The sequence below is a fragment of the Zootoca vivipara genome, chromosome 11, assembly GCF_965207765.1.
Source record: "Zootoca vivipara chromosome 11, rZooViv2.hap1.1, whole genome shotgun sequence".
Taxonomy (NCBI): domain Eukaryota; kingdom Metazoa; phylum Chordata; class Lepidosauria; order Squamata; family Lacertidae; genus Zootoca; species Zootoca vivipara.
The window spans coordinates 55101348-55157384 of NC_142594.1; the positions used below are offsets into that span (position 1 = coordinate 55101348).

Here is a 56037-nt window from a genome sequence, read left to right on the forward strand (position 1 = left end):
TGTAGACAAGGCCCTTCCTGGATTGGGGGAAGGGGCTGGGGGGATTCCAGAGATCAAGGGATGGAATAGAAAGACCTGTTAGGTCAGCCCCCTGGGGCCAGGGCAAGTTTATGTCCTTCTGTCTCCTGCTTCCCTCCCCCTCTCCTCCATCCCCTCCTTGAAATAACCCAAAGCCGTGGGGGTGTCCATCTCCTTTCTGCTTTTAATTGTTTTAAACTGCGGGCTCTGGGCTTCTCAGCCTCGATCAAAGTTAGCCTCTCCGAAATCAATAACAACTGGGCTTCTGGAACAGAGGGTTGTTAAGCAGAGCGGGAGGTTGGCAATCCAGTCTTCCCGCTTAGGTGAGTGTTTGAGGACCCAGACATTTGCTGGGAAATCAAAATGCTTGTTTGCAAAGCTATTGTACTACCAACCTTATTGTATGCTTGTGAAACATGGACTACCTATAAACGCCATCTCCAACTCCTTGAAAGAGGAACGGTGTCTCCAAAAAAATTTTTTACACATCACTCGGGAAGACAGGCGAACTAATACCAGTGTACTGGAAGAAGCAAAGATCACCAGTGTCGAAGCAACGATTCTTCAACATCAACTTTGTTGGACTGGTCATGTTGTGCGGATGCCTGATGATCGTCTTCCAAAGCAACTACTCTATTCCCAACTTAAAAATGGAAAGCGTAAGGGTGGTGGTCAACAAAAGAGGTTTAAAGACTGTCTCAAGGCAAATCTTTAAAAATGTAGTACCGGTATAAACACTGACAACTGGGAAACACTGGCCTGCGAGCGCTCCAGTTGGAGAACAGCCTTTACCAAAGGTGTCATGGGCTTTGAAGACACTCGATCTCAGGACGCAAGGGAGAAACGTCCTAAGAGGAAGGCACGCTTGGCAAATCCACATTATTTCCCCGCCCGGAAACCAATGTCCGCACTGTGGAAGGACGTGTGGATCCAGAATAGGCCTCCGCAGTCACTTACGGACTCATTGTTAAAACTGTGTTTATGGAAGACAATCTTACTCGGCTACAAGGGATCGCTGAAGAAGAAGAAAAAGAATAAGAAGAAGACGACGAAGAAGCAATATTCATGTCACTGAGCGCCTTAACTACATAGTCCCAGGAAAAGTTGGCAATCAATACACAAGGAGAGCTCTGCAGCAGGATCTGGCCAAAAGGGGATCCATCTCGCCAAAGTCCTGTTCTCCCAGCGGCCAACCAGATGCCCCTAATGGGAAGTCCAAAAGCAGGATCTGAACACAACAGCGTAGAATTATAGAACTGTAGAGTTGGAAGGGGTACCCGAGGGTCATCTAGTCCAACCCACTGCAATGCAGGAATCTTTTGCCCAACATGGGGCTCGAACCCACAGCCCTGAGATTAAGAGTCTCATGATCTCCCGACTGAGCTATCCACCATGAGCCAAGGTTTCATTTATTTTTGGAGTTTCATGGACCCGAGTCCACCCTCCGCACTTGCGATTCCCAGCAGTGTTAGAAACTCAGATATATATACTGTATAAGTTAATCGCCAAACAGCACCTTAAACCTAGGTTACGGTCACTGGAACGAGGTGCCTAGGTGCCATTTCCCCCAGTAATAATAATAATAATAATAATAATAATAATAATAATAATAATAATATATTATTTATACCCCGCCCATCTGGCCGGGTCCCCCCGACCACTCTGGGCGGCTTCCAACACACATTAAAATACATTAAAATATCACAGATTAAAAACTTCCCTAAATAGGGCTGCTTTTAGGTATTTTCTAAATGTCAGGTAGTTGTATATCTCTCTGACCTCTGATGGGAGGGCGTTCCACAGGGCGGGTGCCACTACCGAGAAGGCCCTCTGCCAGTGAGAGTTGTTGTTTGTTGTTGTTGTTGTTGTTTGTTGTTGTCAATTTCATTTCTGTGCCACTTTATAATTTAAAGGGGTGGGGGACTAAAAGAGATTTACAGCACATTAAAACACCACATAAAACCATCCAGAGTAAAACAAATCCAAGGTTCAAGGAAAATATTTCAGGTGACATTTATTTATTCACGTACTTAATTGATAGAGCCGCCCCATCGCAGAAGGACTCTAGGAAGGAAGTGTGGTGTAGTGGTTAGAGTGTCAGTCTAGGACCTGGGAGTTCAGGGGTTCAAATCGCCACTCAGTCCTAAAGCTCCCTGGGTGACCTTGGAGCCAGTGACCGCCTCTTAACCTCCCTCGCAGGGTCGTTGTAGAGATTAATGGGTGTGTGTGTGTTTTGAACCAGATATTCCTTGGAGGAAAAGTTGGGAGATAAATACATGGGGCTCACTCTGAGCTCTTTGGAGGGAGCATGGAATAAAAATGCAATGAATAATATTATAATCACTTCACTTCCCCCCCACCCCCCTTACATTTCAAGACACCCACTGAAAACTATTATTTCTGCCACAGAGCGCTGTCAAGCTTGTGATTTTATTCTGCCCGTAATAAAACCTGCTATTTGCATTTTGCTCTCTTGCTGTGGTCTCAAAACCCCCCACGGTTTTAGAGATTATTGAGTGCTGCTGCCTTGAAATTTTGAATGCTGTTTCGTGCACCTCCAGGGAAAGAGGAGCAAGATTATTGGTTTTTTTTAAAGAGAACATCTTCGTGGCCAAGCACAGAGCGAGAAAACAAAGTGCCGTCCTCAACTCCCCTTATTGACTTGCTTAAGTGATGAATCGCTTTCCCACGGAGATCCCTCGAAGCGATTAGCAATTAAAAAAAAAACGCCGAAAATTTAAAACACGCACATCAGCAATAAAAACAAGCAGCGATTTCAAATCCAATACAAATACCGGCTGCGATTAAAATCTCCACTTGGAAAAAAGGAAGGTGCCCTATAGGCGCCAAAGTGTCTACAACGTTCAGAAGCCTCACTGAGTTCAGACGGCCTTACTCCCAGGAAAGCAGGTATATTGGGCTGCAGTCTTAGAATCATAGAATCATAGAGTTGGAAGAGACCACAAGGGCCATCCAGTCCAACCCCCTGCTAAGCAGGAAACACCATCAAAGCATTCTTGACATATGCCTGTCAAACCTCTGCTTAAAGACCTCCAAAGAAGGAGACTCCACCACACTCCTTGGCAGCAAATTCCACTGCCGAACAGCTCTTACTGTCAGGAAGTTCTTCCTAATGTTTAGGTGGAATCTTCTTTCTTGTAGTTTGAATCCATTGCTCCGTGTCTGCTTCTCTGGAGCAGCATAAAACAACCTTTCTCCCTCCTCTATATGACATCCTTTTATATATTTGAACATGGCTATCATATCACCCCTTAACCTTCTCTTCTCCAGGCTAAACATACCCAGCTCCCTAAGCCGTTCCTCTAAGGCAGGCATGTCAAACCTGCAGCCCTCCAGATGTTTTGGCCTACAACTCCCATGATCCCTAGCTAGCAGGACCAGTGGTTGGGGGAGATGGGAATTGTAGTCCAAAACATCTGGAGGGCCGCTGGTTTGACATGCCTGCTCTAAGGCATCGTTTCCAGGCCTTTAACCATTTTGGTTGCCCTCTTCTGGACACGTTCCAGCTTGTCAGTATCCTTCTTCTTGAAATGGCTGCCATAGCTGCCAATTTATCCCTTTTTTTAAGGGACTTTCCCTTATGCTGAATAGGCTTCCTCGCGAGAAAAGGGAAAACTTGGCAGCTATGATGGCTGCTCTTGAAGAAGCCCACTGATCTGGGAGTTAAGTCCCTCTGGATTCAATAAGACTTACTCACTTGCTTCTCCATCGCAGGGGGTTGGACTAGATGACCGCCGGGTACCCCTTCCAACCCTACTACAATTCTATGATTTAATTGCACTGTAAGGCTGTGCTCCGACTTACTTAGGAGCAAGCCCCGTTGAACTCAGTAGGATATACTTCTGAGTAGACCATTATCGGATTACATGGCAAGGCTGCAATCCTACCCCTTTTCAAGGGAGCTTGCTTCTGAGTAGGCTTGCCTAGGCCTGTCCTGAGAGTCGGGCCCCATTGAGCTTGGTAAGGTTTACTTAGGAGTAGGCAGATTGTGCCGTGAGTGGCACACACACCCTTGCCTTTGGAAAGCAGCCATTGCTCTAATTTATTAACACCTCTTAATATCTGCGGCATCTTCAAAGAGATTTAGCACAGAGAATCCTAAATTGAGCAGCAGAGAGACAAATTCGGCTCCTGATGTTTTTGGCTTTCTTACACGCATAGAATTGCAGAGTTGGAAGGGACCCTAATGGTCATCTAGACCAACCCCCTGCAATGCAGGAATCTTTTGCCCAGTGCTTTTTCCCTAAAAAATGTTTAGGGCAGGCATATCCAAACTCGGCCCTCCAGATGTTTTGGGACTACAATTCCCATCATCCCTGACCACTGGTCCTGTTAGCTAGGGATGATGGGAGTTGTAGTCCCAAAAACAGCTGGAGGGCCGAGTTTGGGGATGCCTGGTTTAGGGGTACTCTCATTTTTTTACTCATACTGAAATACTGCCCCTCAATGAGGCCAAACTTAGATTCACAAAATGTTTTGGGGTATGCGTACCCCCAGAAAAAAAGCACTGCTTTTGCCCAACGTGGGGTTCAAACCCACAACCCTGAGATCAAGAGCGCTTTACATTAACCCAGTAATGCCTTCACTGCTGCTCCTATTGCCTCACACAGCGGCAAACACATTTCTACGTTAATAAATTTAAATGAAATCCTCCTAGGGGCCACCACAGGAAAGGCCTTACTCCTAATAGATGGACAGGGAACCCATATCAGTCCGAGGGCCGCATTTTCTCCTGGGGTCCAGAGGTAAAACTGGAAACGGCAACAAATGTGCTTATGGTACCTTTGTACATTAGGCTGGTTTCTCCGCACATCTCTGTTTCCTTCGTCCAGGTACACAAGAGGTGCTATCAGAGTTCAAGGACATACCCAGACAAGGAAAAACACCCAAGGAGGTTGTGCGAAGCAGAACTGCCAAGGGAGGTAGCCTGGAGAGAGAGTCCCCGGGGCCAGAGAGATAGTTATGGAGGGCCACATTTGTGGGGGGGGGGGACCCCAAACCTGAGGTTCCTCACCTCTGCAGTAGATGGAAGCATAGGAATCTCTCTTAAAAGGCATCAAAGAAGTTGGTCCATCTAGGGCTGTCCAGCTGTCCTTTGTCAACAACAAATTGTCGCTGTTTTTTGCGTTGAATATATGCTTTATGGTAATTTATGGACCTAATTTATGGACCTGCATGTAGGTTTTATTTTATTTGTTTTTATCTTATATTTTGGAAATGTACATCCAGCTTTTTTCCCTTTAATTTTTTTGGGTGGGCCCAAGAGAGTGGGGCCCCAAGCTATAGCTTGTTTAGCTTATATGCAAATCGAGCATTGCTGCTTTCACACACAAATTGATGGAGCCTCCCATTTACAGGCAGTCTACCTGCACCCCTGGGGACGCAGGTGGCGCTGTGGTCTAGACCACAGAGCCTAGGACTTGCCGATCGGAAGGTCGGCGGTTCGAATCCCTGTGACAGGGTGAGCTCCCGTTGTTCGGTCCCAGCTCCTGCCCACCTAGCAGTTTGAAAGCACGTCAAAGTGCAAGTAGATAAATAGGGACCGCTCCGGCGGGAAGGTAAACGGCGTTTCCGTGCGCTGCTCTGGTTCGCCAGAAGCGGCTTAGTCATGCTGGTCAGTCACATGACCCAGAAGCTGTCTGCGGCTCCCTTGGCCTATAGAGCGAGATGAGCGCCGCAACCCCAGAGCCGCCTGCGACTGGACCTAACGTGTCCAGAGGAGGGCAACCAAAATGGTCAAAGGCCTGAAAACGATGCCTTATGAGGAACGGCTTAGGGAGCTGGGCATGTTTAGCCTGGAGAAGAGAAGGTTAAGGGGTGATATGATAGCCATGTTCAAATATATAAAAGGATGTCATATAGAGGAGGGAGAAAGGTTGTTTTATGCTGCTCCAGAGAAGCGGACACGGAGCAATGGATTCAAACTACAAGAAAGAAGATTCCACCTAAACATTAGGAAGAACTTCCTGACAGTAAGAGCTGTTCGGCAGTGGAATTTGCTACCAAGGAGTGTGGTGGAGTCTCCTTCTTTGGAGGTCTTTAAGCAGAGGCTTGACAGGCATATGTCAAGAATGCTTTGATGGTGTTTCCTGCTTGGCAGGGGGTTGGACTGGATGGCCCTTGTGGTCTCTTCCAACTCTATGATTCTATAAAAAAAAATCCTTCAGTAGCACCTTAAAGACCAACTAAGTTTTTATTTTGGTATGAGCTTTCGTGTGCATGCACACTTCTTCAGATATTAGTCTTTAAGGTGCTACTGAAGGAATTTTTTATTTTGCTTTGACTCAGACCAACACGGCTACCTACCTGTAACTAGATCTATGATTCTAATGGTCAGGGGTACCTTTACCTTTACGTTTAACCTGGACCCCTAGGTTGTTGAAGGATGCTTGACTAGAAGGGCAATTGCCCTGATCCTGAAGTGCTCTCCTTATGTCCTTATGTTTCCTGCGGTTTTTTTTTTATTTTTGGGGGGGGGGGCGGGGAGGTGGGAGAGAAAGACCGAGGAAGAGAGAGGCAGGAGGGAGCAGAGAGGGAGGAGAAGGAGGCGAGGCTAGGCGCACCCACCTCTGGGAGGAGATAGGCGAGCCAGCCGCCAGGGAGCGCGTGGTGGAGAAGAGGCGCGGCAAGCCAGGCGCGTCCCCGGCCGTTGCAGCAACTGCTCCTTCGCGGAGCTTGCAAGGAGGAGGCGGAGAAGAAGAAGAAGGAGAAGGAGGAGCAGGAGCCGGGAAAGAGGCAGGGAGGAACCCGCTCGCAGCCTCGCCAGTCCCGGGCGAGCTTTTCCACCGCATCTGGAGGGCTGCGAGTGAGATCCGGAAGGGGGGAAACTCTGCGCAACGCCCAGCGTGGGATCCAGCAAGCGACTCTGCGCCCTTTTTGTTCTCCTCCCCGCTTTCCTCTCTCCTCGGCTGCAAAACTGAAAACCTTCCTCCTCGGGGAAGAAAGAGGCTCGGCTCCTCCTGCGCCCGCCGCCGCCGCCGCCTCTGGAGCAACATCTGGAGCGACTTTCCGCCCCCCAGATGCCAAACGCAGCTCCCCTCTCGCCCTCCCCAGAGGCCGCTTCGTTTTAGCAGTTGGGTTGCGCTTTTTTTTTTACGGGGGAGAAAGAAAGAAAGAAAGAAAGAAAGAAAGAAAGAAAGAAAGAAAGAAAGAAAGAAAGAAAGAAAGAAAGAAAGAAGAGGAGAGACAGGAAGGGACAAATCTGTACTCCTCTTTGGGGAGAAAGTGTGTCCAGTTTTCCTGTGATCGCAGAGCGCTCTCTACCCAGCAGCTGTGCCAAATTTTTGGACCGCGAAAAGCGTTGGGTGGTTAGTAACTGTTCAGGAGTGGGCGGGAGGGGGCTCTGTATTTATTTATTTATTTATTACCCCCCCAAAAAAACCAACCCATTAAGGAAAGAGAGATTGTGCATTCGGATCGAAGCATTCCTAGCTTGCATTTTTTTTTTACATACACTGTATATATAATTGAGGGGTGTGCAAGATGTATTTCCAAGGAAGAGTCTCGGGTGAAATGGACGTGAAAGTGACGAGAGCCGCCTTTACCTGCCTTCTTCTTCTGCTCCAATCCCTCCCTGCAAAGGTGAGTCTTGCCTTTGTCTTCCACGCGGTTCCTGCGTTGTTGCAAGCGGGGGTTGGGCTGGATGACCTTTGGGGTTCCCTTGCCGCTTCGCAATTCTAGGATCCTGTCCTCTCCTCCTCCTCCTCCCCCGGAGCTTATTTTCCCCCCCCTCCAATTAATTCCGTGCCGTTTCGACCCGGGAGACTTGATATTTGGGGGGCGGGTGGGCGAAGATCTCTGTGCGCCTTTCGCTGCTTGGAAAACAGCCACCGCTTTGGGTTTGAAAGTTGCGCGTCGATCTCTCCAAAGGAAGGGAGACTTGTGCGCTTTCTCGGGAGTAAGTCGCGCTCATCCAGAGGATCTCAGTCTTCAAGAAAGGGCGTGGCTGGCGTGTGTCCGGACAGGGACTTGACGATGAGTTTGAATTTGGCTGATGTAGTTGGTCCGTGATTTTTTTGATATATACATATATTTTTGTGGGCGTTTGTTTAAAGTGCATGTGTTTGGAGAAATAGTTTTTAGGCGCAGCAGCCGGCTAGTTTCCCAGCACACACGCACAAACTCGGATTTATGAGACTTGTAGCTTCTTTCGGATGGCCTGAAAGAGTTCCTCTGAGCATAAATACGAGCGCGTTGCTCTCAATCTTGAGGTAGCATGCAGCAAGTGGCTCTCCTGACCCCCATAACTGGGGCTGCGTGTTTAAATGCGAGAGTACTGATCTCTCTAATCGCATAAAAATTATGTACTGCTTGATTGTTGAAAAATAATCCCAAAGCTGTTTACAAAAAAAAAGTTAAAACAAAAAAAAAAGAAAAAGCAGCAACAGTATTTTAAAGCTAAAGTATAACAATAGACTAAAAACAGATGCGGGGGGGGGGACAAATTCTGATGGGTGGTCTTCATTTCCCTAGTACTTTTCAGGTCCCCGAAACTTACTGTGCAGATTTTGTTTAAAGCTCTGCGCCATCCACAAAGTTATTTTGTATTGTTTTAGTATTATTTATTAGATTTGTATACCACCCTTCCTCAAAAGATATCACAAGATAAAAAAAAATACAAGGGCAAAGCACAACAGCCCTGCGAGGCGGGACAGGCTTCCAGCTGGCTCCGAATAAGGTCTCAGCTCTCCAGAACTGCTTGAATTCTTCAGAATTGCTGGCTTCTAAAGGACTTGTCACCAGGTGGAGGAGACACAGAGAGAGAGAGGAAACAGGCCCCCTTGCCAGCATCATTAGAGTCTTAAAAACACATCCACCAGTGAGGAGAGGGTGTTTTCCTGGGAAATTCAGACTCTCTACTTGAGATCTCAAAATATACATAGCTGCCCAGAGTGGCTGGGGAAACCCAGCCAGATGGGCGGGGTATAAATAAAAAATTATTATTATAAAATAGTTGCCCTTCAAATTACCCAGTCAGGTTTGCTTTTGGGGTGATGGAAAGTTAAAAGAGGGGCGCTTCCTTTTCACTGTCCCCGCTTTTGCATAGATGAGGTGGTTTCACCTGTATTGCATGGGGATCTGTGTTCGAGAAGCAACAGAGATTGACCTCTGGTTAAAACAGGAGGGGTGATTTTGCTATGCATTTTGCAGTTTTTATATTGTGATTTTACGTCGTGAACCACCCTGAGATCTGCGGACGAAGGGTGGTGTGCAAATTTAATGCAGAATAATAATAACAATTAATATTAATAATAATATTTTGTATGCAATGTGGCTAATGCAATTCTAGGTATGAATGCTCCCGGTGCTTTTTAGTGACAGCAAACACAAGGAAGGGTTCCTTGCAGCCTAAATTTCTACCCTTGGCAGAAGGGTCTACAGTTGCACAAAACCCTGCAGTTCTATGATTCTGGGCTGAGATTCCTGCTTCGCAGGGGGTTGGACTAGATGTCCACTGGGGGTCCCACCCAACTCTAGTTGTCTTTAAAAGTCTGGAACGGATTAATCCGCTTTGCATTACTTTCTATGGGAAAGCCTGCCTTGGTTTTGGAATGCATTGGTTTAGGAACGGACTTACCGGAACGGATTAAGTTTGAGAACCAAGGTGCCAACTGTAGCAAAGCTGGCTGAGGTTCTTTCATTAACTCCACTTGATCTCTCTGAAGATCTTCCAGCTTTCACAGGCGTGTGTGCGTGTGTTTTGGGGAGCGATGTGGCGGTGCTGCAATGCAGTTTGAAAGCATTAAGTAGCGTTAGGTTTTTAATGTACACAGAGAGCTGTTGCTAGGCCGCAGATACAAAACCTTGAATGTGTGGAGCCGAGGCTGCTGGTGTTTCTTGGAGGCTGGCTAGCTGACTCTGCTTTTGCCCAGGGCTCCATGCCTCTCTGTGATATATTCCGTAGGACTGTGGTCTTTACCTCAGGGAGTTTTCCCTTAAATGGCTTTGAAAAGATATTTGGAATTTTTGAGGGCGATGTGATCTAAATCTTCCCTCAAGCGCTTATTAAGCAGTACAAAAGACGAGGGAATGTGAATTTTAGCAAAACGTGATGGGCGGGGGGGGGGGGGAATACCCACAATTTTAAGGGAAACCAAACATTGCCTCCCATTGGTGTTAATTTACAGGCAAACACACAGCATTTAAAGCGTTAAACTGTCTTTTGCTTGTTGGGTTTGTGTCTGTAGTTTGTGAAGGAGGGTCCCCAAGAAAATCGTTTTTAAAAGGCTATTAAACTTCTAGGGAAGTAATAGTACCACTGTATTCTGCTCTGGTCAGACCTCACCTGGAGTACTGTGTCCAGTTCTGGGCACCACAGTTCAAGAAGGATACTGACAAGCTGGAACGTGTCCAGAGGAGGGCAACCAAAATGGTCAAAGGCCTGGAAACGATTCCTTATGAGGAACGGCTTAGGGAGCTGGGTATGTTTAGCCTGGAGAAGAGAAGGTTAAGGGGTGATATGATAGCCATGTTCAAATATATGAAAGGATGTCATATAGAGGAGGGAGAAAGGTTGTTTTCTGCTGCCCCAGAGAAGCGGACACGGAGCAATGGATTCAAACTACAAAAAGAAGATTTCACCTAAACATTAGGAAGAACTTCCTGACAGTAAGAGCTGTTCGGCAGTGGAATTTGCTACCAAGGAGTGTGGTGGAGTCTCCTTCTTTGGAGGTCTTTAAGCAGAAAGGCTTGACAGGCATATGTCAAGAATGCTTTGATGGTGTTTCCTGCTTGGCAGGGGGTGGGACTGGATGGCCTTTGTGGTCTCTTCCAACTCTATGATTCTATGATTCTAAACTTAGTAGGGCGCAATCGAAAGGTGAGCTCAGTTACAAAAGCCCCATTGAAGTGAATGGGGGCTACGCTAGACCAGAATAATCCCATTCATGTGAATGGGACTTGTGCCCCCAATAGTGTTTGTGACTCCAGGGCGTTAACTCCAGTAAGTACAAATCCCAAAAATTGTGGGGGTTTTCTTTATAAGTATTATTCATGTGAAAATCTGTGGTCAATCAAGGCTTGAAGAGAGAGGCGTGTCTGGGTTGTGGGGCTGACTTTTCTCAGGTCCCAGATTTTCCTTACTGCTGTTTAGATTGTAAAAAAGTGGAGTTTTGAACCTGGAACAGATGTGCAAAAATCTAGGATGCCATCTTCATCTCCAGCAATGTTCTTAAACTAGGGTAATTTCATGCCAAGAGGAACAGAATAGGTTGCGCTTATGATTTTCTGAAGTGCCAATATGTCATGGCAAGCAGTGACATCCAGTCCTCCGTCTACTCAGAAGTAAGCCCTAGTGAGTTCAATAGGGCTTTGTTGTTGTTTAGCCGTTTAGTCGTTTCCGACTCTTCGTGACCCCGTGGACCAGAGCACGCCAGGCACTCCTGTCTTGCACTGCCTCCCGCAGTTTGGTCAAACTCATGTTCGTGGCTTCGAGAACACTGTCCAACCATCTCGTCCTCTGTCGTCCCCAGTTTAAGGGCGCTGGGAATTGTAGTTCTAGTGCTCTAGGTCAACTTTGGCTGTGATTGGAGGGGGTTGGACTAGATGACCCTTGAGTTCCTTCCAACTCCTCAATTGGCTATCCCAAGAAGGTATTGAAGAGAGGCACCAGAGGCCTAATTTTTAGGGTCCGTGTAAGGCTAACACGTCCTGCGTCAGATGAAATGGGCTGCCGTCCACCATAATGAATTTATTAGCCTTTAGCATGGGACGCTTCTTCAGTTGGAGAAGTATTTTCCATGCATTGTGGGCTAAGCTCTGGCAGAATACAGTTTAAGTACACAATTGGTTCCGGAAGTCTGTACTTAACCTGAAGCGTACTTAACCTGAAGCAAACTTTCCCATTGAAATAATGGAAAGGGGATTAATCCGTTCTAGACAGGTCCGCAGAGTACCAGTAGTTAAACTGAAAGTACTCAAACCGAAGCATACTTAAACCGAGGTATGACTGTACCTGCTTTCACACGCAAAGCGTCCCCTTTTCCGCAACCAGTGTTTCAACGTTTCAAAAAAAAGAGAGGATCAGTTATGTGCCCGAGACCCCGGAGAGCAGCTGTCAGTCTGGAAGGGACCCCGAGAGTCATAGAATCATAGAGTTGGAAGAGACCAGAAGGGCCATCCAGTCCAATCCCCTGCCGAGCAGGAAACACCATCAAAGCATTCTTGACATATGCCTGTCAAGCCTCTGCTTAAAGACCTCCAAAGAAGGAGACTCCACCACACTCCTTGGCAGCAAATTCCACTGCCGAACAGCTCTTACTGTCAGGAAGTTCTTCCTAATGTTTAGGTGGAATCTTCTTTCTTGTAGTTTGAATCCATTACTCCGTGTCCGCTTCTCAGGAGCAGCAGAAAACAACCTTTCTCCCTCCTCTATATGACATCCTTTCATATATTTGAACATGGCTATCATATTACCCCCTAACCTTCTCTTCTCCAGGCTAAACATACCCAGCTCCCTAAGCCGTTCCTCATAAAGCATCGTTTCCAGGCCTTTGACCATTTGGGTTTCCCTCTTCTGGACACGTTCCAGCTTGTCAGTATCCTTCTTGAACTGTGGTGCCCAGAACTGGACACAGTATTCCAGGTGAGGTCTATACTCCTATTGATGCAGCCCAGAATTGCATTGTCATCTAGTCCAACCCCCTGCAATGCGGGAATCTTTTGCCCAGTGTGGGACTCGAACCCACAACCCTGAGGTTAAATGTCTGAAGATCTGCTGACTGAGCTATCTCACATTTTGCATAGACAGCGCTGATGGACACAGAGTCAGAACTGGGATAAAACGTATTATGAGACTGGGGTATGTCTTTTGTGGGTTTTATCACTGCTTTGGAATCTGAGGTCTGAACACGGAAACAAGCCATTTTTCCTTATCAAGATGGCCCCTCGGGGAACAAGATAACAAGATAAGGAGGAGATCCTGGAAGGGGCAATTATGTTCTTTTTCAGGCCCAAAGGGCAAGAGATAAGCAGTTCCGGTGATCCAGATTGCAATTCCTACAACTGCTTTATGCTTAAAAAACAACTGGAGTTAAGAGAGAGGCCCCACTTACAGTTTGAAATCTGTGGGCGAGACAGCCTCACTGAGGACTAGAGCAGGGGTCAGCAAACTTTTTCATCAGGGGGGGCCATTCCACTGCCCCTCAGACTATATTTTGAAAAATATAAAAATCCTGCAAGCCGGTCCCGCAGCTGCCTCCGGATCTGGAGGAAGAATGCACTCTGCACGCGCTCAGGAGCAGCACCAGCATCAGCAGCGAGCCAGGCACGGGGGCAGCAGGCACGCCAAGCCCCAGCTGAAGGCCCACAACGCGCCCGTCCCGATGCCCATGGCACGGCCCAGACCCGCCGCCCGCCCGCCTGCCAGCCTCTCCGTCCATTGCCATGCCAGGTTTACCTCAGCGCGTGGGTGGCGAGTCTTTGGATTGGCTGCAGGAACTTCCAGTCGCCGATCTGAAGCTGCGCCAGCGTCGCAGAAGTCAGTCGCCATGTGGCGAGGCACCCACAGCTTCTTTTCAAGGAAGCGCCACGCCACATTAGCTCAGCACGGGGGCTGATCGAGCGGGCGGCAGGATCCGCGGGCCGGATTTACGAGCCTGGTGGGCCGCATCCAGCCCCCGGGCCATAATTTGCTGACCCCTGGACTAGACTGTTGCGAGGGCGAGCAAACGGTGGGTTGTGCTTTGAATCATAGAATCATAGAGTTGGAAGAGACCACAAGGGCCATCCAGTCCAACCCCCTGCCAAGCAGGAAACACCATCAAAGCATTCTTGACATATGCCTGTCAAGCCTCTGCTTAAAGACCTCCAAAGAAGGAGACTCCACCACACTCCTTGGCAGCAAATTCCACTGCCGAACAGCTCTTACTGTCAGGAAGTTCTTCCTAATGTTTAGGTCAGTGTTTCTCAACCTTTTTTGGGCCAAGGCACACTTGTTCCATGAAAAAAATCACGAGGGACAACACCATTAAAAAAGTTAAAAAATTTAACTCTGTGCTGCCCTATATTGACTATATAATTATGACTGTAAGAAACACTTGCCAATTGCTGTGTTGGTTGCAATCTCCTGTAATAAGGCATCACAAGCCGCTGATTTCTCTGCCAGCACAATCCTTTGCTCAGCAAGTTTCAGGTTGAGCTCATCCAGCCAGCTTCTTTAAGTTTGTCTAAAACCACCCTCCCGTGGTGGTGGCTGTTGAGAGCTGCGCTCGCCCTGCATCGTGACCCGGCCGGCTTCCTTTCTGGCGGGTCAGTGTTGGGTATTGGCGGCCGCCAGGCACGTGACAATGCAAATCGCCCTTCTCGTCGCCGCACGTCGCGGCACACCAGCCAGCGTCTCGCGGCACACTAGTGTGCCGCGGAACAGCGGTTGAGAAACGCTGGTTTAGGTGGAATCTTCTTTCTTGAAGTTTGAATCCATTGCTCCGTGTCCGCTTCTCTGGAGCAGCAGAAAACAACCTTTCTCCCTCCTCTATATGACATCCTTTCATATATTTGAACATGGCTATCATATCACCCCTTAACCTTCTCTTCTCCAGGCTAAACATACCCAGCTCCCTAAGCCGTTCCTCATAAGGCATCGTTTCCAGGCCTTTGACCATTTTGGTTGCCCTCCTCTGGACACGTTCCAGCTTGTCAGTATCCTTCTTGAACTGTGGTGCCCAGAACTGGACACAGTACTCCAGGTGAGGTCTGACCAGAGCGGAATACAGTGGTACTATTACTTCCCTTGATCTAGATGCTATACTCCTATTGATGCAGCCCAGAATTGCATTGGCTTTTTTAGCTGCTGCATCACACTGCTGACTCATGTCAAGTTTGTAGTCCACCAAGACTCCTAGATCCTTGGATCTAGTGCTTTGCACTTTCGCAGCTGCCCCAGAGTGTGAAGTTGCAGAGCGTTGGGTTGTTCTAGGAATCGGCGGACCGGTTTTGGGAGAAGGGGTGTGACTCAATGGCAGGGTGCTTTTATATATTTATTTGAGGGAATTTATATACCACGTGATTGTATATTGTGTATATTGTGATTGTAGCAAAACCTCCAAGCTGTTGACAAGAGATACTAAAATCCTCACTAAAGTATCTGCCTCGCATGCAGAAAATCCCAGGTTCAATGCACAAGGGCATCGCCTGTGAAGGTTGGGAAAGATTCTTGGTCTGATTGATTGATTGATTGATTATTTCTTTACCACCTAATATATATATTTAAAAATATCTCTAAGTGGTGTACAGAACACTGAAGTAGCAACAGGCAACTGAAACAAAATATTACCAAAATACACAGCTACATATAAAAAATATATATTATTACAAATATACTAATATTGATCAAGCAATATCAATTCCTTTTCCTTTTGACACCACCCTCTCTCTCAGCCTCTAAGATCTCACCCAGGGTCCAAACAAACTCAATTCTCCTGCTTTTCGCGGAAAGAGGAAACACCCCTCTTCTCTCACTCTAGGGATAGCTCAGTTGATAGGCACTTAATCTCAGGGTCATGAGTTCAAGAACCACTTTGGGCAAAATAATTCCTGTATTGCAGGGGGTTAGACTAGATGACCGTTGGGATCCCTTCCAGCTCTACAGTTCTATGAAATCTATGGGCAGGTCTATGAAGCATCCATGACAGGTGGCCATCCAACCTTTGCTTAAAAACCTCCCAGGAAGGGGAGTCCACCATCTCACAACGGAGTCCGTTTCACTGTCAAACAGCTCTCACTGCCAGAAAGTTCTTCCTGAAGTTTAGTCGGAAACGCCTTTCTTGTAACGTGAAGCCATGGGTTCGAGTCCTACCCTCCAGAGCGGGAGAAACAAGCTAGTTCTCTCTCTGCAACAGCCCTTGAGATATTTGAAGATGGCTCTCATATATCTCCTCTCAGTCTCCTCTTTTGCCAGGCTAAACATACCCAGCTCCTTCCACCGTTCCTCATCAGGCTTAGTTTCCAGACCCTTCATCATCTTCATCTCTCTTCCAGCTTGTCAACATCCTTCTTCAATTGTGGTACCCAGAACTGGACGCAGTATTCCAGGTGTGTCCTGACCAAGGCAGAATAGTACTACGACTTCCCCTGACATAGAAGCTAGATTTCTGTTGGTGCAGCCTAGAATAGCATCAGCTTTTTTTGCTGCTGCATCACACTGTGGGCTCATGTTCAACTTGTGGTTCACCAAGACCCCTAGATCCTTTTCACATATACTGTCCTCTCCTCCATCTTCTTAGATCCTGGTTGCCGCAGCAACCCATCCCTGCATCTCAGCCAAGATGCTCTCAAAAGCTTTCGCTCTCCCTAAGCTTCTGGTTGGTTGACCCAATGAAAGAGATCATAACACAAGTCTTGACTCGGTGACAGCCCATCGTCCCTGGCGCACCTTCAGGAACGGCTGGGGGGAACCCCCTGGCGGCTGCTGCCAGCCAGTGTAGACAATATTGAGGTCTCTGGACCAATGGTCTGATTCTTATTCGTGCAGTTCTGAGGCTGAGGCCTGGCTCAGATTAAGCACCAACGATAGTTCTCACGTCAGAAGAGAGGCAGCTAAAGCCATCCGTTCCTCCATTCACTATTTCCAACAAATTTCACGTCGGGGCTAATGTGAAACACATTTTCCCTGGTCTGGTATTAACATTTTTTTCCCAGGCAGGCCCTGTAATTACGCGGTCAGAGCATATAAAAGCTGCCTTTATCCCTTGTACTTCCTGGGGAAGCTAATTAATGTTGCACAGCTTTATATTCTCTATTCTTATTAAGTTGCAACTTTGGGGTGGTGGCGCTCAGCCTGGGGTAGTTTTGGGGTTTTTTTTATAAAAAAAATTACATGGGGTGGCAACATGGGGAGGGCAAAAAATGTAACGAATGCAGGAGTGGAGGAAAGCAGATTTGGGTTCTTTGTTTCAGCCCCAAATGCTTCAGGATGAAATGAACTTTGTGGGAGTTTTGGGCTTCCTAGAATCTAGATTGATTGAAGAGAGTGAGAATGGACGTTGTCTTAAATACCCTTCATGGACATTCCTGTGTTCCTATTAACACCCCTGTTCTCACGCCAAATATTCTTTCCCCAACCCCACCCAAAAAACCATTAAATGTCTTTGAAGGCTCTTTTCCACCTACCCTATTCATTTAATTTGCAATAGCCTCTCCGCAGCTCAAGATTCAAGGGCCTGTTGATGAACTGAACAGCCACAGTGGGCAGAGAAAAAGCTTTTTTCTCTCTCTCTCATAGTTGTGGGAATCCAAGGAAGAAGAATGTCGCAAGATTCAGGACAGAGAAAAGGAAGTCCTATTACATAGCACATAGTTAAACTGCGGAACTCCTTGCCACAGGAGGCAGCGATGTCCACCAACCTAGCTGCCTTTAAAAGAAGATTGTATAGATACATTGACCAGTGCAAATTTTCCTTGCTGCCCATCTAAATCCCTTCCACCTCTTTTCTGTCTCTCCTCCTCTGGGCATGTCAGCACAGAGCTGACTGTGTATTGCAGGAATACCCCCCCCCCCTTTTTGCATTCCAGGTGAGCGTTGTTGCCCCCACTCCATCCCTCCAGGCAGCTGTGGGGCTGGGGCTTCCCTGCCATTCATCCAGCCTCTGAGAGTTCATTCATCTCCCAGACGCCCTACCTTACCCTGGGGGGAGAGCAAAGAGTGATTTGAGCTCTCTGGAAAAGGAACCCAGGAGGGTGGAGGAGTAGGAGGAGGGAGAAGCCTTTGGGTTGAAAAGGCAACCCTTTGTTTGCTTGTCCAGACTCCGCTTTGCAACAACTGTCCCTTAAATTTACCTTTCCCAACCTGCCTTCCTTGCGGAGGTTTTGGGCTCCCAAATCCCGTCAGAAACATCTGGAGCAGAATGTGGCCCACTGGACACCACTGGACCAGAGGTTTTCATCCTTTTGAGTCCTCAGCTCCCTTGACCAACTACAGTGGCTCCTTGGTCCTCAAACTTAACCCGTCCCGGAAGTCCGTTCCTAAACCAAAATGTTCCAAAACTAAAGCGCGCTTTCCCATAGAAAGGAATGCAAAGCGGATCAATCCGTTCCAGAGTTTTAAAAACAACCCCTAAAACAGCAATTTAACATGGATTTTACTCTATAACGAGACTATTGATCCATAAAATGAAAGCGATAGTCAATGTACTGTACTATAAAACAAATAAGACAGTATTATAGAATCATAGAATCATAGAGTTGGAAGAGACCACAAGGGCCATCCAGTCCAAACCCCTGCCAAGCAGGAAACATCATCAAAGCATCCTTGACATATGCCTGTCAAGCCTCTGCTTAAAGACCTCCAAAGAAGAAGACTCCACCACACTCCTTGGCAGCAAATTCCACTGCCGAACAGCTCTTACTGTCAGGAAGTTCTTCCTAATGTTTAGGTGGAATCTTCTTTCTTGAAGTTTGAATCCATTGCTCCATGTCCTCTTCTTTGGAGCAGCAGAAAACAATCTTTCTCCCTCCTCTATATGACATCCTTTCATATATTTGAACATGGCTATCATATCACCCCTTAACCTTCTCTTCTCCAGGCTAAACATACCCAGCTCCCTAAGTCGTTCCTCATAAGGCATCGTTTCCAGGCCTTTGACCATTTTGGTTGCCCTCTTCTGGACACGTTCCAGCTTGTCAGTATCCTTCTTGAACTGTGGTGCCCAGAACTGGACACAGTACTTCAGGTGAGGTCTGACCAGAGCGGAATACAGTGGTACTATTACTTCCCTTGATCTAGATGCTATACTCCTATTGATGCAGCCCAGAATTGCATTGGCTTTTTTAGCTGCTGCATCACACTGCTGACTCATGTCAAGTTTGTGGTCTACCAAGACTCCTAGATCCTTTTCACATGTACTGCTCTCAAGCCAGGTGTCACCCATCCTGTATTTGTGCCTTTCATTTTTTTTGCCCAAGTGTGGTATCTTACATTTCTCCTTGTTAAAATTCATCTTGTTTGCTTTGGCCCAGTTGTCTAATCTGTTAAGGTCATTTTGAAGTGTGATCCTGTCCTCTGGGGTATATTAGCCACCGCTCCCAATCTGGTGTCGTCTGCAAACTTGCTCAGGATGCCCTCAAGCCCATCATCCAAGTCATTGATAAAGATATAGATTATAGATGATGATAATAATAATAATAATAATAATAATAATAATAATAATAATAATATGCCAAGCGTGCCTTCCTTTTAGCACGTTTCTCCCTTGCGTCCTGAGTTCGAGTGTCTTCAAAGCCCATGACACCTTTGGTAAAGGCTGTTCTCCAACTGGAGCGCTCGCAAGCCAGTGTTTCCCCATTGTTGATGCTTATAATACATTTTTTAAAGATTCCCCTTGAGAGAGTCTCTGAACCTCTTTTGTTGACCACCGGCATTACGCTTTCCATTTTTAAGTTTGGAATAGAGTAGTTGCTTTGGAAGACGATCATCAGGCATCCGCACAACATGACCAGTCCAACGAAGTTGATGTTGAAGAATCATTGCTTCCACACTGGTGAGCTTTGCTTCTTCCAGTACACTGGTATTAGTTCCCCTGTCTTCCCAGGTGATATGTAATTTTTTTTCGAGGAGTTGGAGATGACTTCAGGCAACTAGCACCCCCTGGCCAGCCCCAGAGGCGCCATTCGTCTGGGGAGCTTATAGCCAGGGCTGCTGCAACAAACAGCTGTGCAAGCTCTTGGGAAGCGGAGACGCAAGAGGGCATCAGAGGAGGGAGAGAAGGAAAGAGGGACAGAGGCCAGAGTTGACCATGGCACCCCTGACTGCCACGGCACACTGGCTGAAAACCACTGCCCTAGTCTGTCACTCTAGGGCTAGCTCAGTCAGTAGCGCATAAGACTCCTTATCTCAGGGTTGCAGGTTTGAGCCCCGTGTTGGGCAAGAGATTCCTGTATTGCAGGGGGTTGGACTAGATGACCCTTGGGGTCCCTTCCAACTCTATGATTCTATCGTTTGGGCTGGGGAAGGCTTCTTGCCATTTTATTTCTGTTCTTTTACAGAAATGCCCAACTACCCTTTGAATGTGCATGCTGTACCTAGGGTGGCTTGACATAATAGTAGTAGTAGTAATAATAATAATAATAATAATAATAATAATTTATATGATGCCCACCTGACTGGGTTGCCATTTGGGACGGCTTCCAACAAATTAAAACACCGAACAGTAAAATATCAGACATTAAATACTTCCCTAGAAGTCATGGCTTTGACTTGATGCTCCTTTCGGGACAATTCCAAGCAACAGAAAAAAATTCCAATTATTTATTTATTTATACATACCCTGCCCATCTGGCTGGGTTTCCCCAGCCACTCTGGGTGGCTTCCAACAAAGATTAAAAATACAATCAAACATCAGTCATTAAAAACCTCATCATTTTCCGAAAGGGAAAAAGTCCTGGTGGTTCTGATCAAAACCATTTGTTGCGCTGCGTGAGAGGACATTTGAATCCACGTGACTTCTATTTACTTAAATTTGCTTGTTGGTCGCATTTGATCCTCAAGCTTTCCTCCAGAAAGCTTAAGGCAAGCTAAATCCGGCCCGCGGACGGTCCGGGAATCAGCATGTGTTTACATGAGTAGAATGTGTCCTTTTATTTAAAATGCATCTCCGGGTTATTTGTGGGGCATAGGAATTCGCTCATATTTTCCCCCAAAATATAGTCCGGCCCCCCACCAGGTCTGAGGGACAGTGGACCGGCCCCCTGCTGAAAAAGTTTGCTGACCTCAGGACTAGCACCTGCGAGAGGCCAGGGTTCAAATACCCACTCGACCCTGTGAGGCTGGCTGGGTGACCTTGGGCCAGTCTCTTCCTTGCCTCCCTCTCAGGGTTGTTGTGAGGAAGACATGAAGGCATGGGAGCCACAAGCACCACTTAGAGCTCCTTGGAGGAAAAAAGGTGGGATATGTAAATGCAAAAAAATGATAACTCTTTTGGGGTGTATTGTTAGCACCCACCCACACTGTAGGCGAGGACCCCCCCTTTTTCCTTGGTCCTCATTCAAAGTCATAACTAGGAATAGCTGCATTCTTAAAGAGTTACCCAGGGGTTAGCAAACTTTTTCAGCAAGGGGCCGGTACACTGTCCCTCAGACCTTGTGGGGGGCCAGACTATATTTTGGAAGGAAAAAAAATTATGAACGAATTCCTGTGCCCCACAAATAACCCAGAGATGCCTTTTAAATAAAAGCACACCTTCTACTCATGTAAAAACACCAGGCAGGCCCCACAAATAACCCAGAGATGCATATTAAATAAAGGGACACATTCTACTCATGTAAAAACATGCTGATTCCCGAACCGTCCGCAGGCCGGATCGAGAAGGCGATTGTTGCCGGATCCGGCCCCCGGGCCTTGGTTTGCCTGCCCATGGAGTTACCCTTTCCTTCACCTTTCTCAGTTTAGACTGGAGCCCTCTCGGGGCGGAGACTTGGCCCTTTCTGCTTAGGTGAGGCTGCCAATTGCCAAATAGACTGACGGAACCCAGGCAAATGGAGACAATAGCAATCTTATTCCAGCCTCTTCTTTCTCCTTAGGGAGCAATGCCCCCCCCCTCACAGTGTTTGCTCCCTTGCACCCAGATTTATAAGGGTGAGTCAGCTAGAAACACACAGAAGAGGAGGGTGCAGCCTCTTTGCCATCCATTTTTGCGAGCCGCGGTGGGTGAGATCCCCTCCGAGTTATAAAGCCCCGCCTTATGTTGTTAATAAAAATGAAGTCTTTTTTTTTTTGGCAAGGATTAATGACTAAGCCTAGCATCGTTGCTGCCTGAGATTGCTTCGTAAACAGGCCCGGTGCGTCCATTTAGGCGGACTAGGCCATTGCCTAGGGCGCGAAAATGGAGGGGGCGCTGCCGAGCCTGCCCCGCAAAACCCCCGCCGCGCCACCGCCGCCCTCCCAAGGCTCGCGCTCCTCCCGCCTATGGAGGGGATGGTGAGAGGTCCCCAGCGGCGGCGGCCGCAGCGAGCGAGCGGCGGCGGTAGTGGCAGCAAGCGCCCGCAGCTGAAGCCTTCAGCTATGGGTGCTCCCGCCCGCTCGCCGAGGAGCCCCCAGTGTCCCCTCCACAGGCGGGAGGAGCGCGAGCCAAAAGGAGAGTTCAGCGCCCTTCCACCCATGGAGGGGGCGCTGTGAGCTCTCCAGCGGCTGCAGCGAGCAAGCGGTGGCAGCGCCCGCAGCTGAAGCCTTCAGCTATGGGCGCTGCAGCCGCCGCCGCTGAGGAGCTCAAAGCTCCTCCCGCCAATGGAGGGGACGCAGGGGCATCAGCGGCGTGCGTGCGTGCGTCATGACGCATGCACGCCCGGGGGACGCCAGAAGGTGTTTTGCTTAGGGCACAAAAAGCCCTAGCACCGCGCCTGTTCGTAAAGTGGGGAGCTGGGAAAGTCATACTTTGGAAAAGCTAGAGAACCTCCTTTGAGGTTCCCCGTTTCGATTGAGGCTCCCCCCTTCTTTCCCCCCAAAACAGACTTTGTGAAATAGGTTTTTGCTTGTTTGTTTCCGCTTTTCACAGCCAAGCTTTTAAGAAAAACCGCAAAGGATAAGGCTCCGTGTCCGTTCCCAAACATTTAGCTGACCTTGAATTTAGTTTATTTACTCACACCAGCCTCTTGGCATCTGGGGGGCACCTAGTTGGCAAAGGCCGACCTACTTACATGGCCCTGTTCGGACATTCAAAAGTGCCATAGGTTCACGATACGACCGAACAAAATCAAGAGCAATAAACTCATTCGCTTTGTTTGTAGTTTGACAGCGGAACGGGCTCCCTTGGAAGATGGGGGGCTCTCCTTCATGGGCTTGCATGGCCATTCTTGAGCTGTGATTCCTGCACTGGAGGTGTTTGGACTAGAAGACCCTTGAGGTCCCCTCAAACTCTTAAGGAGTCTGTGATTTTTGCAGCACAAATGTTCCGGCAGTGGACTGGGAGAGACTGAATTGTCAAAAGCCCCTGCCAGTCCATGCAGATGTTCTTGAACGAAACACACTGACCTTCTGACACTGTATAAAGCAGTTTGCTATGTTTCTATGGACCCAGCCCATTCCTAGAACCATAGAATTGTAGAGTGGAAAGGGACACCAAGGGTCATCCAGTCCAACCCCCTGCAATGCAGGAATCCCAGCTAAAGCATCCAAGCTCTGCTTAAATATGTGTTTGTTTGTTTGTTTTCAGTTTTTATCAACATAGTTCACAACAACTCATACATACATACATACATACAAACAAACAAACAAACCCACCACCATTGACAACGTAATTATCAAAATTTAACTCCATCCCTTTAGGCAAAGAAAACATAACATAAAAATAAAACACTTTCCTTTATCCTGTAAATGGCCTCCTTACGGTATTTACTTCTTGTGCACTGTTTCTTTTATATGTGATTCGTACAATTTTTCCTAATTATGACTTTAAAAAACCCCAAAGTCTCCTGTAGAAATTAATCAAAACCAGTCTAGGTTTGTGTTTTGGGGCACTGTTTGGTAAAGCATTTCCCCCATTCTTTTTGGAATTCTTGTCTAGGTTGTCCCCTAATTGTTAATCTGGCCAATTCACTACAGTATAGTCCAATAATTTATCCTGCCATTCCGTTTTTGTTGTTGCACAAATTCTTTTTTCCCCAATTTCTGGCAATTAAGGTCTTCGCCGTGCCTGTGGCATACAGGGATATTTTCCGATCCTCTTTTGCTATACTTGTGTCTGTTATTCCTAACTAGTGTCATTCAGCCCGTTTAGAAAACGGGCACTAGAAGATATGTGAGAGGAGCAGCGGGGCCGCGGCCTTCCCTCTCTCTCCCTCTCTCTCTCTCTCTCTCTGCGCTCGGCCGCGGGGCGCGCCGGGAACGCAAGTAAACAAACTTGCTCTCCTGTTGTGCCCCGCGGCCGAGCGCAGAGAGGGAGGGAAGGTCGCAGCCTCTCCGCTCCTCTCACGGGCTCCTCCGCCGCTGCTCCGCATCCTCTAGGCGCCCATGGAGGCCGGCCCCCTGAGGGCGAGGAGCTCAGGACGGGCAGAGGCCAGGGAAGGTGAGGCACGCTCGGGCCGGGCTGCTCCCGCTGCTGCTGTTACCGCCTCCGCCTCCGCCTCCTTCCTTCGCCAGAACAACGGAGGCTGGTGACGAAGGTGACTCCGGGGGCGCCCATGGCTGTCGCAGGGCCGAAGCTGGGATGGGGACGGCGGGAGCGGGGATCCTCTAGGCGCCCATGGAGGCTGGTGCTGGGAGTGGCCCTCTAGCACAGCCTCTGGCGCCGCATGAGAGTGTCCTGGGCGCGCGACCGAGATATTGTCTCTGCGTCCAATCCCTGTGTCTGTGGGGCACATGCGCAGTAGCGCGGACACAGGGACAGGACGCATAGACATATTATTATATAGGATAGGAAATATGTTAAACTGCTTAAATTCCAGTATATATCCCAGTGGGTGCGTGGGGTGGGTGGGTGGGAAACTGGTGCAGATAAACTCCATCTTCCTCCTGTCCCTGACCCTTTTTCCAGCCTCCTTTTCCTCCTGTCTCTCTGGGCCCCTTCTGCGGCTGAAGCAAAACTTCCAAAAGAAGAGACAGTCACAGGTGGTTTTGAGAGCCCCTGAGAACCACCTGGATTCAGCCATGCAGTTGTCTTTGAGGAACAGTTGGAGGGGGAGGGAATCTCCCCTTCCCTCTTTCCCAGGGTGGATTTGATTTAAATCAAACTGATTTAAATCACGATTTAAATCATGATTTAAATCACTAGTCAGTAAGGCTTGATTTAAATCATAGTTGATTTAAATAATAAAGACTAATTCTTGCTGGTATAACTTTATTATGCAAGTAGATGAAGATTTTTAGAATAACAACTTTTCATATTAGTTTTTTTATCCCCAGTTTAATAGGTTAATCATTCATATTTGGACAACTTTACTGTTGTACTTAGGAAGGAGAAAAATAATCATTATCTTAATAATAACAATTTAAATAGATTTATTCAACTGAAACAATAACATTTCAGCAAATGTTATTTCCTTAAACAAACATCCATGTTTGTTAACTAATTTGGTTAAACAAAAACAAAATATATATATTTTAAGAAACTTAGACTGTCAGCCCAGCCTACACATGAAAAACTTAAATACTGTCCACTCCAAACAATCAGAAAAATATTGTTTCTATTCTATTCACTGAACTTCTTGAAACTTAGCACTGAAGGGGTTGTTTCTGTATTCACAGGTTTGTAGAACAATAGGATTAAGGTCTTTTTCTCAACTCTGTTCATGTTATAACATTTTTGCTGTGAAGAAGAGGCATGTGATCTCTGCTGAGTCAAATTCAGTTTTGAGAACTGCAAAAGTAAACCAAGCACCTGTGATAATATCTTGTAGGCAGAGAAACTGCCCAATAATCTTACAAAAACCTCTGGAAGAGGTGAATGGATTAATGGAATTTATTTACCCCAAAAATTAAACATATACAACCTTATACTACATAATTAAAAAAACTAATCTTTATTTCATGATGGAATAACCTTTGGATGGTAATATGTTTTCCTCAAAAAGCATTTTATTTAAAAAAATCCAATTTAAATAAAAAAAATCGATTTAAATCAAAAAAATCCGATTTTTTTTATTTTTTTAAAAAAATCATTGATTTTTATCCACCCTGCTCTTTCCTCCTGCTCGATATCATATAGGTGCTGCTTAATTAAATTATTGGCTTTGGTGAAGCCCAGTGTTAGTAACCCTGGTGGCGATAAACCAGAAAAGCAAAGCTTTTGGTTGACAATTTTAGTCCACGCGCTCTCGTGACAATCTTGCGATACTAAGGGTAGTAGATCGGTGGGGTTTAAATTTAGGCGCAGCCAATAATGAAATGTTCCTACGCCCATTCTGTAATTCAGCAGAGGGGAGGTTAGCCTCCAAGCGCAATGAAGCATTTTGGAACACAGGATGGGACAGGAAAAAATTTGCCTTAGGAACTTAGATTGAACAGCTTCTGTAAACCCAAGGCCTGTCCAAATCTGAGCCCCATATAATAACTGTGCTAGGGGTTTAGCTTTAAACGCTTCAAGGGCTGGCGGTATGTGATTGCCACCTTTTGCACGGAAAAAGCGTGTCAGAAATCTGGCGCTTTGGGACGCTTTTTCCTTTGCGCATTTCTGATGTGCTCCCCACGACCCTGTTGGCTGGAAAATAAGGCTGAGGTATTTAAAAACTAACCTGATCCATTAACTGATTATCCATATATCATCTATGGGCCCTACAGTTTCTTGAAAACACAATGACTTTAGTTTTCTTGTAATTCGCAGCCAGCTGTTCTCTTTGGCAGTATCCTGAGAATGCCATCATCCAGAGATGAATTAAATTTAAACTATTAACAGACTGTAAGGAAAGAGGTGGTTTTGGCCTGCCGGACTTGAAGTTGTATAATGAAGCAGCCTGACTCTCTTGGTTAAAGGAATGGATGTTATTGGCATGGTTCTCCCTCTCCTCATTTAATCCCCACAATGACCCTGCGAGGTAGGTTAAAGCCGATAGGCAATGACTGCCCTCCACCCAAGTTCCCCAGTGAGCTTCATGAACTAGATGACCCTCGTGGTCCCTTCCAACACTCCAATTCTATGGTCACGTGGGGATTTGAACCCCAGCCTCCCAGGTCCTAGCCTGATGCTCTAACCCAGGGGTCCCCAAACTTATCTCGCCGAGGGCCGGTGCCTCCAGTGCTGATCGTGCTGTGGGCCGGAGCGTGCAGGAGTGTGCGCCCATACGCATGCGCACATGCGATTTCCAGCGCACTTCCGGGTCGCCAGAACACCGGAAATAGTTTGTGCGCATGCACTTCCTTCAGCCTGGAAGCACGCTGGAAATGACGCTTGCGCATGCACACAAGCTATTTCTGATGCTCTGGGGACCTGGAAGTGGGCAGCTGCAGCGTGCTGTGAAGAGCGGGCGGTGGCAGCAGGCAGGGGGGTCATTGGGGGCCATATAAAAGAGCCTCGCGGGCCGCATCCGGCCCCCGGGCCTTAGTTTGGGGAAGCCTGCCCTAATCCCACATCCTGTAGAATTCTATGAGTTCTATTATATCTGCACAATTGGAATGAATTTCCAGAACCAAAAGGCTTTTTCTGTGCAGCCTGAACAGGACCACTAAATAATATTATAGTTAATTGTTTCTGCTTGTCTTCCCCACCCCATTGCCCTGCTCACAGTTGTGAAGAATATTATCACGTTATGAATGGTCCATGTCACCATTAAGAAGAAGAGATCAGAACAGGCCAATATATTTTTAGACTGTCCCTGGGTCAAGTGATTTTTCTTCATAAGTTCTCAAAATTCTTAACCTAGCTCAGGGTTGTCATCTGAAAGGACGCGAGTGACGCTGTGGTCTAAACCACTGATCCTCTTGGGCTTGCCGATCGAAAGGTCTGCGATTTGAATCCCTGTGACAGGGTGAGCTCCCGTTGCTCTGTCCCAGCTCCTGCCAACCTAGCAATTCGAAAGCACGCTAGTGCAAGTAGATAAATAGGCACCACTGTGGTGGGAAGGTAAACGGCGTTTCTGTGCGCTCTGGTTTCCGTCACAGTGTCCCGTTGCGCCAGAAGCGGTTTAGTCCTGCTGGCCACATGGCCCAGAAAGTTTTCTGTGGACAAACACCAGCTTCCTCGGCCTGAAAGTGAGATGAGCACTGCAACCCCATAGTCGCCTTTGACGGGACTTAACCGTCCAGGGGTCCTTTACCTTTACCTTTTACCTGTCATCTGAACTAGCCTGATGGTTAACTGATAATCGATCTCATTCACTCACCCTTTGAAAAATTAGGCTTTAGTCCTGCCCCAAAATGGCACCAGACATCCCGTTTTGGCAACTATAACCTTGGTTTAAAGGAGCCATTTGGCACCTAGTTTACACAGTGGTACCTTGGTTTATGAACTTAATCCGTTTCAGAAGTCTGTTCTTAAACCAAGGCGTGCTTTCCCATAGCAGCGGGGGACTCAATTTACACTCAACAGGAAGCGGAACATGTTCTGCTTCCAAGGCAAAGTTCACAAACCAAAACACTGACTTCCAGGTTTGCAGTGTTCTTAATCCAAGTTGTTCATAAACGAACTTCCTGACAGTAAGAGCTGTTCGGCAGTGGAATTTGCTGCCAAGAAGTGTGGTGGAGTCTCCTTCTTTGGAGGTCTTTAAGCAGAGGCTTGACATCCATCTGTCAAGAATGCTTTGATGGTGTTTCCTGCTTGGCAGGGGGTTGGACTGGATGGCCCTTGTGGTCTCTTCCAACTCTATGATTCTATGAAGCTGTTCTTCAACCAAGGTACCACTGTATATCCGAGTTTCTCACACTGCATAGGATCATTGTCGGGATTAACTGAACCACTTATCCCTTGGAGAAAAAGATGGGAGAGATTAATGCAATTAACTGGCAAATTTCTAACCCTGATTGCAGTGTGGTGTGCTTGGCATTTACTTGGCATTTGCAGAGACCCGGGTGACGACAGCGTGCTGGGTGGTCTCTATGTCAGTAAGGCTCATATCTCTTTAAGGCTTTGCTTTATCCCGGGTTAGCTCAAGGTCGCAGTCTTGTGCTTCCAAAACTTGATCAGCCTGCCAAAAGGAAAAAAGAAAGAACCGGGAGCCAGCAAACCAAAGGTTAACAGTCAAAGTCTGAACACCTGGTTGGGGAGAAGTGGGAATTGCAGACTTCCCGGAGGTGCAGAGACCTGTCTGGGGCTAATCTGCTTGGAACAGGGCCGCCTTCTGTTTTGCAAACTCCTCCGAAACATGCAAGCTGTTAGGAGAGGGACCAGACAGCCCCCCCCAAAAAAACCACCTCACAAATATACACACACAAAAACATGCCGGAGAACAGGATTCTCGTCCCCTCCTGCCTCCTTGTTTTTCTGCTCTGCCTTTAAGAGGGTCTTGCAATAATTAAGTATCTCCAGATGCAAGGCTAGCCAATTAATTTTCTTTGTTCTTTGGCTTGGGGGCGGGGGGGGGGAGGAGATATTTCCAGGAGAGTCTCTTGCTGTTCAAGAGAGATGGAAGGAAGCGAGAGGAGAGATGGGGGTCTCTCCACCCACACATTCCTCCCCCCCCCCAACTCTGCGTGTGCAAAAAAAGTATGGATCGGTTCATTCCTTGTAACGTGAAAACAGAGGGGGGAGTGACAGGGCAGGTTTAGGCTTAATTGGAACAGGGTTTTTTTGGACTCCAAAGCAAGCGGGGAGTTTCGAGATGGGGGGGGGGCAGGATGCTTCTGCAGGGCAAAGAACACAGGGGCGTTTTTGTTCCACTCTCTCTCTCTCTCTTTTTGGGATGGAAAAAAGTTTGGCGTCTGCCAGCTGTGAGCCTTCACATTTGCAACCTCCTCTTCTTGCACGCTGCTGCAGGGCTAGATTCCTTGGGTGGAGGGAGGGAGGGAGCCCCCCCCCATCCCACCCCACCCAGTTCTGGTCTGAGAGAGGTGTGTGAAATTGCTTGCATTCCAAAGTTTATTAATAGAGACCCTCCGGGGGGACAGAGGCTGGGAAGAAGAATTGCCCCACAGTCTCCAAAGTTCAGGGGTTCGAGCCTGGCTCTCCCAGCAGCAGGCCAAAGGCTACACAGCGAGATCGGTTAATCCTCCCAGCAGATCTAGGAATCAGCAAATTCCTGGATCCCAGGAAACCAAGGTCTTCCTTAAAAAAAAAAGTTGGGTTTGGAGGTTATTTTCCTGCAACTTCTTTGCACGCTGCATAGTTATCTGCAAGTGGTCACCAACTGGAAAGGTTTTTTTCAAAAGGGCCAGAGAAACACGTGGAAAATTATAAAATGGATGAGCATGAGACTCTTAATCTCAAGACTGTGGGTTCAAGCTTCAAATTGGGGAAATAGATTTCTGGGTTGCAGCGGGTTTGACCGATGTGATCGCTTCCAATTCTATGATTCTACCATTTAGGAGGCAATCAACACAATGGCTGTGCTCTGCCTCTACTGTTGAATCATAGGGTTGCAGAGTTGGAAGGGGTGTCCCCAGAGGTCCTCTAGTCCAACCCCCTGCAATGCAGGGATCACAGCTCAAAAATTCCGGGCAAAATCTCCAGTGAAGGAGAGTCCCAACGTTTACCAAGATGGTCTTTTAAGAGAGTGCTTTAAGAGAGTTCTCCCTGGCATTTACTCAGAAATGTTTAATCGAAGACAGCGATGCCTCTGGGTGCCAGTCGCTGGGAAATAGGATATTCCTATCCAACAGATTGCAGTGACCCAGGTGGCGCTGTGGGTTAAACCACAGAGCCTAGGGCTTGCTGATCAGAAGGTCGGCGGTTCGAATCCCCGCGACGGGGTGAGCTCCCGTTGCTTGGTCCCAGCTCCTGCCAACCTAGCAGTTCGAAAGCACGTCAAAATGCAAGTAGATAAATAGGCACCGCTACAGCGGGAAGGTAAACGGCGTTTCCATGTGCTGCTCTGTTTTGCCAGAAGTGGCTTTGTCATGCTGGCCACATGACCTGGAAGCTATACGTCGGCTCCCTCGGCCAATAATGCGAGATGAGCGCGCAACCCCAGAGTCGGTCACGACTGGACCTAATGGTCAGGGGTCCCTTTACCTTTACCTTTATCCAACAGATTAATATTCAGTACTCTCATCAGAATATTTCGAAACAAACTCTCGAAATATCCCCAGGTAATCATGAAAGAAAAATTCGCTCTCAACCACGAAATTATCATCGATCAAAATAACAGCTAAGTTCCAATGCATAAAATGCCACAATAAATAAAAAAACCATGCAAAAAGATCAAATTGAGCTGCAAGGTCGCGTAATGGAGGGAATTCTTAAAAAAAAAATCTGGCTATGACTGTGAGGCGGCCCTAATTGTCCAAGCGAGAAGGCTAGCAAGGTGTTATGGCTGCTCACATCTCAGGAAGCCCTTTTTCGTTCTTGGTCTCTAGATTTACTTTTTGAAATATGGCAACCCTAGAAAAACAAAATGGCGTCCTCTCGCCTTGGCTTGGCCCTCGAGTCACAGTCTGAAATGAAGCTAGGAAGTGACGTTTGTTAAGAGTGGGACATTCCTTAGGGAAAGAGAAGACGAACTAGTATTATCTGGATCTGAAGATTGACATAATACTGGTTTATAGAAGAGAGAATGGTTGGACTTCAAGGAATAAATATTGTTGTTGTTTAGTCGTTTAGTCGTGTCCGACTCTTCGTGACCCCATGGACCAGAGCACGCCAGGCACTCCTGTCTTGCACTGCCTCCCGCAGTTTGGTCAGACTCATGTTCGTAGCTTTGAGAACACTGTCCAACCATCTCGTCCTCTGTCGTCCCCTTCTCCTAGTGCCCTCCATCTTTCCCAACATCAGGGTCTTTTCCAGGGAGTCTTCTCTTCTCATGATGTGGCCAAAGTATTGGAGCCTCAGCTTCACGATCTGTCCTTCCAGGGAGCACTCAGGGCTGATTTCCTTAAGAATGGATAGGTTTGATCTTCTTGCAGTCCATGGGACTCTCAAGAGTCTCCTCCAGCACCATAATTCAAAAGCATCAATTCTTCGGCGATCAGCCTTATTGATGGTCCAGCTCTCACTTCCATACATCACTACTGGGAAAACCATAGCTTGAACTATACGGACCTTTGTAGGCAAGGTGGTGTCTCTGCTTTTTAAGATGCTGTCTAGGTTTGTCATTGCTTTTCTCCCAAGAAGCAGGCGTCTTTTAATTTTGTATAAATATTATATGTAGCTGCAAAACAGAGACCTGGAAGTCCTTTTGCTCCTTTTGATTTTTTCTGTCGTTTTCCCTTCCCTTCCCTCTTCTCTCTCTCTCTCTCTCTCTCATCTCTCTTTTCCTTGCCTTTTTCTTCTTTCTAACTTTGTTCCTTTTTAGACTAAGTCACTGTTTTATCTTAGTACAATGGTACCTCTGGTTGCAGACACGATCCGTTCCGGGGTGCCGTTCACACCCCGAAAAGTCCGCAACCAGAGCGGTGCTTCTCATGATAGAGAGCGCCTCTTTGCGCGTCCGTGCGTGGCGAAACCCGGAAGTAAATACGTCCGGGTTTGCCGCGTGCTTAACTTGAAAAGACGCAACCTGAAGCGGACGCGAACAGAGGTACCACTGTATATTATAAAAAGGATACTTTGGGATAAGTTTGTAGTTTTATATAGCTATGAATAAGTATCAATAAATAAGCTCTTAGAAAATGAAATGGAGGTTGGTAGCGGGGAGGTGGTCTGACCTCCCTGAATTGGCCAATTTGTGTACCCCCCAACAGCACGGCAGCAAAATCTGGAACCCCATTTTCCTGGACGCCCATCTTCCTCTTTCTTGCGCCATGGGGGTTTCTTCTTGGGGGGGTGGTTATGGCACCCAAAACCACATGTTTTGGGGCATTGCATGAGATCATGGCCTGGGAAAAGCACTTACCATGTTTCTCCGATAATAAGACACCATCTTATATTTATTTTTCCTAAAAAAAACACACTATGGCTTATTTTCAGGGGATGTCTTATTTTTTTCCTCCTTCTCCTCCTGCTGCCGTGGTCGGCATTGCTGCTGCGCCTATCACTATGTCTAATTTTCGGGGTATGGCTTATATTCCTTGAATGCTTAAAAATCCTGCTATGGCTTATTTTATGACTACGTCTTAAAATAGGGGAAACAGAGTATATCCGGTGGAAAATTGCAACGCAAAATTGTGACACCCAAAAACGGCCGCTGTCCTTTCGTGAGAAAAAACGGGGTGCCCCAGTTTTCCTGGGACGATTGCGGGGGTATGACTTTGTGCCGTGGAGATGCCAGCCGCCGACGTGGGACTCTACCCCGTTCCGTTGGCCTGGCTAATCACGTCCGCGCATCTCACTTTCTACCCTCTCTCCAGGTTTGGGCCCGCCAGCGCTGTGAAAACGGGCGCTTCACCTCCGCCGGAGATTGCTGCAACCACTGCCCCCCGGGTTTTGGGGTGGCCGCTCCTTGCGGGAGCGCCAACACCAAGTGTGAGCCATGTCAAGAAAGTAAGTGGCAGAGGAATTAAAATTAAAATTAACAATAATAGTTTTATTTATACCCCACCCAACTGGCTGGGTTTCCCCAGCCACTCTGGGCAGCTTACAGCAAAATATTAAAATACAATAATTCATCAAATATTGAAAGCTTCCCTAAGCAGGACTGCCTTCAGATGTCTTCTAAAAGTCAGAGAGTTGTTTGTTTACTTGACATCTGATGAGAGGGCACCACCACCGAGAAGGCCCTGTGCCCAGTTCCCTGTAACCTCACTTCTCGGAGGAGGGAATCGCCAGAATACCCTCAGAGCTGGACCTCAGTGTCCGAGAGAGCAAAGCCTTCTGCTCTGAGCCAACTAGATAAATTATGTAGGCAAATCAATATGGAAAAAGCAAAATGTCCCTTCGAGAAGGATCTGACATATTTCACTTGAAGCTTGTCTCTGTTTTATCTGATGTTTTAATGTGTTGTAAACAGGGTGGATTTAATTTAAATCAAATCAATTTAAATCACAATTTAAATCACTAGTCACTTGTTGTTTTTTTACAGAAAGTCTCATTCTAGCTGGTATCATCTTAATATTTACAACCAGAGGAAGAAACAAAATAAAATAAAAAATAAAAAGGGCTGTTGTGCAAATACTACTACTACTACTACTACTAATAATAATAATAATAGTATAATAATTTATTATTTATATCCCGCCCATCTGGCTGGGTTTCCCCAGCCACTCTGGGCGGCTTCCAACAGAAAAATAAAACACAGTAATCTATTAAACATTAAAAGCCTCCCTGAACAGGGCTGCCTTCAGATGTCTTTTAAAAGTCTGGTAGTTCTTTTCCTCTTTGACATCTGTTGGGAGGGCGTTCCACAGGGCAGGCGCCACCACCGAGAAGGCCCTCTGCTTAGTTCCCTGCAACTTGGCTTCTCGCAGTGAGGGAACCACTAGAAGGCCCTCGGTGCTGGACCTCAGTGTCCGGGCAGAATGATGGAGGTGGAGACGCTCCTTCAGGTATACTGGACCGAGGCCATTTAGGGCTTTAAATTGTTTCCTCGTTGCATTTGTATACCACCTTTCCCCCAAGGAGCTGAAGGGGAGACACAGTCTCCCTCCCTTTTGTCTTGCAGCAACCCTGTCAGGGAGGAGAATAGGGCTGAGAGAGAGTTGGCGCAAGGGCACTCAGTTTTGTGGCTGCGATGGGGTTTGACCCTCAAACAAGAGAATATGCTAGACCCGCTCTAGAAATTGAGTCGCTCTTCCAGTTTGGTGTAGTGGTTAAGAGCGGTAGACTCATAATCTGGGGAACCAGCTGCTGGGTGACCTTGGGCTAATCACACTTCTCTGAAGTCTCTCAGCCTCACTCACCTCACAGAGTGTTTGTTGTGGGGGAAGAAGGAAAAGGAGAATGTTAGCCGCTTTGAGACTCCTTCGGGTAGTGATAAAGTGGGATATCAAATCCAAACTCCTCCTCCTCTTCTTCTTCCTTCTCCCCACCACTGCGGTCGCCTTCCCCAACGTGGCGCCCTCTGGGTGTTTTGGACTACAACTCCCACCAGCGCCGTGGTTCAAAAGGCGCCAGAGGGCGCCACATTGGGGAAGGCTATTCTATGCGCTGTATCATGAGTGGGGAAGCTTTTTCAGACTGAGGGTGCCTTACCTTCTGAGAGCCACGCACCTGTGGTAGGCAGGGCCACGGGGCGAAAGTAGGCAGGGCAAACCATGGAAATTTCAACCCTTGGCTAGTTTTTGCAGACTCGCACCCAACTCTCTATCCTCCACCTGGGGAAGCAGGAGCTCAAGGAGGTTCGGTGTACGGGTGATATGGGGTGTGGCCTGAGGAGAGGCCCAGGGGCCGGATAATGAGGCTTGGGGGGCCACGTTGGCATGTATAACCCCATACTCGTTGCGAGGGGTTGGGCTAGATGACCCGCCGGGTCCCTCTTCCTGCTCTAAAGTTCTGCAATGTTGCCTTCCTCTCTCCGCCACAGGCGTGACGTTCTCCCCCGTCGCCAGCGCCACGGAGCCGTGCCGGCCTTGCACGGTGTGTCCGGGCCATGCGCTCCTGCTGGCTCCCTGCACTCCTGCCCACGACACGGTCTGCGCCGCCAGCTGCCCCCGGGGGCATTACCTCCCTGTTGGAAATGGGAGCCAGGGCAACGGGCAGTGCCTCCCTTGCCAAGTTTGCCCCGAAGGCTACGGAGCCCTGAAACCCTGCGGCTTCAGCAGCGATGCCGTGTGCCAGAGGTGCCCGAACGGCTATTACTCGGAGTCGAAGAGCTCCGTGGAAGCCTGCCAGCCCTGTCGGCAATCGTGCGGCAAAAACGAGGTCATGATCCAGGCCTGCACGCCTCTCTCGGACACGCTGTGCATGGGTAGGTACATAGGCGCAACGGGGAAAAGGTCAAGCTGGTTTTGTTTTTTATTTAGGGTGCCTCCCAGCCCTCTAGATTTTGCCGAGACGATTTCCGCGCACACCGGTGCTCTAGGTTTGGCACAAGTGAACTGGATTAAGTCACACTTATCACCATTGCAGAACCGTGAAAGGACCAGGATGGAATTTGTTTTATTCATTCGTTCGTTCAAAAAAATTTTTTTAAAATAGTTTTTATTTGATTTTACAAATTCATTCACACTCATAATCACAAATGATAAAAAATTACACGAGATTCTTCCGAATCTCAAGACTTCCCTCCTTCCTGCCGTGGGTTCTTTAGGTAACTTTTTTAAACAGCATGTTATGAATCCTTCTTATTTACAATCCTCCATTTTATCCAAAATCTATGTACCATTGCAGGAGTTATTTAAAACCTGCCAAAGAGTTGAGGAGTTTACAGTGGTCTTTCAAATGTGATACAAATTTGTCACATTCTTTGTTGAAGTTTTGATCCTCCTGGTTTCTGATTTTCTGATTTTCCTGGTTAATTTTGCCATTTCTGTGTAGTCCAATAATTTCATAATTATTGGACTCATTCATTCAAAATTCTGTCGTGGTGCAATCTACGGCAGCTCACCCCAGCTATAAAAACTCAGATAGTTTTCTTTTGCAGTGGGATTATTATTATTATTATTCATTTCATTTCTATACTGCTTTATATTTCAAAGGAAAAACCTCAGAGCCATTTGCAACACATGAAAATGGCACATAAAACAATGCAGTGCAAAAGAAATCCAATCTTCAAGAGAACTATTTCAGATCCTTCCCTAAGTGGCAATTTGCTTTCCCCCATATTCATATACATGCTTAATTCATAGAGCTGCCCCATTGCAGAAGGACACTCTGAGGGAAGTGTGGTGTAGTGGTTAGAGGGAGATCAGGGTTCAAATCCCCACTCAGTCCTGAAGCTCACTGGGTGGACTGAGTCGCAGCCTCTTAACCCACCTCACAGGGTTGTTGTACGGATTAGATGAGGTGGGGGGGGGTGAACCATGGATTCCTTAGATCAAAAGGTGGGAGATAAATGCAATAAATTAGCTTTTCTGCTGACCTGCTTAAGAAAGCTGGAGGGACCAGCCAGGTATAGATGTTAGTCGCCAGCCTGGCACCCAGAGATCTCCACGTAGTTGCAATTGGACCCTCGGCAGTCTCAAAATGCACCTGGCGCCTGGGCGATTTCTACCACTGCTCACCTTCGTCCCAAAACAAATCCTGGCGTCCTTCAGAAGTTAATATTTAGTGGCCCATTTGGGTCCAGCATCCTGTTTTTGCAGGGGCCATGCAAAGCCCTCTTCTCGGAAGCACTAAAATTGGGGAGCAAGCAAGCTTCTCTCTCACATACAAAACTTAGAATGGTGTATGAAACATTTTGCCTCACATCTCGGGTTCTACACATGCTGGAAAATTTTGAAAAACAAAAGCTGAGGATCTGGGGATTACTATTATTCCAGCTGGTAGAGCAACCCCCCACCCCCACCCGGCTGCCCCTGAATGCTACAGATATTATTTTATAGAGAAGATTGCACTTTTATAAGCCAAACTTGCCACCCAAAAAATGAGGTTCTTATTCCGAGTGTTGTCATTTCTGTATATTAAATTTCTTTCCTCCCCCTCCTTCCTCTCCAAAGGAGCCTAGGGCTGCACACAGCAAAATTTACAGATTTGGGGGTTCTTTTTAAGGTGAATCGAAACTTTGAAAACATTGTAAAATGTTTGGAACACCTAAATATTTTTTAAAAGATCCTATACGCTCAGTTAATGATGTCAAATGTTTGCCAGGAACATTATCATTCAGCTGGAACAAGAACACAAAAAGTGTCCTTTTCTTTTTTCCTATAAATTTATGTAATTTTCAAATTTACAAACAATCTTCAAGCAACCAAAACCAAGAAGAAGAAATCCATGAATTCCCAAGGAATTCCCTCCTCCCCTTCTGGATCAGGCCAGTATCCCATCTAGTCCAGTATCCTGTTCTCACAGGGGCCAAGCAGGATTCCCAAGAGCAGGATTCGAACACAGGAGCCCTCTCCCCTTCTGTGGTTTCCAGCAACTAGCACCCAGAAGCATTGCTGCCTCGAAAGTTGTCATTCTGGCCAGTAGCTTTCGATAGCCCTCTCTTCCACAAATTTCTTATTTTAATTCTTTTTTTTGGCTACAACTCCCATGAGCCAGCTGTCGTTCCAAACACCTGGGGGGCGCCAAGTTGGGGAAAGCTCCATGGAAGACATGTACTGTTTTGGGGGGACAGGGGCTGGGGAGGTGTGGAGGATTCCCTGGTCCTGAATGGGGTATCTGTACCCCTGAAGGACCAGGTGTGCAGCCTGGGAGTCATTTTGGACTCACAGCTGTCCATGGAGGTGCAGGTCAATTCTGTGTCCGGAGCAGCTGTCTATCAGCTCCATCTGGTACGCAGGCTGAGACCCTACCTGCCCGTGGACTGTCTAGCCAGAGTGGTGCATGCTCTAGTTATCTCTCGCTTGGACTACTGCAATGTGCTCTCCATGGGGCTACCTTTGAAGGTGACCCGGAAACTACAACTAATCCAGAATGTGGCAGCTAGACTGGTGACTGGGAGCGACCGCCGAGACCACATAACACTGGTCCTAAGAGACCTACATTGGCTCCCAGTACATTTCCGAGCACAGTTCAAAGTGTTGGTGCTGACCTTTCAAGTCCTAAACGGCCTCAGCCCTGTAGACCTGAAGGAGCATCTCCACCCCCATCGTTCAGCCCAGACACTGAGGTCCAGCTCAGAGGGCCTTCTGGCGGTTCCCTCCCTGCGAGAAGTGAGGTTACAGGGAACCAGGTAGAGGGCCTTCTCGGTGGTGGCGCCCACCCTGTGGAACACCCTCCCATCGGATGTGAAGGAAATAAGCAACTATCTGATTTTCAGAAGATGTCCGAAGTCAGATTCCCTGTTTAGGGAAGTTTTTAATGTTTGATGTTTTATCGTGTTTTTAATCTCCTGTTGGGAGCCGCCCAGAGTGGCTGGGGAAACCCAGCCAGATGGGCAGGGTATAAAAAATAGATGATGATGACGACGACGACTTTGCTTATTTGGGCATCCTTCTTGCTGCTCCTGTAGGAAAAGTTTCCCGCAAGGGAGGAGCGCCTTCATCCGCCGCCGTGAACTTCGCTTCTCCCGCTCTCCCGCAAGGCCTTTCAAGCTTTGTTTCAGAGCTACAGTTGCGTTTTTTGTCTGCGAGAACAGAGTCTCCCTGGGTTGTGCCTAATCCGCCTTTTGTCTGGGGCTCCATGTCCCTAATCCCACTCTGGCTGGTTGGCAGCGAGGGAGGGAGAGCGAGACCTGTCTCTCTCTCACACACACATCTTCTTTGCTCAATGCGTCCTCCCCGAGTACCCTGTGGTCCTGGAGAAGGCTGCGATCACTCACGGTGTGCGGATGGGAGAGTATTGGTGGGGTGGGGGCCTCCGTGCCAATATCACAGAGGTTTCCACGGCCGACCCCCCCTCCCCCTGCATCTTTGTCTGTTCGATCTTTCGTTCCTTAACGTCCGCCGCCTTTTGAAACGGCAAGCCGGTGGGCGTCTCTTGTTGCTAGCATGGGGTGGGGGTGGTTGTGTGTGTGTGTGTGTGTGTTTTGGCGGGGAGAGGGGGGGAGAAACGGGGCTGTGAACGAGTCCTGGAATGAGACAGGACCCTTGTGGGATTTGCGGGGAGGACAGAAAAGAACAGCGGGGGAACGAGTCTCCTATCAACAATATTGTAGGAATTATCCCTGTCGTTCCCTCACCCCGAAATATATTCAGTTTTCCATCTCTGCAAACCTCCCTCCCCTTATTTTCTCACTCCTCTAAACTTGAAATTTATTAACGGCGTCAAAAGAGGCTTTGCAACCAAGCTGGAATCCAGTGTTTTGGGGGCACGAGCAGCTTCCTGACAGTACAGCTGCTTTGAATGCAGAAGGCCCCAGGCTCAACCCTAACGGCTAGGAAAGCCTTGCTGTGTGAAAGCCTGGGCCTTTGGTGCTGCTGCCAGTCATAGAATCATAGAATCATAGAGTTGGAAGAGACCACAAGGGCCATCCAGTCCAACCCCCTGCCAAGCAGGAAACACCATCAAAGCATTCTTGACATATGCCTGTCAAGCCTCTGCTTAAAGACCTCCAAAGAAGGAGACTCCACCACACTCCTTGGCAGCAAATTCCACTGTCGAACAGCTCTTACTGTCAGTCACTGCAGGCAATATTGGGTTGGATAGACTAAAGGGTTGAGTTACTTTTAAGTTGTCTTGCTGGGGGCTGCCGTGAGGATATACGAACTAGGGATGGGCTCTGATACCAGTAGCTCAGTGGAAGGGCAGCTGCCTTGCATGTAGAATGTCCCCGGTTCAAAACTTTGCATCTCTTAGGTAGAAGAACGTCAGCTGGCAGGGCCGGCAAATACTTTTTTTTGGGGGGGTGAGGGCCTTAGATCAGTTGCAGAGTAGCTTCCTTGCATACAGAACACCCCAAATTTGATGCCCCCTGCTTCCCAAACATTTCTCAGGGCGTGGGTTCTTCGGTCAAAAGTGTCTATGACATTCATACCCCACCTTTCCTCTAAGTAGCTCAAGGTGGTATACTTTGTCCCCTTCTGTGTTTTATTCTTACAACAACCCTGCGAGGTAGAAAAGATTGATCGGCTCAAGGTCACCCGGTGAGCTTGAGTGGAGATTTGAACCCAGGTCTCCCAGCGCCCTAGCCACATTGGTGTAGCCTCGCCACTGCTTGCTTTCGACGACAAATCTTGCTTTTTCTGGCAAAAAATGAACTCGTGAAATAGGGGAGCCTGCTACATTTTGGCAAGCTGACATTAAGCTCTCGCTCAGAATGAGAATAAAATGTCTGAAAGGTACTATAGAAGAGAGCTTCTTTTATTTTGAGAAAATAGCCCAAGCTTTACAGCGATCCCTCCCCCCCCGCCCCCCGAAATGCTTTCGTTTTCTTCGTTTCTCTGCAACAGAGAACAGATTCCCTTTCTTCATTTCGCTTTGGCAGAGACAACCATCACATCGTCCCCTTTAGCTGTGAACGTCGCAAGCAAAGTGCACTAGGGCACAGAGGCAGAAGAAGCATGGCCAAATGGCTTTTGGTAGAGGATCATAGAATCATAAGAGTTGGAAGAGACCACAAGGGCCATCCAGTCCAACCCCCTGCCAAGCAGGAAACACCATCAAAGCATTCTTGACATATGCCTGTCAAGCCTCTGCTTAAAGACCTCCAAAGAAGGAGACTCCACCACACTCCTTGGTAGCAAATTCCACTGCCGAACAGCTCTTACTGTCAGGAAGTTCTTTCTAATGTTTAGGTGGAATCTTCTTTCTTGAAGTTTGAATCCATTGCTCCGTGTCCGCTTCTCAGGAGCAGCAGAAAACAATCTCTCTCCCTCCTCCATATGATATCCCTTCATATATTTGAACATGGCTATCATATCACTCCTTAACCTTCTCTTCTCCAGGCTAAACATACCCAGCTCCCTAAGCCGTTCCTCATAAGGCATCACTTCCAGGCCTTTGACCATTTTGGTTGCCCTGCTCTGGACACGTTCCAGCTTGTCAGTACCCTTCTTGAACTGTGGTGCCCAGAACTGGACACAGTACTCCAGGTGAGGTCTGACCAGAGCAGAATACAGTGGTACTATTACTTCCCTTGATCTAGATGCTATACTCCTATTGATCGATTATTTTTTTTCATTTTCCTGTTTGAAGCCGCCCAGAGTGGCTGGGGAAACCCAGCCGGATGGGTGGGGTATAAATATTATTATTATTATTATTATTATTATTATTATTATTATTATTATTATTATCTTCTATAGACTACTTGCTGGAAAGCCACAGGAAGGGAGAGTTGGTCTTGTCTTCGAATCCTGCTTGCGGGTTTCCCATAATCTATTTGGCCACTGTGAGAACAGGATGCTGGACAAAATGGACCACTTATTGTCTTCTTCTTCTTCTGGCTGAATGATACTGTTCCCGGCAAACCTTGACATCATTAACTGAGAGCATAGGACAGCTTTTAAAATGTTCTGAGAATTTTACCATGTTTTCAAAGTTTTAATTTGCCTTTTTTTAAAGAAAAAAGAAAAACCAGTATGGTTTTGCTGTTTGCTGCCCTAGGCTCCTTTGGAGATGAAGGAGGGGTAGGGAAGACATGTAAGAAACAAATATACAGAAATGAGAATACTTCCAATAAGAACCTCATTTTTCAGCTGCAAGTTTTGCTTGAAAAAAATGCAACCTTCTCTATAAATTAATCTTTAAGGTATGTGTATTCGCAGCAGGGGGAGGGAGGAATAATCGCAATCTCCAGATCCTCAACTTTTGCCTTTAAAAAGGAGCAAGTTTCTAGCCTTCATGGAACCCGAGATGTGAGCCAAAACATACACATCATTCTAATCTTGTTTTGTGCAAAGCTCGCTTGCTCCCCCATTTTAGCGCTTTACTCCTCCTCCTCCCCGAAGATTCCTGCAAGACCCCCATTTTTTCCAAACACAACCTTCGTCAACGTGGTTGACACACATGACAACAGATTGGCAGTGTTGTAAAGGGATGTGGTTCTTATTGATCAACCTGCCATTTTCGAGAGACAAAGGGGGGGGTCTCCTGTCCGTCCGCCCGCCCGCCGCCGCCCCCCACTTAGCCAAGGCCTCCACATTTAATAACTTGCACTTCTTTGTTCAGATAAAGAGCTTCAGATCCTGAAACGGAGCCAGGGTGAGGCCCGGAAGGAGTTCCCCAAAAGGACGCCGCTTCTGGATTCGGAAGGCAGCCTCGCCCCCAATGCTTCCTCTTCAGAGTTTGGGCCGCCGTTGGCCGAGGACAACAGCAAGGACATAATCCCCGTCTACTGCTCCATCCTGGCAGCCGTGGTGGTGGGACTCGTTGCCTACGTGGCTTTCAAATCGTAGGTCTGGGACGCTCAGGGTGGGATGGGCGTGTTTAGGGGGATTTTGGCAAGCAATGTGCCTTTACGGCTTCGCAGCCTAGTGGTTGGAGCACGCTGAGTGCAGAGCAAGCAGGAGTGTTTGCACAGTTCATTATTATTATTAAGATTTAAGAGGGGGGTTTGGGGGCACAGCAGCTCAAAGCAACTTGCGGCATTGGAAACAAAAAGAACCCCATGGACACACATGAAAACCAGCATTTAAAAATAATAATAATAACAGGCAATTTTTATATTTTTCAGCTACGTTAAAGCAACGCACCCATGCGATTTTGGTCATGGGTTAAAAGCCAGAAGGATAGCTCAGTTGGTAGAGCATGATATTCTTAGTCTCAGGGTTGTGGGTTCAAGTCCCACATTGGGCAAAGTATAATAATAATAATAATAATAATAATAATAATAATAATAATAATAATATATTATTTATACCCTGCCCATCTGGCCAGGTTCCCCCAGCCACTCTGGGCGGCTTCCAACAAAACATTAAAATACAGAAATCAAACATTAAAAGCTTCTCTAAACAGGGCTGCCTTGAGATGCCTTCTAAAGGTCTGGTAATTGTTGTTCTCTTTGACCTCTGGTGGGAGGGCATTCCACAGGGTGGGTGCCACTACCAAGAAGGCCCTTTGCCTGGTTCCCTGTAACTTGGCATTTCGTAGTGAGGGAACCGCCAGAAGACCCTCGGCGCTGGATCTCAGTGTCCGGGCAGAACAATGGAGGTGGAGACGCTCCTTCAGGTATACTGGACCGAGGCCGTTTAGGGCTTTAAAGGTCAGCACCAACACTTTGAATTTTGCTCGGAAACGTACTGGGAGCCAATGTAGATCTTTCAAGACCGGTGTTATGTGGTCTTGGCGGCCGCTCCCAGTCACCAGTCTAGCTGCCGCATTCTGGATTAGTTGTAGTTTCCGAGTCACCTTCAAAGGTAGCCCCACGTAGAGCGCATTGCAGTAGTCCAAGTGAGAGATAACTAGAGCATGCACTACTCTGGCGAGACAGTCTGCAGGCAGGTAGGGTCTCAGCCTGTGTACCAGATGGAGCTGATAAACAGCTGCCCTGTATACAGAATTGACCTGCGCCTCCATGGACAGCTATGAGTCCAAAATTACTCCAGGCTGCGCACCTGGTCTTTCAGGGGCACAGTTACTCCATTCAGGACCAGGGAGTCCTCCACACCTGCCTGCCTCCTGTCCCCCACAAACAGTACTTCTGTCTTGTCAGGATTCAACCTCAATCTGTTAGCCGCCATCCATCCTCCAACCACCTCCAGGCACTCACACAGGACCTTCACTGCCTTCACTGGTTCTGATTTGAAAGAGAGGTAGAGCTGGGTATCATCCGCATACTGAGGAACACAAAGTATTCCTTCAGTGCAGAAGGTTGGACTAGATGATCACCATGGTCTCTCCCAACTCTATAATTCTGTGACAATTAGAAACAAAACGATTTGCCTAATCCTCTTTTAAAGCCATCAGAGTTTGTGCCCACCACTGCTTCCTGTGGGAAGGAGTTCCACAGTTTAACTACACACTGTGTAAAGAAGGATTTCCTTTCCTCTCTCTTGAATCCTCCATCTTCCTTGGACATCCACGAGTTCTAGTGCTATGAGAGGGAGAAAAACTGTTCTCTGGATTGGCCCGGTCATTGGAAAGTACCCTTGGGCTGAGCCGGACCAGCTCCTCCCAGTAACGTCAACACAGACTGGCAGCATCTCTGCAGGGTTTCAGGAAGAGGACATTCCCAGCCCTACCATCGGGGGGGTTGAACCAGGGACCTTCTGCCTGCAAATTACGTGGAAGAGGAAACAAGCTTGTTTTCTCCTGCTCCGGAGGGCAGGACTCGAACCAGTGGCTTCAAGTTACAGGAAGGAGATTCTGAGACAACATCAGGAATAACCTTCTGGCAGTGAGAGCTGTTTGGCGGTGGAACGGTCTCCCTCCGGAGGTGGTGGGCTCTCCTTCCTTGGAGGTTTTAAAGCAGAGGTCGGATGGCCACCTGTCATAGATGCTTCAGCTGAGATTGGACTAGGGGGTTGGACTAGATGACCTGTGGGGACCCCTTCCCACTACAGTCATACCTCGACAACTGAACACTTCGACTTCCGACGGTTTCGACTTCCGAAAGCGGCGCTTCGACATCCGAAAACCTCAACTTACGAAGACGGCCGCGGAACGGATCGTCTTCGTAAGTCGAGGTACCACTGTATACGATTCCAGGATTCTACCCGATAAGCCCCAGAGAAGGATTTCTCCCCGTTTTCAGCGGTGCCCAGGTGCTCTGTTGATCCCCTGGGCCAGCGAGACAGCGACTTGGCCACAATAGGGTTGCAAAAAGACACACACACACACCCCGACGGGAGCTGCAGCATTATCTGAAAATGTGGGGAGAGGCCGTCCCCCCGCTGGGCCGGGTCTCGCCGCTGGGGCCTGTTGCCTGAATAGGATTAAGCCCGGCGCTGGGCTGCCTGGGCCCAGATTAGGCCAGCCTCTTCTCTCCGAGCTGAGATTAATGGGGCTTGGCTGAAAGGAAGCCCAGCCGCTTGCTGTTCTATTGGGAAGGAGCAAAACTCCTCCTTTGTGCCAGCCTTTTGGGTGGATTTATTTCCCTCGGAGCCGCCTAACCCCCTCGCGGGGCTCTCGCTCTTTATACATTCCTCTCACACCGACAGACCCCCCAAGCCCAGGCCCCTCCTGCTGCTTGGGGCTCTATAGATTTGGCTGCGGCCGCCGGCCCCACAACTGCTCTCCCTGGCTCCCTCAAGCCAGTTCCCCAAATCTGCCTCTCGCTTCTTATTTACCCTCATAAATTAAGTGCGAGGTGACGCCGGTGGCCCCTCTCTCTTCAGCTCCCCAGCAGAGAGGAGCCCATCCTTTCCCATGTGGCGGTCAGTTTCTGACCCGTTTCCTCTGGCCCCCTCTGCACCCCGCTTCCTGGCATCGCCCTGTTGAAACCCCCCCCCAAAAAAAACACACACAACGTTGCAGCGCAAACGTGCGGTTTTGCAGCAATGTCCACTAGCTCTCCACGTGGCAGGGGGTCCCTCTTGCAAATTTGCTCGGTGGTCTATATTAGTTAAAAAATCTGGGGTGCGTTTGGAATACTGAGTGTCCCAAGTTCTGGTCGCCTCGTCTCAAAGCAGGTACTGCGGAGTTGGAAGAGGCTGGGAAAAGAGGAAGGGGATGGAGCGCATCCTGTTGCGAGGATAAGGACCGTTTAGAGAAAAGGCAGGGAAGAGGAGAGATGTAAGATTGTGCGTGGCCTGGCGATCGTTGACAAGAGAAAAGCTTCCTTAACCTAAGCAATAGAAGTCGTGGAACGAAGCTGAACGTTGGAAGGTTCGGGACACAGAAAAGAAAATCCTTCGTCACACAACGTAGAGTTAACCGATGGAACTCCCTGCCACAGGAGGCAGGGATGGCTGACTTTAAAAGAGAATTGGACAAATTCATGGAGGAGGAGAGGGCTATCGATGGCTAAGCTCAGCCTCCACAGTCAGAGGCTTGGTCACAAACCGCAGAAGGAGAGAGGGCTGTTATGATCGAATCCTGCTTACGGGCGCCCCATTCTTTTAGGATTAGTTTAGAAAAGAATTTTTTAAAAGCTTCCATTCCGTTCTTCCAAGATTGTGTTCTCTGTTCCTCCCTGCCCATCCCTTTCCCCCCTTTTAAGAAAGATTCCCAAAAGTATGGGATTCCCAAAAGTACAGAGATTCCAGGAAAGAACAAAGAGGAGAGGGGGAAACAATTGATTAAATAGTAAAACTGAGAGCAAGAACATGAATGTTTCCGACCTTAGTGGGCTTACCTTCCCTGTGTGTGTGTGTGTGTGTGTGTGTGTAGAGAAAGAGAGAGAGTGAGTTTGCTTTTTAATTAAATCCATAGGGAATAGCACCATGCAGGCAAGTGATCAAATAAGGCTGCCCTAACCCAGATTCTGGCGTTGAGACAATAACATCAGGGGTTCTTACCCCAGATGACTATTTGTATAGAAGGTGAAAAGCAGTTTATGTCAACCAAAAAGTCTTATTATGGCACGGGGGGGGGGGAGGATCCCTTTATTATGTGCATGGCCAGAAATGAGCGTAGAGGACACTCTCCCCCCCTTCTATAAACCGTTGCAACTGCGCCCCAAATTGCCTTGAACTGAACTTCCCCTTTATCTCCTTGTCTGCACCCCCCAGCCGGTTTCCTCTCCCTCTCTCCTCCTTTCCTGCCAGCCCCCCCCCCAAATCCCCTTCTCCTCCCTGACCCAGCTGTTTCCCTGACTTTGCCGCTGCAGCTTCCCCTTCTCTTTCCGCCAGCATTTTCTGGGCCATCTGTCTTCGGATGCCAGCAGGGGAGAGAATTGATGCCGGCTTATTATCCCAGACTTTGAGGGCCTGTGGAGAGGAGAGCAAGGGCTTCTCTCCCCCCACTCCACGCCACTGACACCGTCTCCGCTGCAGATGAGCTTGCAGGCCCCCCGCCCCGCCACCTGCCTTAGACCATGCTCTGTATTGCCAGCACTGGCTGGCAGCCGCTCGGAAAGGGTGTCTCTCCCAGCCGTCGTTGGGCTGAACTGGGGACCTTTGCCACTGAACTGCAGCCCTTCCCCATTGCTAGGAATATAGGAAGCGGCAATATTCTTAGACCATTGGAATTAGGATTGCCGGCACAGGCCGGCAGCAGCTCAGCAGGGATTTGGGTAGTAGGAATCAAACCAGGGTGGATTTGATTTAAATCAAATCCATTTTAAATCACGAGTCGGTAAGACTTGATTAAAATCATATTTTTTTACAGAAAGACTGCTATGATCTTAATATTGACAACCAGAAGAAGGTTTCATTTTTGGAATAATGAATTTTCAGAGTAGTTTTTACTGCGGTATCAAAAATTGCTGATTTGGTTATGCTGTTAGAAATACATAGACAGATAATTACGAAATTAGGGTGAGATTTAATAAGTTAACTCTTTATATTTGGACAACTTTTCTGCTGTACTTTATGGGAAGGAGAAAAACAATCATTTCCTTAATAACAATTTATTTAACTAAAACAATAACAATATAGCATGCGTATCCATGTTTGTTAATTTATGTGGTTAAACAATTAAAAAACAACAACAACTGCCATGCTGAGTTTTATAACACATGAAAAACTTAAAACAAACCCTTATTTCCTGATGAATAGCCTTTGGACTAGAATGTAACTTCAATAGAAAACTCTCTTTAGAAAGATTTTTCCTCCAAAAGTGTTTTATTTTAAAAATCTGGTTTTAAGAAATAAATAAATTTTATTTATTTTTTTATTCATTTATTTTTATCCACCCTGTTCTTCACGCAAGTCAGATCCTCCCCCCCCCCCCACTGAGCCACAGCGCTTTCCTGGTTGGGGGTGCTCAGTGGGAAGCAGAAGCGATTGATAGCTTTCATGCGGGACGGGTTGGGAGGGGGAGAGATCTGGGGTGTTCTGCTCTTCCTGCTCTGTGCCCCCCCCTCGCTGACGCCCCCCGTTCTTTCTCGGTGCAATTGCAGCTGGAGCTCATGCAAGCAGAAGAAGCAGCTGGCCAAGGCCCGAGCGGGGGATCTGGGGGCGTCCCCAGACGGCGAGAAGCTTCACAGCGACAGCGGGGTCTTCCTCGACACCCACAGCCTGCAGGACCAGCACCTTCCCAAAAAGGGTAAGACCATAGCTGCCAAGTCTCCCGTTTCCCCCGGGAAACCCCCGTTTTTACTTACCGTTTCCCGGTGGTCCCCCGTATCACTTCGTCTCCCGTTTTTCGAAGCAAAATAAAAAAATTCCTTCAGTAGCACCTTAAAGACCAACTAAGTTTTTATTTTGGTATGAGCTTTCGTGTGCATGCACACTTCTTCAGATACCACACACAGGTATCTGAAGAAGTGTGCATGCACACGAAAGCTCATACCAAAATAAAAACTTAGTTGGTCTTTAAGGTGCTACTGAAGGAATTTTTTTATCATGTTTTTAGCAGGTGCCCAAAAGAGTACCGTGAATTTCAATAGGCAGGGAGTTCCAAAGTTTAGATGCCACCACCATCTTGGAACAGGTATTATGTGGCACCTGTAATGGTGCCCATTCCGCAGATCAAAGCAGTCAAGGGGGCGTACATAAGTGATCTCCTCTCTGACCCCCTCTCCCTCCCTCTCCTTCTCTCTCTCCACGCAAAACAGTGCACAGGATTGAACCCCGCCTGTACACGAACCTCCCGCCCCACAAGCAAGAAGAGGTGGAGCAGCTTCTGGAAGCCCCCGCCCACGGCAAAGACTGGCGCTGCCTGGCCAACCACCTGGGCTACGAGGAAGAGACCATTGACGCCTTCGGCCGGGGGGAGGCCCCCGCCCACACCCTGCTCTCCAATTGGTCAGCCAAGGAAGGGGCCACGCTGGAGTCCCTCTGCACGGCCCTGGCGGCCATCGAGAGGGCGGACGTGGCAGAGAACTTGAGCGCCCCCGCCGAGGTCAGCTCCGTGGTGTGATGGGGGGGGGGCGGACCTGCTGGCCCAGCAGGTGGACTGACTAAGGGTTACGTTTGTTTGTTTGTTTGGGTTTTTACTTTAAACGGGGGGGGGGAGGCCGCGGGAGGGGGCGGGAAGAAGAAGGGGCAAGTCAGGGATAGGGACGTTGGTTTTACTGTAAAGGGATTTCTTAAAACACATGGAAACTTGAGCAAACGGCAGTGGACATCGTTGGGACGCATGAGCACCGATGGATAATAATAATAATAATTTTATAATTGGTACCCCCCCACACAACTGACTGGGTTGCCCCAGATGACCTGCAGGTAGAAGGAAGAGGGGAAATGGCTTTGTTCAGGGGGAAGCATAGAAAGGCTTCCTTGTTTGGGGTCCTCCGGGGGTCTACCCTGTGTGTTTGTGCTGGGGGTGGGTGGGAAGGAAGCAGGCATGTGTGGTTTTTTCAAAGGGGTTTTCGTACTCTCTGCACCTACTATTTCTGGTGTTGCATTTCTCCAATGCAGGGGCGGTCCTCAGAAGTCCTTCTTTAAAAAAACAAGAAACTCCAAACACTTCCTATTTCAGTTGTTTTGGTTTACTGTGTTTAATAATAAACAACGACCTGTTTTAAATCGTGACGGATGGGGGAGTGTTCCAGGAGGAGGGGGTCTTGAGGGTGGCAGTCTCCCCGTAGCCCCTTTTAACCTGATGAGAGCGATAGACCAAATCAGCTGGAGGGCACCAGCTTGGCAAAGGCTGCCGCTGCCTATGAGACGTAGACAGGGTGGTTGGCATGTTGGCACTGAGCAGGCAGTTGAGCGGATTCCGAAGGGACGCTGAGAGCGGGTTGCAGAATTGAAGGGTGGATCATGCAGGAAGGAACATACCACATGTGCATGGTCCAGATCGTGGGTCCATCTAGCTCAACATCGCGTACTCTGACTGGCAGCAGTTCGCAAGGGCTTCAGGCAGGAGACTCGCCCGGTCATACTGGGAAATGGTGGCGATCTGAATGCAAAGCAGCAACTCTTGCCGTTTGTTCTTAGATCATAGAATCGTAGAGTTGGAAGAGACCACAAGGGCCATCCAGTCCAACCCCTGCCAAGCAGGAAACACCATCAAAGCATTCCTGACAGATGGCTGTCAAGCCTCTGCTTAAAGACCTCCAAAGAAGGAGACTCCACCACACTCCTTGGTAGCAAATTCCACTGCCGAACAGCTCTTACTGTCAGGAAGTTCTTCTATCCTCATAATAGCAGCTTGGGTTGAGGTATAATGGGGGGGGGAGGCTGCTTCTTCTTGAAAAGTGTCCTGTCCATGGCATCTAAGTGGGGGGGGGAGCTATCAACTCTCAAGAGGCTCCTATGGGACTGTCCTTAGATGGGTGAAAAGTGCCCAGTGGGGAACACCCCTCTTTGTGTCTCCAACGTGGACAGCATTGCAGGAGTGAGCAGTTAAGACTTCAACCTGGAATACGCCCCCCCCCACTTGCAAGGGGACACCTTGCAACTTCAACCCCCCACCTCCTTCCTGTGTCCAGAGTCCATTTTTATCCGTAGGTGGAAGTGCCTTCTTGCAATTCTCAATGTCGGAGGATATTGAGAACGCCTCCTTCTGTTCGTCTCTGCGGATGGGGGGGGGTGTGTGTGAGCGAGGGTGGCACTGCCCTGAGCCCGCAGCTGCCCAACTTGGGGAGATGTGCCTGGCAGCATTTTCCACCGGTGGGCCTTAAGAACGCCTCTGGCCATGCGCTGCTTAACCTTTTAGTGTTTTTAAGTGTCAGGTGTAACTTCAGCCTGAACACAGCAGAGTTTGCGCAGGTTTTTCCGGAAGCTTCTGGCGGTAACTTAAATGACTAGACACCTGGACGCAGAATAAACTATATACAGGATTTATTAAAATAAAAGAAATCCAGAGTTTCTATGTACAACTTTAGAACTCAAAAACAAAGTAAAACAAATCCTTTCCTCTCTGTCTCTCTCTCTCGCACGCAACCTATACAGCACCTCTCCTCCTACACTGACCACACCACGTACTGTGCTAGCTTTCACTGATAACAGGTCTCAGTGCTGATCATCAACCAATGAGAGCGCAGTTACTATGGCAGAAGCAGACCTTGGCTTTCTGCCCAGTGTTAATTGCTTGTCCTAGAGTTGATTGTGTGAAGAAGCAATCTGATGGTTTCTCATGCTACCAATTTAGCAAAACCCGAACATAACCTTGTCTGCCTTGTGGGGTCTAGAGAATATGTGCCATCTTCGCCAGCCTTCCCAGCGCCGAGAGAAGTCGGACAATTCCTTTGCGTCGCCTCGGGGTTTGGGCTTCTTTTGCAAAACAAATCTAAGCTTGCATTTCCTGCCCTGTGGATAAAAAGCTCACAACCAGCTCCCAGATATCCAACACTTGGGAAATGCTAAAAAATACTCTGTTTTTGTGAAAAAGGATGGAGACTCAAACCCTATGAAGAAATTAAAGGAGTTTTAACAGGATGGATACAATACCATCAAATAAATGACGTTCTTAGGGAGGATAGAAAAATAGGATTTGAGGATAAAAGGTCCAAATTCCAAATAGAAGTGCTTGAAGGCAAAACAAAACTTCTGTCAAAAATGTATAATTTGCTGTTAGAATGGTATACAAAAGATGAGTTAACAAAAGAAGCGATGATTAAATGGGCAAAAGATTTTGGGCATAATATTGAATATGACGCGTGGTTGAAATTATGGACTCAAACTTTGAGATTTACAGCATGTACTGCCTTGAAAGAAAATGTGTATAAGATGATGTATAGATGGTATTTAACACCAGTTAAATTAGCCAAAATGTTTAGAATGAGTGACAAAACTTGCTGGAAATGCAAAGAGGGAAATGGTGAGTTTTATCATATGTGGTGGACATGCGATAAGGTAAAAAGATTTTGGGAGATGCTATATAATGAGTTGAAAAAGATGTTTAGATATACCTTCCCAAAAAAATCGGAAGCATTTTTGTTAGGAATAATGGGAGAAGAGATTAGAAAAGAAGATCAAGTATTGTTTATGTATGCGACAACCGCGGCTAGGACTTTGTTAGCCCAAAAATGGAAACTACAGGAACTACCAACAATTGAGGAGTGGCAGATCAAAATGATGGACTATGCTGAACTCGCAAGGATGACGTGCAAGATTCGCGACCAGGGGGAGACAAGGTTTCAAAAAGACTGGAGTAAATATGTGGATTATATGGAGAAAAACTGTAGATCTTTAAATACACTTGCAGGATTGAAATAAATCCTACGAATTGATTAAAAAGTCAAAAAGGAACTGCAAAAAGGGAGTCGACAAGAAACCCGCGTGAAGGGAGGGGGGGAAGTCGTAGCTCGGCAGAGCAAGATGCTAGATGAAAATTTATAATGTTTTGTATAAAAGAATGTTTTTTTTTATTATTTTAATTGGTTAAATTTGGAAAATTGAATAAAATTTATTTTAAAAAAGAAAAGAAAAAAAAAATACTCTGTTTTTGGTCTCGTGCTGGCGCCCCCAAGATTGTCAGGCCAGTTCTACATTGCTGACCTGTTTGCGGGACTAAAGATCGGGTTTCTCAGACATGACGCTCTCCAGATTCTTTGGATGCAAACCTCGCAGGGGCTGATGGGAGTTGTAGTCCGGAGGGCACAACGTTAAGGAAAACTAGTATAGATGTCGGAGAAGGAACAGGCATTTTCAGCTGCTGCTTTTTGTGGGGACTGGGGGCTTGCAACTTCCTGCAGCTCTTAACAGATACAGAGTCCCTCAGCTAAAGAAGAGGCGTGAAACCGCTTGTTGTTGGCTCTTGATGCAAAGGGCAGAAATTTGTTCGTCTCTAGTGTGCTTTGGTTCACAAAGCAAGGGTTCTGCAGACTTCAGTTTGGAGCTTTCGCTCTCCCAAACAGGCCGACTTGGACATCACAGGAAAATCAGACTCCATCAAGACTTGTCATGATCCTAGTCTTCAGTGAGGTGGACGACAACCTGTTCCTGGTTATTAGACTGTCGGTGGGAGCTCTAGTGATTTATTGTCAAATCAGTGAAAAAGCAACCCTCCTCTAATGAAACCAGGTATCAGGCTGTTTCTAGACAACTTTCTGTGTGTGTGTATTTTATTTTGGTAGGGAAGATCATTCAGTCACATAGTTGAAAGTGGTAAGAGCCCCAAACACAGGTTGACCACCTCTATGAAGTTTCATTGCTGCTCATGTTTATAGATGCTGTTAATGCAATGCAACCTCATTTTCCTCCTGTAAATGTGTAATATACGTTATTTTCTTCCATCCTTTCGTAAGGAATGTGTTTTTCGCTTGGGTCTTTCTCCACCCACCACATTTGTGTGTGTGTGTAACTAATTTCACCATATTTTTCTTCTTCTGGGGTTGGTTGATCTCAGCTCTCTCTCTATTGCTGTCAAATTCTGCCATGTTTTATTGAACAGAAAGAAGAGTGTTACTTTCCTCCGTACCAAACAGATGCATTAAACACAATTTTGGTCAAAAGGCATTCTTTGCTTTTGTGGGGATGGTGGGTGGGGATTTTCACAGCCAGCTCTCTGGTTTCCACTTGTGCGCACAGTTCTCAAGCACATCTTCACAACCACGAGGTCTAGAAACATCAGCGTGCTTTTTTCCCTTTTAAAAAGAAATAAACTTGATAATCACAGACAGCTGAATTCTATATTCAGGACCACATTCTGCACAGTAACGACTAGAAACTTCATTTGGTTAATTTAAAACCATTGCAAAATCATGTGGACTAGAAACTCCCTTTAAAAACAAAAGAGAGGTGGGATTGAATGCACTCAACTCCACAGAGCGGGTGCTTTTATGCCACTGCCATCTTCATGCAAAATGGCGGGGGGGGGGGGAATAAAAGGCCTGGACAAAACTGTTTTCTGCATTATTGCAGTGCAGAAAATTCCTGAGCCGGACAAAGTTCCACCAGGGCCCCTTGCTCTGGCTGGTCACATCAGCCCTTACATTTCCCAGATGTCCAACAGATGTTGCATTTTTTAATTTACTTATTTGAGACGGGAGAGAGAGAGAGAGAGCTCACATCCAAGCACCACTCTCTGGAGCTGGGTCAGTTTAATCATTTGCAGAAAGTCTGCATGTATTATGCCAGAGATACATCTCCTCAAAATCCAGAGAGACTTTTGATGGATATATTAAACACACCAGCGAATGAGGGAAAAACCCTGGCAGTCAATGGAAATGCCCGTCAAGAGTGCCAACTTGGCCCTGTGACATGGGTGCCCAGGGCCTGGGTGCCATGCAGCGTGCATGACCATGGCACCAAAATTTGTAGGTGTCCAGCCCCTTCATTGGGGATTTTGTGGGTGCTCGGGGCCCCCAGGGAGCTGGCACCTAGGGCTGCTGCAACAGAGATCAAGCGAAGGACGTGGGTTCGAGAGCATGGCTGTCACTTACCTGTGCCACCCACCCATCTCCTTAGCCCAGCCGTCACCAAGTGGGTGCCTTGTAGATGTGTGGGACTAGACTCCTATCAGCCCAGCATGGCTGTGCTGGCTGGAGTGATGGGAGCTGTAATCCTAAACATCTGGTGGGCACCAGATTGGCAAAGGTTAACTTAGTCTTTTGAGTTCTTCTCCCCCCAAACCACTGGCCCCAATGTAAAATGATCATAGAGGTACGGTTCCCATATTTCTAGAAGTAAAATTTGGGACACAACAGCTGTTGAGCTTTCTTTTTCCAGACAATCAACCTCAAAATCCCGGATGCTACATTTGCCAGTTATATCCCAGACACGTAGCAACCCTACATTTAGCTCAGTGCCACCCCTTTTAAAAGAAGCATGGGTGAAATCAGATTTATCCATCATAGCAAATTAAATAAGCTTGGGGTCCCTAGTTCCAGTTTCTTTTTTTCCTTTTCTTTCTATAATTTTTTTAATAAAAAAATTCTGTTTTACCTTTTAGAATAGTCATTTAAACAACCTTAAAATACCAATGATTTCCCTTCTTCTCTTTCCATGGTTCATTTTGCATGTCATAAATCCCTGCATATTTTGCATAAACCAAACCATTCAGTCTTCCATTTTTACATCCATCAAAACTTACTGTTGAATTTATCTTAATGCTGCCAATGTTTTCAAGTGTACACAATTTCCCCCCATATAGTCAATAAATATTTTCCAGTCTTCTTCAAACATATGTTCTTCTTGTTCTCTTATTCTATATGTTAAGTCTGCAAGCAGTTTAAAAGGTAAAGGGGCCCCTGACCATCAGGCCCAGTCGTGTCCAACTCGGGTTGCAGCGCTCATCCCGCTCTATAGGCCGAGGGAGCCGGCGTTTGTCCACAGACAGCTTCCGGGTCATGTGGCCAGCATGACAAAGCTGCTTCTGGCAAACCAGAGCAGCGCACGGAAATGCCGTTTACCTTCCCGCCGGAGCGGTCCCTATTTATCTACTTGCACTTTGACATGCTTTCAAACTGCTAGGTGGGCAGGAGCTGGGACCAAGCAACGGGAGCTCACCCCGTTGCGGGGATTCGAACCGCCGACCTTCTGATCAGCAAGCCCTAGACTATGTGGTTTAACCCACAGTGCCACCTGGGTTTAAGTTTAAGTTGCCATTTTTCTTTGGTTGGGACCTCGCTTATTTTCCATTTTGGGGCTAACACAACACGGGCCGCAGCAGTGGCATACATAAATAACCTTTTTTGACACCTGGGAATTTCCTTCTGAATTATCCCCAACGAAAAGGACTCTGGTTTTTTTTTTTTTTGGAGGGGGGAGTACTTTTAAACATTTTTTTCAATTCCTTATGAATTATTTCCCAATACCGTGGAACCTCGGTTGTCGAACGTAATCCGTTCCGGAAGAGCGTTTGACTTCTGAAATGTTTGACAACCGAGGCGCAATTGCTGGTCGGCAATTTCAATGGAGAAAAGTGAAAAATGTGCCTCGGAAGCCGTTCGAATTCTGGGGCACGTTTGAAAATGGAAGCATTCACTTCCGGGCTCTGTGTTCGAAAGCTGAAACTTTCGACTTCTGAAGCGTTCAACAACCGAGATTCCACTGTACTCTCTTATTCTTCTTTGACAATCACTCGTAGCCGACTAAGATTGTCTTCCATCCATAAACACAGTTTTAACAATGAGTCCGTAAGTGACTGTGGAGGCCAATTCTGGATCCACACGTCCTTCCACAGTGGGGACATTGGTTTCCAGGCAGGAGTTGATCACGGTATGGATTTGCCAAGTGTGCCTTCCTCTTAGCACGTTTCT

General features: G+C 47.5%; 1 protein-coding gene across 1 annotated transcript; it reads left to right on the top strand.

The window, feature by feature from the left end:
• Positions 1-6645: 6645 nt before the first annotated feature.
• LOC118091890 (tumor necrosis factor receptor superfamily member 16) lies at positions 6646-48889 on the top strand. Its single transcript, XM_035129459.3, has 6 exons — positions 6646-7620; positions 32834-32966; positions 34945-35328; positions 42072-42294; positions 47845-47990; positions 48502-48889. Exons 1-6 carry the CDS (start codon positions 7522-7524, stop codon positions 48804-48806), a joined length of 1290 nt encoding a protein of 429 aa, XP_034985350.3. The 5' UTR covers positions 6646-7521; the 3' UTR covers positions 48807-48889.
• Positions 48890-56037: the final 7148 nt, after the last annotated feature.

Coding starts and splice junctions, on each gene's coding strand:
- LOC118091890 (XM_035129459.3), top strand. CDS start 7,522: ATGTATTTCCAAGGAAGAGTCTCGGGTGAAATGGACGTGAAAGTGACG. Junction 35,329..42,071: donor CTCGGACACGCTGTGCATGG/GTAGGTACATAG, acceptor TTCTTTGTTCAG/ATAAAGAGCTTCAGATCCTG. Junction 47,991..48,501: donor CCAGCACCTTCCCAAAAAGG/GTAAGACCATAG, acceptor CACGCAAAACAG/TGCACAGGATTGAACCCCGC.